At 41.9% G+C, this 58974-nt stretch overlaps 3 protein-coding genes across 10 annotated transcripts; 2 read left to right on the top strand and 1 right to left on the bottom strand.

The window, feature by feature from the left end:
• Positions 1 to 6: 6 nt before the first annotated feature.
• On the bottom strand, positions 7 to 5150 carry LOC109956220 (ras-related protein rab7). Of its 2 annotated transcripts, none has more exons than XM_020593177.1 (6): positions 5069 to 5150; positions 3000 to 3062; positions 2639 to 2765; positions 1673 to 1891; positions 1388 to 1516; positions 7 to 1276 (listed from the first exon to the last, which is right to left on the bottom strand). In XM_020593177.1, the coding sequence occupies exons 2-6, from the start codon at positions 3050 to 3052 to the stop codon at positions 1181 to 1183; spliced, it is 624 nt and encodes a 207-aa protein (XP_020448833.1). In that variant the 5' UTR covers positions 3053 to 3062; positions 5069 to 5150; the 3' UTR covers positions 7 to 1180. The 2 variants fall into 2 exon arrangements, with proteins under 2 accessions (XP_020448833.1, XP_020448834.1); XM_020593178.1 differs by lacking the exon at positions 5069 to 5150 and adding an exon at positions 4777 to 4961.
• A 2652-nt stretch (positions 5151 to 7802) lies between these two features.
• On the top strand, positions 7803 to 13432 carry rpn1 (ribophorin I). The gene is made up of 10 exons (XM_020593250.1): positions 7803 to 8159; positions 8855 to 8919; positions 9487 to 9793; positions 9878 to 10087; positions 10177 to 10369; positions 10518 to 10617; positions 10729 to 10867; positions 11969 to 12088; positions 12170 to 12415; positions 12502 to 13432. Exons 1-10 carry the CDS (start codon positions 7920 to 7922, stop codon positions 12682 to 12684), a joined length of 1803 nt encoding a protein of 600 aa, XP_020448906.1. The 5' UTR covers positions 7803 to 7919; the 3' UTR covers positions 12685 to 13432.
• Positions 13433 to 22307: 8875 nt separating this feature from the next.
• gata2a (GATA binding protein 2a) lies at positions 22308 to 36320 on the top strand. 7 transcript variants are annotated; one of them, XM_020593301.1, is made up of 6 exons: positions 22308 to 22325; positions 27220 to 27637; positions 28390 to 28965; positions 31486 to 31643; positions 33708 to 33833; positions 35184 to 36320. In XM_020593301.1, exons 2-6 carry the CDS (start codon positions 27409 to 27411, stop codon positions 35481 to 35483), a joined length of 1389 nt encoding a protein of 462 aa, XP_020448957.1. In that variant the 5' UTR covers positions 22308 to 22325; positions 27220 to 27408; the 3' UTR covers positions 35484 to 36320. The 7 variants fall into 7 exon arrangements, with proteins under 7 accessions (XP_020448957.1, XP_020448956.1, XP_020448959.1 ...); XM_020593300.1 differs by lacking the exon at positions 22308 to 22325 and adding an exon at positions 22964 to 23209; XM_020593303.1 differs by lacking the exon at positions 22308 to 22325 and adding an exon at positions 26879 to 26970 and having other exon boundaries at positions 31498 to 31643.
• The last annotated feature ends 22654 nt before the right edge of the window (positions 36321 to 58974 follow it).

The raw sequence follows: 58974 nt of genomic DNA, 5'->3' as shown, positions 1-58974 counted from the left end.
GTTGACAGCAAAAAGAAATGTATTCCGATATGGATGATATGTGAAAGAAATCTGTTTCCTCTCCTGGACCATCAGGCAGAACAACGTGCTGTCTTGGTTTGGTTCATTGCCACGTCAAATACTGTACCAGGAATAACCGATTACAAGATTAATCTTCATTTCTCCAATAGAGGAATAGCAATTATTATGTTACGGACAGCACTTGCATCAAGGAACCAAGTCTGGATTCACACACTGTCCTCAACCTGAGCTACAATTGCTTTTACTGTGGCTCTAAAATGAGATGTTTGAACAAGTCTTCAGTTACTGTGGATGACAGCAAAGTGCAGAAAAACAACAATAATAAACAACTGCTGTATACACTTGCCTGCCTGACTTGTCATTGAACTGGAATTCCAATTCTCGCTATGCCAGTTATCAAGAATCAGCAGGCAGGATATCGTGATCGTCACACTGACCCTCATGTTTTCCGATCCTTCACTACTTCAGTTCCGACTCCGTTTATGTTTCGGAGTTTTCTTTTTAAGGTTGCACGAGGTAAAGTGAAATCATGGTAACAAGTGTTTTTGAGAGTGAAACAAATTTAAGTCACAACACACAAGTTAAAAAAACAAAAAAAAAAAAACAAAAAAACAAAACAAAAAAAAACAAAAAAGGTGGGAGCAGTGTTTCCTCTATTCATGCAGAAGTGGTGGGCAGTGAAAGTAAGAAAACAAGCACCACTGCTAAAGAAACTTTGATTTCTTTGCTCATAAACACAAACATGTATAGAGATAATGCTTCAATTTATTAAATGATCCAAATAAAAGCAATTATAACCGAATCTGGGTGTGAAAGCAGCGACACACAAGGAACCGAAATAAGATTAGCCCTAACCACCACCGCTATGAAAACGTACATGCGGAAACACTGGGAAGTAATAAGCATCATACAAGTAAATGCCATACTGTTTCCGTAAGGTGTTCTTTGGGCTACGATACTCATATTTTATAGAAAATGTGTGGTTTGTATACATAAGGAGGTGAGTGCAGCATGTTTGTGTTGTCGTAGTATACTCTTTGTGTGGGATGCTGCTCGTATGTTGGGAATTAACACAGTGGGCCAAGGGAAAGGGGATATACAGACAAGGCAAGACAGGGTAGTGAGGGTGGTGACAACCCTCCCATGATCCTCAGAGTCCTCAGCAGCTGCAGGTCTCTGCTGAAGGCTTGGCTCGCTCGTTCCTGTCCAGCTTTATTGGCTCAGGGAACTCGTTGTACAACTCCACTTCGGTCTCCTGAAGTCAGACAACAGTAAAGAGCGGGGCTCAGGTCAAGTAATATTTTTCAACATTTAAAAAACTGGGTCACACTGCCTACTCAAGGATTTCTTGCCGGCTTCCAATTACCTGTTTAAGAGCGTTGCGTGCAATAGTCTGAAAGGCCTGTTCCACGTTGATTGCCTCCTTGGCGCTGGTTTCGAAATACGGGATGTTGTTCTTACTCTGACACCAAGCCTGTGCTCGCTTGGTTGTTACCTGAAACACAGAGGAGCTGACATTACACTTAGAAACGTCAGACATGTGAGAATGACTTTTACAATAGTAAAATATATTTTACAATAGTTTCATTACTCTACCCTTAAAAGGAACTAATCACACCCACAACATTCCTAGAATGAAAACAAAATCCACCTGTCTGTTCTCCAAGTCAATCTTGTTGCCCAGCACCACAAAGGGGAAATTCTCAGGGTCTCGAGGGCTGGCTTGAATCAGGAACTCGTCCCTCCAGCTGTCTAGAGTCTTAAAGGTGTTGGGTGCTGTCACATCAAACACTAGGACACAGCAGTCAGCTCCACGATAGAAGGCTACACCTAAGGACTGGAACCTTTCCTGGCCTGCTGTGTCCCAGATCTGAGATACAGAATGGAGAGGAAGTAAGCATCAAAGGAGACTACAGGTGAATCCCAATTCCCTTACTTTATTGAGTCTCACTTAACCCAGGAGTCATTCCAGTTCACAATGTTGAAGGAGGTCCCACAGCTCTTATTTCTGCTCTGAGGAGCAAGGAGGCTGCTTGGAGAAGCTATAACCAAGGATATACAAGTGTATCCTTTGCAGAAATCTGTTACGGATTGACACACCCCTTTATTAGAAATCAGTTTGTGCTTGGACACTTCACATGAAGGCTCACAAGAAAAGAACTTGTCATGTCAGTTAAAACACGTTTCCTTGTTCTTCTCTGCTTGCAGTTTCTCCTTGCACCTTTTCCTTGTATTGTGTGTGGGTGGGACTAAGAGGCAAGGATAAAGTGCAAGTGAGGGAAACATGGATGTAATTAGGGGAATTGGGATTCTCCTAAGGTGCATTTATAAGTGCAAGTCAATCTGATCACTGTAAATAAGAAGATCTGCAGTCATTCACTCTTTGTAGCATGTGTGGTATAAAAATGCAGAATAAAAATCAAGATGCACTTAAATATGATTTAGACCCAAAAGAAATAATTAATGTTCTCAGTGTTAAAGCGATGAAACTCATGCAAGTCCATCCTTATTAGTTGATAAGAATCAGCAGGTTTGTGTTATTGCATCATTATCACCTCATTGGATTTTGTGACATTATGTCAGCGTGGCATTCTTGTGTGAATTATTCCCTCAGTACCTGCATTGTGACAAGTCTGTCATCCACCATTACTTCTTTTGTCAGGAAATCAGCACCTATTGTGGCTTTGTACTGGTTACTGAACTTCTTATTCACATACTGGTTCATCAACGAAGTCTTCCCAACACTAGGGGGAAGAAAAACAACAGGAATACACCATTCAGACCACAGGTAGTGCTGGAACAATTGAAAGAGAAAATATAACCAGGATGAAATGACTGAAAATTCTCTTTTTAGAGTGAACATAGCAAACTAGACCCATTACCCTGATAGTTTTCTTTCCACTAAGCCACAAGGCATCACTTGTTATTCTTCTTGTCTTTTCCATTTAGCTTTGAAGCTAGAATTCAACATCACTTACCCAGAGTCTCCGAGAATGATGACTTTGAGTAGTACTTTCTTCCTTGACGTCATTATGCCACAGCTGCAGAGACAAAAAAGCAGATTTAAGAGGAGAAGAAAGCTCCTAACAGACACAGATCAATGCTGCAAACAAGATGGATAAAGCCTTGTGCTTTTGATATGGACCAACGGGTTTCAGTGAAGGATAAGGACTGGTCATGCCTTGAAAAACTTTCAAAAGAAACAGTCCAGTTCTAGGAACAAAACCAGATGTCTCCTACACCTGAGTTCCCTTCACTTCACACACAAACCAAACAACAGTATGGCAATGTGACTATAATAATGTGCTGCACTGCATTGTACAATGAGGCTCCAAATACAATTATTTAAAATAAGAATTCTCTATGCTTTTTTTTCTAGATAAGTTGAACAGTCAGTGCTGAAGATATTGAGATGACATGGCATCTGCTCTCTGCTGTTTTTGTCACCACAGCTGGCTGCTTTTGTTTTGTAATATCACTGCTTCTGATAAACCACTCAATGAAAATGCTGTTCAATTCGCAAATTACACTTACAATTCTTGCACATTTATAAAAGCTGAATATTACAATAAATTGGGGAAAAAACTGGGTACACATCCAGTTACTGAACAACATACTTAATGGGATCCTGGCTTGTGATACAAATAAACAGCACCAACATCTTATCTGTTATACTGTACATGTGCACACATTATAGGCCTAAACTCATCCTTCCTCTCTGGATCCTTTATTTAAATCCAAGATACCTAATAAATGTCTCTTAACCTTTTGCATTATATTTTCACATAACTTCATGCAAATATGAGTATTAATCACTGATGCAAACCTCTGCAATTGCAGTCACTTTTCTGTTAAATAATGATCTGGTTCATCACATGCACATATTATTTTTGTACTAAATTCCAAAACTCGTTATCTCTGGGCCTGCTCTACACATCACTAAGTACTTCTGCCTTTAGCCAAGTATGCGTTTTGCAATAATGAGCCACCTCATATAACTGTAATGATCAGAGTCCAAATTCCACCACCGACGGGATTTAAATCCTCATTCCAATAGGTTGGGCATTTGAGAAAGAATTAGAGAAAGAAAAAAGGTTTTTGTCTTGTCACCACTTAGGTGAGCAAAAAAAGTCACGGTTTAAATATATATCAGTGCTATTATGAGGTCAAAAGCAGCACAGCGCTGTCGGCGTGGCTCTCATAATCTACACCCCATGACACTGTGTCAGGGACTGATCACATGGTTTAAAACACAGGACTAACGGAACCATGACTTGGCAAGCATGATTAGCTCAGGGAGTAGATACGGTGAATTCAATTCACATGCCGGCATATGACAGCTATGATCAGTCTATCGACCAATCTGGTTGTAAACGCGTACAAATGTTAAAATGTAAGAGTCCTATTAACATTTTACCAAAGGAGTATGATAAAACATCCAAAACACTTGCAAAGTATTAGCAAGGAAGAATAAATTGTACAGTTAGAGATGACAAGTTAGACAGATAAATAAGAGAACGATAAAAACATAGTTTAGAGAACAATATCAGTAACAAATGCCTTTTGTAAACGATCAAAGCCAGTCGTTTTGAACACGGTGTCCAGAACCAATTAGGCTACCACATCATGACACTACTTAATTTAAGCTAACGTTTGGTTGGCCAAGCAGGGTTTGTTAGCAAATGTTAAACGGCTAATGGCAGAGGCATTTTTAACAGGTCATTAGCAAAACCAACAACTAAAGTCACCACATACCAGTCTGGGCGATAATCCTGCGGTAAAGATATCAAAAGTGGACTTTTCCTCTGCCTCGGTTGGGAGCGATGGCTAACGCGCAGGCTAGCTAACAAGCTAACAGCTCCTATAAATGTCTGCCGTAAAAAAAGCAATGCGTTTTCGGCGTCGACAGCTAAATTATCTTTAATACCTAGCCTCGCAGCTAACTATGCTTATCGAATACGACACTGCCAGTGACAGTGTTTGTCTCCCTTCGCATAACAGAGGCGAATCTGCTTCGCTCTGTGCCCGTTCCCGACGCTCGTTTTACCTGTCAAGCTAACGTGCTAGCAGCTAGCCGAGCTCCGTTCACTTCCTCCAAAACAAGCTCTTACGGTGGTGGGTGGCGTCACGCGCTGGACACACCTTGTTGCACAGAACCCGAGAAATCAAAATATTAAAATATAGAATGGAAATTCACTGACATCTACCGAGCGAACTGTATTCACTGTCATAGAGCATACAGTACTGAATTAGTGCTCCACTGACATGGGGTGGAATTATCAATACCACTACAATTAGGAAATACAAACCTATAATCTGGCGATCACATACTATCTAAGAATATGCATAAAACTTGATTTTAAAAAAGTCTGAAATTGTGGAGCTGAACAGAAAAGCCAGGGGAAATAATTTTTAAAACTAACCGAGCACTGAGCCACACAGAAAACAAAATGTTGGCCTACAAATATGCATATCTACAGTCCTGTTGCAAGTGAAATATGGTTTTTATTTTAGCAGTGTATGGTTTGCCATAATAATCTACAAAGGTCAAAATGTGACCTACTCATCTCCATCCCCTCTGCTGCTCCGACTAGTAGGCTACCTCACTGCTGTCTTTCACACCAGACTTTCCAGCCCCTGATAGGATAAGTTACCGTCAGCCATTATCTGCCAGTAGTGACAACTAAGAAGGATCTTAGTTTGCCATAGTTTGCTTTTCACTTTCACCACATATCTGATATATTCTATAGCTAACAACTGATGTTTGGAGGCCAGTTTACTGACATATCCAAGAATGTATTCGTAGCTTTCATGTCCTCTTTTGGCCAATTTTTACTCTATTTGATGATAGCCATGTTAAAAAAACAGGGTGATGAGCCAGAATTTTTTTTCTTTTTTGTGATACTGTTGTTTTTATGGAAATGAACCCATATTTACATTTAAAACATTTGGCAGACTTTACCCCAGTGCTCATAATTAGGCTACATAAACTATTTTATTCATTTCCAAGCCCCATAACATCTTCACTGTCCAGACTACTGTCCACGGGCTGGATTCTGATTGTGAACTTATTGTGAGCTTTGGTGTCAATATTGACTTGGATGATTAAACAGACCTTTACCTCATGGAAGTAGCTTTATGTTGTTCTGGCAAATAAGTCTTGACGGATTACCAAGCAAGTATAATACCCACTTGCTTAAAGCATTATACTGCAAAGTATACATTCGAGAGAATAATCAGGATGCCAAGTATGGTACTTACAATGGTTAAAGTGCCCATGACATGCTCACTTTTGCTTGTTTCCAGCCATTTAATGTTTAATCTTGGGTAACTCTAAATTAGTTTGACATCCCTCATAACTCCAAATAGTTTGTAATTGTTTCAGAATCAGAGCCAAAAAGCCTCTTCCTTAAAACCAGAGGAAATTTCATGAATAACTCCTGCTGCCAGTGTTGTGTTGCAAGTGGACAGCCCAACAAACCACAACAGCATTACTTAATATGAATTTCTCCTCCATAGATAACGTAAACAATGGTATATGTACCGATGAAAAGAGATGTGTAACACTCTAAAAAAAAGTGGATAATTGAGAAACCCCATATTTCAACTGGCATAATGCAGACATAGTAACTTCTCCAGCCTTGCAACAATTCTAACATTACAGAAACAAGGCATTAACAGACATGCTTACTTACTGTTAAGTCCCACCAAGTACTGGAAACATCACTCCCTTTCAAGTAGCTCCAAGGTCAGTAAATCCAACCGGTGGTCGCTGCATCTTCCCCCACACAACCACATACAATGCCAAAGTAGTGAAATTAATTCCAACAGGTAGCGTAGCACCAACAATAACATCATGGATCATAATCTGCTTGTTAATCAGCAACACATCACATGTGGCAGACACAATGGCCCAAGCAGTGTATTTTTCTTTGCATCCTCTGGCCACACTGCAGTAATAGAAGGTAAAATATATCCACAAAACCAGGTGCAGCTGAAAAATTTGGCTTTTACAATTTTAAAAAAAAAGCTTTCTTCTGGAAAACATACATAACAAACAAGGCAATGTGACATTTTGCAAATATGGTGGGGGCACTGTTGGATGTCAGGTAAGCTCACATTAATGCACAATGGCCTGGATTTAATGCCCATTCAAGGAGATCCTTAAACTATCACGTAATACTTAATTTTGATAGAAAAAAGTCTCGCGAGGAAGAGTTTGCGAGATGTGCATAAACCCAGTTGCTTCTGCATAGAAATACTAGAACATACATACACCTCATTTTTTGAGCTTTAGGTCACCCCAAAGATGATAATTCTCAATTGTAATATTGATAGTTGTAATAAATTAAGTCAAAAACAAGGAAAAGCATGTCATTGGACCTTTAAGAGTTAAAAATATCTACTGAAACCTGGGACTGAACCAGGGACCTGTAGATTAGCAATTTATCCCTCTTCCATCTGTTATAATGTGCAGACATACATTAAATATAACAACACTGTAGCCAACAGAATTTACTGCACAGGACAGGATGAATCATTTTACTGGTTATCATAAAATACTTTTATTGTTAGAAAGGTAATCATAAGTGTATGTTTGTTGTTGTTTCAGATTATACATTCGCTTCTTCTTATGATGTTTATTGACGGTTTGCAAGCCAATTTAAGGTACATTACCGCCACCTGCTGGGCTGGAGTGTGGAACAATTAACATGATACATTCGCTTCAGACGCACAGCGTGTTGTAAATAGCACGTCATGACGTCATTACGTCGGACTTGCATGAAACGTCATCCTTTCTCGATGTAGTGTGGTGTGGTGGCCTTTCTTTGCTGCTCTACGTTCCTCCTAGGCTTTCCGCTCTTCTCCCGGTATTTTAGCTCTTAGTATCTTTAATAATGACCGGAAAGACGCCACTTCTCGTCGCTTGCCTGCTGCTTCTTGCTGCTGTAAGCTCGCAGGTTTCAGCGGATGGTTTGGTTAACGAGGAGGTGAAGAGGACTGTAGACCTGAGCACTCATCTGGCTAAGATCACCGCAGAGACCGTGCTGTCCAACCAAGGGCACTCTGCCGCCCATAGCTTCATATTAGCGGTAGAGAGTGACCTGGCCCCGCATCTGGCATATATCGGAGCCTCGGTGAGCCAAGCATGAGCGAATCAAAGCTCTTCTACCTGTAACGACTAGTTGCTTTAGCCCGTTAGCTGCTTTGTAGTAATGATTAGGCTACACATATTTTGTCTGTGCAAAATCTTGCAGCTCTCAAATTTTTTGCTTTGAATTGACAGTAGTGGCGATGCAAAGATTGATAATAGCACGCTACCATATGATGTTACAATCTGTTGTTTGAATGTATGAAATAACTGCTGTCCATGTGAAATGAACCAGTGTGGTCCTGCAGATATTGGGCTCTGCTGCAAGCAAAGAGGCAAACAACCACAGTTAGCTAGTGTTTCAGGATGTATACTGCGAAGTGCAAGGTTTTGGCTTCAACTCATTTTCTGTGAGAAGAAATGCGACGAATAGCTGACCTAAATACTGAATACATTTTGAATTGCTAAGGAACTGGGCAACAAATGTTAACTTCCGCAGCGCTGCACGCTCTGTCAGTGACTGAATGACACGTATGTGCTGGGCCGCTCACTTCCGTGTGTGACTGCGCAGGCCAGCCCCTTCTTCTCTATGAAAATGCTCAATTGCTTTGTGTTTTGACAGAATAATAAAGCTACACATGGTTCCTCCAGGGGGCTGTTATCAACTGTATTGTAAGCCTTACGTCCTGTGTTCTGCTTGTAAATTGAAAGTATATGCTGAAACACCCCACTTTTCTGTAGGTGAAGGGCGATGAAGAGGAGGATGGCACATTGGAACTTGAACAAACCACAATCCAGGGCCAAAGGTAAGAGGTCTGAGTCTTTTTTTCGTGAGCTAACCAGATTCTCACACATGTATAAACAAGCAAACCGCACAGCATAACTGGAGCATTTTTGATTAACTTTGACTCAGAAGAGTATCTGAGGACCCTAAAGTTAAGAGCATTTAAACTTTGTCTAAATACATAGAAAAGGTTTTTCCATACTCTCTTTCTTATTGCCTTTAGCCTGGGAAATAAAAGATCACCATTTAGAAACAGCCCTCGGTTTTCTGCTCCAACAAACTCCAACACCAACCTTCCTGTCAAACAGTTCAGGGACATAAAAAAGAAAACAAATGGGTTTGATTATAAACCATTTTTTGGCAGTTTCTTAGATGACAAAAGACATATTAATAAAAATTAGGCTATTTTGCTGCATTTTCAATTCAGATTGATGGTTTAAAAACCACTCCCTCCCATAAGAGTTCATGTCAAGAGTCCAATAATATCATTTTCTAGTTCCTGAAGCTGATACTTTACAGCAGAAGCATTAACATTATTATGATGTTGTATCTTTTCCATACCCCTCTTTTTCTTCTCTTTCCTCTGCAGAGGTGAATTTTACAAAGTGCACCTGCCTTCCAGTCTGGCAGCTGGTGCTCAGCTGAAAGTAAAGGTGGAGATGACATTCAGCCACGTCCTGAAGCCCTTCCCCACACACATCACCCAGGCAGAACGCCAGCTGGTGGTCTTCCAGGGGAACCACTATCTGTACTCCCCGTACCCCACCCACAGCCAGACCACACGTGTCCGTCTCGCCTCCAAAACTGTGGAGAGCTACACGAAGCAGGGCAACCCCACCAAGATGGAGGAGATCATTGAGTATGGACCCTTCCATGACGTGGCTCCGTTCAGTGAGGTACTGCTCAGACCAGATTTGATGAGCTGATGAAACTGTGAGAAAGTTGCTAAAACTGTGTCCTGTTTGTTTTTTACCGTTCAGGATACAATGAAGATCCATTATGAAAACAACATGCCCTTCCTCACCATCAGCAGCATCACTCGCGTCATTGAGGTGTCTCACTGGGGCAACATTGCTGTGGAAGAGACCATTGACCTGAGACATACGGGAGCAAACCTGAAGGGACCTTTTTCACGTTACGATTACCAGCGTCAGTCAGACAGCGGCATCTCATCTGTCAAATCCTTCAAGGTGTTTTGTTAAACACAAATCACTGCTGTCTGACTTTTTCACTGTTTGTGTGATAATGATGCTGACTGTATATTTTTTCTGCTCAACAGACTATCCTTCCTGCTTCAGCCCAGGATGTCTACTACAGGGATGAGATCGGGAATATCTCTACTTCCCATCTGCAGGTTTTGGATGACTCAGTGGAGGTAGAGGTCAGGCCTCGCTTCCCTTTGTTTGGAGGCTGGAAGACCCACTACATCATTGGCTACAATCTGCCCAGCTACGAGTACCTCTACACCCTGGGTGAGTTGGTTTCTGATGACTAACCCAGAAGGGTTACAGTGGGCTATCTCAGCAGGCAAGATCTACGCTGTTGCCATAATATCTTCTTCCCCCTCATCATCAAATCAAAGGGAGTCTTGCTAATGCATCACATCATTTTATCTTCTAGGTGACCAGTATGCACTGAAAATGAGACTAGTTGACCATGTGTATGATGACCAGGTTATTGACTCCCTCACTGTGAAAATTATCCTGCCAGAGGGGGCCAGGTCAGTGACTGCAAGAAAATCTAGAGTGTGTCAAACTGAGTATAGTGTTTTGTTTCTTTTGGCAGTAGTTGGTACTAATTTCTCCCACTTTCTTATGTGTTGTCCTCTCAGAAACATCCATATGGACACTCCTTACAAAATTGATCGTATGCCAAACCAGCTACACTATACATACCTGGATACCTTTGGCAGACCAGTGCTGGTCGCCACCAAGAACAACCTGGTGGAGCAGCACATTCAGGATTTTGTGGTAAGACAAATGCAGCAGGAGTTTACCAAATGCAGCAAAATATGTACAAAAGCTGTTTTGAAAGTAACTTGTATGTAGCATTAACTATATGTCTAGGCATTAAGAGCTGCTGTTGAAGTTTTTTTGGGGCTTTTTCAAATGCCAGAAAACTTTAAAACTTTACTTACTACCTCAGCCAAGGAAGTTATGTTTTTACTGGTGTTTGTTGGTTTGTTAGTTGGTTCACAGCATAACCTGATAAGTAATGAATGGATTTTGATGAAGTTTTTTGGAGAGGTAGGATACAGCCCACCAAACAATCCATTAGATTGTGGTGCTGATTCAGGTCATCATCCAGATCTGGGAACTTTTTAAAAGCGTCTTCACTATTGTGAGATAGGGCCAATTTCACTATTTCCGATTTTAACTCAATACACAATGCTTAGGCAAAAACGCATGGTAACATCCATGTGTAGAGCTATCATACACCAAAGTCTGATATGGATCCAAGTGATATTCTGGATGTAGTGATCAAGAATGTTCAAATTTATAGGGCTCACAGAAACAACAACTGATGGTACAGACTTGCAACTGAGATCAAATTCTAGCTAAAACTGCTGACTCAGCAGAGGGTCAACAATTTCGACGTATCTTCAACAGTTGCTGAGCTCCTGAAGAAAATCATTAATATTTCAGTAATTTTCATTGCTAAACTATTCTTTTTCTTGAATAGCTTTCAAACAAATAATGAGACCAATGTGATACCAAGTGCCAGGGGTGTGATGTATGAATCATATTATGAGGGTCAAACTATTATATTGCCCCTGGGCAGAGTGGCATTAAGGGGTCAGTGAGCTGCCTTGGTGGAGGTTACTTTTTTCTGAGTGCTGTCTACTTTTCATTGTGTCTCCCGAGGCTCTAAAAGTTCTCTTATGGAGTAAATAGTTGCAAGTAACTGTGCATTATAGCTGTCAGTATTTTAGATTGGCAGTCTAATTGAATTTATTCTTTACTGGAAATTCCATGGATTTTCTAAATGCCAGCCTGACTAGACTTGCCTGATGTGTGTGAATTTGCTGAGCTGTGAAAAAAATTTCAGACCTGACCTTATCTTGTTGCCAGGTTCATTATAACTTCAATAAGATCCTGATGCTGCAGGAGCCTCTGTTGGTTGTAGGAGCTTTCTACATCCTTTTCTTCACTGTCATCATCTACGTCCGCCTGGACTTTGCCATCACAAAGGTATGACAACATTAATCAAATAAAGATAATTTGCTTCCATTCAGTCTCATTCTTCTGATCTCTCTTCTGTCTGCCAATCAGGACCCTGCTGCTGAGGTACGTATGAAGGTGGCCTCCATCACAGAGCAGGTGCTGACGCTGGTTAACAAACGTCTGGGTCTGTACCGTCACATGGACGAGGTGGTCAATCGCTACAAGCAGTCTCGCGACACCGGGGCACTCAACAGTGGCCGGAAGACACTGGAGGCCGACCACCGCGCCCTCACCAACGAGATCAGCTCACTGCAGGCCCGCCTCAAGGCTGAGGGCTCCGACTTGGCTGATAAGGTGAGCACAGTCTGTGCTTGAAATGTTGTAAATGAAATGAACTGGCTACATACAGTCAGGTTCACTTCCTTCTTCTGTGTTCTGAGGTCGGGGAAGTGCAGAAGCTGGACGGGCAGGTGAAGGAGCTGGTGTGTCGATCCTGCCAGGAGGCGGAGCGGCTGGTGGCGGGTAAGGTCAAGAAGGAGGCGTACATTGAGAGTGAGAAGACTCTGACCAGCAAGAGACAGGAGCTCATCAGCCGCATTGACAGTTTGCTGGATGCCCTTTAAACTGCCTCGGCCACGCTAACACACACAAACAGACACACACACACCACCGTTCCTTCAGCATACAACTGAGTGTATGTATGATTAAATGAAATGTGACTCAAATGCGTACACATTTTATTTTACCATCCTTAAACCCAGACACGGACTATTAACATCTCATCTAACAGTAGTGATGTGTTTATCCAAACACTCGTGCCTTGTGATAAACTTGAGGTCACTGTGTGCTCAGCTCCACAGCAGCTACTGTACATCACACATTTTGGCTTTTTAGTTTCAATTTTTTAGGTTTTTTTGAGCTTAAGCTGTGTCACATTTGACTCATTTTCAAATTCAGATTTTTTTTTCAGGATGTATGGTCAAGGGACTTTTTCTTTTTGAAATGTACAGCTGAAAGGCCTGAGTGTTTTCAGTCTCATGTCTTTACTCATATATGCTTTATCCTTGAATATTTTCCAATCTTATCTCTTTTGCACTTACAACTTTTTTTCTACTTGTCCCCAACTGGTATTCATATTTGAAAAATTTGAAGCTCTGATTCTGTCAACCTTGAATGTTTGTTTTCGATGTTGCTCAGTCATATTTTCTATATTTTGTATGAATTTGTTGTTTTGTAAGTGGTTATTTTTGACCATGAGATTATTGAATACATGAGATTCAGTTGTATGTGAGAAAAGACATGAGAAATGTTTGTGAATTGGGCAATGATATGGAAAGCTGTCAAATTTGAAATAAAATGTTGATAAACTCATCACTTAACATGCTTATCTGAATCCATACAGCTGATGTACATTATGTCTTTCTGGGTGTATTGGTTCATTTAATGAAGCAATACCTTTAGTTACTCAAAAGAGGGCGCACTTGTGTTTGGAGCCACCACTTCGCCATATTTAGAGGCTTTGTTTTTGTTGGTCTTCAACAAAACCACTCTGCCTGAGCCTGTCAGTGCCATTGAATACTCTACCTATAAATATACAAAAATAAGAGTATGTCATCCTAATGTGCTCAAAATAGAAAGCCACATTTGTTAAGCGACTGGTGCCTATTTTAAAACTGGCACCTCTGCGGGAGCTTCCGGCACTTTGTTGTGTTCCTTGTTTCAGAGTAACCCCACCTATCACGCTCTCCTTCCCAGGCAGCAGAGCAACCGACCTGCCTCCATCACAGTCTAGGCCCAGGACAAACACAAGGGTCACACTGAGGTCATTGGTTTCCTTTTGAGGTCACCATGGTCCTTGCAGGTCACTTCCTTCAACATAATAATAGGCCGCATTTGCCTCACAGTGATAATGCTACCATATTGTATGTGCCATACAATAATCATTCTGAAAATACGCAAGTAGGGCGAAAGCAAAGACAATGTCTGTTAGCACTGATGCTTGGTGCTGCAGAAAGGTCACACAATGGCATTTTTGTTTGTGTCTACTTGAGTGGAGATTTGGAGCAGTGAGAGCACAGGGAGCCACCGGGTCTCATTCTCACAGCGGAGCACAGTGGGTAGACTGCGGCTGCTTGCACGCACCCGCCTCAACACCAGTGACTGTGTCGAACAAACCGCTGAGCTCATGTCTGCCCTCCACTCTGCAGTGATGCTATCAAATCACTGAGTTTTAATGTTACACTGAAAGATTTCCACAGTGTAGAAAATCTGTGGATTTGTGATTGAACTAAATCAGATCCCTGTTTCTGAGACTTAAGTGATGTTCTTGAAAATACTTAAAATAGTAAGCATCAGCTCTTTGCTGGGCTCAGCACATCACATAATGCAGAGATTCATGTTAAAACAGCACTGGCAGTAAAACTAACAACCAGATTCTGGGACCAGAAAAGATCATAGTACAAAGATGGCACTGATTTTGAGTGCAACCGTTTTCTATGCATTTGCATCACCTGCATCTGCCACTATAGTACTAAATTGTTTATTTATTTATTTTACCCCTCTAAGATAGGCTACCACATCTGCCAGCAGCAACCCCCAGCTTGCCATTTCAGCCAAGTTTCCATCTTTACTTCCCATTTTGTATTTTTGTATATCATCAATATTCTGTCTAGATTTGATACTGGACATAATAAACAGTAACACAAATAAATAATGACGATTATGATGACTGCTATATAAATGCACAATCTGTTACATGCAGTAACAGATACAATAACGTTGAGAAGGATTTGAAGTTTGAAGGCAAACATGTGTTGTAAGCCCTTAATTTTATCCCTTTTTAGACTGATTATATTATATTGTTAAAAATCTTAAGACCTAACAAAAAACCTTTATATACTGAATTTAGATACTGGTATATCTGGATTATCTGTAAAATGCAAGGAAGCACAGAGATCAAAATGTGTTATTCTTGTTTTTGCAGCTTTGTCCATTTGAACTAATCAGATTAATAAATTCATCTGTAAAAATATATTTAAATATGTGATTTACAGGAAGCTTCATCACGTGAAGTCATGTTAATTCCGCTAGTCAAAGGTTGCAGAGGCAGCTGTAGCACTACTCTGCTAAGCTAGGCTAGTTGGGCTTTAGCAGGGCTATGACATTTGTCCTTATGATTTAAGATTTAGCACCTGTCTTCTTTATGCGATACAGCTCAGTTACTAAGGTGCTGGCACATTAAAATGGATAATCCGGTTGGACAAAATATGTAAAAGTGGGTGAATTAGCTTTTCAGTTCAATTATTTATCCTAGGCACTGAACCCCCCCCCCCCCCCCCCCCCCTAGGCCCATTGTTCCACATCTACATGCACTGACAGGGAATGTTTGTTCACTTCTGTGACAAAAATCGTATCTGCATTCCAAATTATAAAATAGGCCAAGATGCCAAGTCATGATCATACATCAGGATGACATAAACAGTAATCTTTTCTGCATTCCATAATAAATAGAGGCAGTCACCGTACATACTCAGAGTTACAAAGGAGAGAAAACTCAGAATAAACAGAAGTAGAAACAAGATCATTTAAATAATCGGTGCACAAGTCATGATTCATAGAGGAATCACATAAAAATGTTTCTCATCTTCTATGGCCATAGTTGCCCAAAATCACCTCACAATACTTACAAGTTCTGTTAGTGGTGCACTCTACCTGTCTCTACAGCTAAATTATGATCTGAACATCTGAACAGAAATGATGATTGTATTAAATGCTTATTACAAATGGCAGAAATATAACATTCTGTTTTTATAACAAATGTATATAGAGAACATACCTTCAATTTATCTTCCAGTATAGTATACCATATATCACACACTTTTTCTCTCACTCACTGATCGAGAACAGCTATGCTCTTACATCACCTACACTCTGAGCCTCCCAGACATTAGAGGAACCACAGGAACACAATAGGCTTCTGAGAGAAGAAACCCAACAGCATCCAAGCATATTCTAACATTTTCTTGGGTAATGATAATCAGGCATTGACACTAATTGTATGCAATACAAAATACATCTTTTCATATAAAAAGTAGACAGTGCATATCTACCAAAATCTCCCAAGACTGCTGCATTGCTCACACTCGTACTGACACCCAAACCTTTTTACATAAGTAAATCTGGACATTCTCAATACATTCCTCTGTCTCAAAGCCCCATATTACAGATCCATAATATAATATAGGGCCTATTGTACGATCAAACAGAAACGGAGCTTTAAGGTAACTGATTTTATGCTTATGAGTGAACCTCAGTAAGGAGAATATGGCCTTCTTACTCTGGCTTAAAGCTAATTTACCTAAAAAAAAGTTAAGTTAATTTACTAGCTAAGCTGGAGTGATATTTCTCCAGTTGGATTTTCTACTTATTGCAAAATAAACACCCTGTTTCCCCCACTAAAGTTACACAAATCTATGGCAAAGTATTTTTATATAGTAAAACAGATGACAAAAAGTCTAATTCTAGTCTTGACTTAATTTTAACTCAATATGCATTTACGACATTTTGGCTTTAGGGGCAAAATAGCAGGCTATTGATTGTATGGCCTGACTGATTCCTGCTCAAAGCATACATGTGATTAGTCAGGTGATCATCATCTGTATGTAGGACAAATTTGCTTCATAAAGGTATCTTATTTTTCACTTTCAGAGAAGAACTCTTTACTGTCTCCGAAGCTTTTAAAATATGGTTGTGTAATTCCTTGAGCCTTTCATGATCCAATGTCATGGCATGCTCAAAAATAGGCCATATTTGAGCCAACAGATTTCATGAAGCCATGAAAAGTTTTCGAATTTCATGTTAGAATGATGCTTTTACTCAGTACCATATTTCTATTACTGGCCTCATAAGGGGACATCACTAAATGTTGCCGGACATTAAGTCTTATGTCATCACACATCATTTTGTCAATACATTCGCTTCTTCCTTTGGCTGTTACATCACTGAGAGGGCACTGCCTAGTGTGATATTGGTGCTTGGATTATTGGAGGCCTTTCAGTCTTTTTACTTCCAGCCCTGTCCTCTGGCCCAGGATGTGATTACTGGTCGCAGAAGAGCTGCGGTTTATCTGTTGGTGTAAGCCGAGCAGAATACTGTTTAAACCGGAATACATGTGCAGCACTGTATCCTGATGTGGCAAACAGTGTGTGTGTGTGTGTGTTTGTATGTGCAGGGTGTTGGACTGGCTGGGCCATGTGGTTGAGCTGTCAAGGTCCCCCCTCAGGCATCAAGTTGATTATTATCTTCCTTTCCTGAACTATAGTAATAATGTAGAGTGTGTTCCTTCTTTAGCTGCCAGAAAAATAATGATAATGCAAAAAAATAAATAAATAAATAAAGGAGTCAAACTAGGGATCAGTCAAAGAGGTAATCCACAAGCTCTGGGCCTTGTGATGTGGTTGTGATTGATTACATTGAGGGCTCACCTGCAGCACTCTCCCTCTTAATCTTTTTCTCTCTAAAATACACACAGAGACATACACAAAGAGAGAGGCAGAAGTCACCAGTCAGGGAACAATATCCTGCTCAGAAGACCCTTCACAGCACACTCTCATAAATCACTGAGACAGAGCCACCACCCTCACTGTCACCATGTTATTATGCACACACACACACACACACACACACACACACACACACACTCGGGTCCACGTTCCTCACGACATACATTCATTTAATTCAGTCAATCCTGCTACCTGGCCATACAAAGATGTCATCAAAAAGAAGAAATACGAGTCAAATCTAAACTCAATACTCTCCCTCAAACACACACCTCACCTGGGTTGATTCCCTTTGGCTCTGCTTAAAGCACACATCTTTACAACAGCAACTCTGTGTCCTGCTCTGCCCCTGCCCTCTGCACCAGCCATTCTTTAGTGACAGGGTGCTGGGATGAGGGGATGAGAGGCTCTGGAGGACAAGGTGAGGGGTGGATGAAAGGCCCTCAGCTCAGATCCTGTGGCCCTGGGTCCTGTGCAGGTGGCAGATGTGATTTGGCTGGGTGCAGAAGCGTGAGGGCGAGGAAGAGGAGGACAATGAAGGTGTCTGTGGCCCTCATTGCAGCTGCAGGAGGTGGGGAGGAGTGGGGCTGACAGACAAGACAGTCAGACAGACCGAGGAAGGGAAGGACAGCACAGGAGGCACAGAGATAGAGATGGAACTTCAAACAGAAGATTGGGCCTTGGGTGCAGAGAGATGCATTCTTGTCTGGCATGGAGGAGGTGGAGAAGGAGGGAGTGCTGGAAAGACAAATGGCACAAGTGAAGACGAGCATCAAAGTCCACTGATGTATTCTTCTTGTGTGGATGTTTATACCGTGCACACTTCTGCCCAAAGCTTCAGTGCTCTGCCTGTATTTGTGCATATTGATGCCAACCTCCCTCTCTGTGGATTTGTATTGATGAGACAGTAATCCTCTTCCCTTGTCGACCTTGTGTGCAACTGTCCACAGCTCCCACTAAGAGCCACTGATCTCTGCCACATGGCGCTCCATCAAAGCATTGATGGTCATGCCTCTCAGGAAAAGTTTTGCCAAAACCCACACCTGCATGGCTCAAATATGTCCCACAGTATAAAGGATAAGCAGCGAATGAAAGTCTTTAGACTTTGTACCATCTTGGATCATATGAAGACAAGTGAAACAAAGCTGTCCTCTGTTAACAAGCACTCTTCTCTGTGAGCACACGTGCAGACACACATGTTTCCTACTTTCTTTATCAGAGCTGATTAGAGTGACAGGGGCACTTCCCATTGGCTGCGAGAGTGGCCCTTTTCTTCCCAGGGCAGCCAATTTCCTCTACTCCAGAGCTGATAGGAAACTTTGATTGTCCACTGAGCTCATAGGAGACAAAAAGATTTTTCCTCTTGCAATCCACATATCGCTTCATCGCGTCTACCTACAACCTCACTCCCTGCTGGCTCTCTCCTCACCCTCTCTACCGTCTCTCCCTCTTGAATTTTCTTGCCTTTATTCCACGAACCCATATTCACCTTCTGTTGTGGGCTGTAGATTGTGAGTCCATTAAACTGGCAGACACTGCTTTGATGGGCAGGAAGTTTCACTTTATGTGGTGACATCTGCATCCTGTGACACAATCCTAGCTGGTATACATGATCTACTGTCTTGGCTTACCACTGTCCTCTAATAGCATTCTTTTAATTTAATACTGTGAGGCACAGGCGGATGCTGCTTAAAGCATTTGCATACTGGTATGTACTTATGTTGGGGGTGAGGTAAACCGAAAGAGAGAGGGGAGGTCAGAATAAAAGGTGTCTGAGCATGTAGAGAGAGCCAACAGGAAACATCTCGCTCTCTCTCTCCACCTGATGCTGACCCTCCCTGAGAACACACTTCCTGTCATAGCTCCTCTAACTTCCTGTCCAATCACTGGGAATCCCAGCTGGCACATTCCAGCTGTGCACTAGACTCCCTCCCTCTCTGAGCTGCTGGAATATTACCGCTTCTTAATTGCTCAATCCTGTAGAGAATTTGATGCAAATATAGTGTATCTCGCATGCGCGCGCGCACGCACTCACACACACACTAATCTAGTAGTGTTACTACATCTACTTCTCGGCAGGGGTCGCTATATAACAGCACATTATCTCCTGCGTGGCTGGACTGCAGCTCTTTTCCACAGTGAAACTGTCAGCCTTCATCTTTCACCTCAGGAGGCTCTCATCTATATTACTGGTGTTTTAGTGTCGGGAGATGCGCAGTGCTAACAGTCTAATGGTATTAAATGAAATGGCACATGCATGTTTATGAATGTGCCTTTACGCGGAGGCCATATGGGCTGGAAAAAAGCAGATTTGGTGACTTTGTGTATGACCTTTTCAGAAAGAGAGCTAATCCCGAGCTATAATAGACTCAGGGACCGATATGGAAAACTGCTGCACCGTTATCTCGGTTGTCCAGGAAACCATCAGAGCACCGGGGCCGGTGGAGATGCCACGGTATTAAAAGGAGTGTGTGTGTGTGTTTGTGTGTTTGTGTGTATTGGAAAATGTTTCCTTTTTGTCATAAGTGTCACTCATAAATACTGCATTATATTTCATGCCTGATTATGGGCGTGAAGCCATTTTCCGCCCATGTTAAAGTCTAAGCTTTATTATTATACATTTTTTTCAGCATGCTGAAATTATTTGAACACATGGGAAAAGATCAGTCATGAGAACAGTGAATGAACGGTGGTGTGCTCGTTAAACGGAAGTCCCCTGATATTAATAATAAAGTTTAGCAAGCCTTCTATATCCTAAATTATAGCAGACTAACCAAATGCCACGGGAGTTAATTTGAATGTTTTAATTCTAATGGCCTACAGTGTGAGGCCCGTTTCTCTGGAGTGAAGTCCTGCAGGCCTTCTGAGCAGACCAAACGAAATCAGAAATAAGTAACGATGCATGTTAAGCGGCTTATCCTGTTGTGAAACTGAGGATGATGCTATCACGTTCAGTGTGTTTATTAGGAGGGAATCATTTTCACGTGTACAATTATAGTTGGAAATTGAGCTCATCACGTTATCTGCATTTTAGGCTGTTATCTAGAGATAGTCTCAGATATTAGAATCACACAAACGGGTTTATCTTGGATTGTCTTATTTTGGAAAAACTAAAAATGATATCATTTCCAAAAGGTAGCCTAAATTTAAAATTCATCAGCAGATGGAACTAATCAGACAGATAGGCATCGTATCACCGTTATAGAGGCTATGTCTAATATATATTGTACTGATATGTAAAGTGTGTGTACCAATGGTGTGGCCAATGAACTCCCTCCATATAGAGCCTATATTGGCTGTAACCTTGCATCGCGGAAAAAATGTGTAAATATTTCTCATTCCCTGCGCCTATCTGTCTCTATCAACCTGCGGGATCCCTCCCCACAAATGATGCATTAGATGCATTGAATGTATTTGTTGTGCAAGTTTGAAAAGGAGGCGATAATCTGGAAGTGAGAGATAAGGAACACCAATTTATTCAGCAGCACTTTGGACCCCGCTTCCAGCCTCGGTCGGTGCTGACACCCCAAGCAGTTTGCTGATAACGATTGGGCCATTTATTATCTTCACAGAGAACAAAGATTGCGTGGTGCCGATGAAATATTACCCCTGGTAATAATCAGAAAGAGAAGGGCCTGGGTATCTAATGCAGTGTGCAAATAATATCGTCCCTGACGAAAACAGTACGCGTGGGCGCACAGAGCCTCGTGCAGAACAGGCAGAAAATTGATTAATAAAACAAGTGCAGCCACACACAAATACAGCATTAAGATATAGTGCTGTCTTTTATTTGCTGATAGAGATAATCGCTCCATTTTAACAACAAAAATAATAATAACAACAATAATAATTATAAAGGGCAAAGTAATTATTCCCTGACAATGTCTAAAACAAAATAACACTTCTAATAATTTATTTATTTATGTGACCATCTGCTTTTAACCTGATTAATAGCTCTGGTGAATTGTTGTCAGGTCTGAAAGAAGGATCACAGAGACCACATTCTCATAATACTCAACTAATTAAATTCTAATTAACTGCAAATTTTAAAAGGCATGAGTGTTTTGTGTTTGCACAGGATAATATCGTCTTCATGTTTTACCTAAAAATGAACTTAGGCTGTAGACAAATTGGGAATAACCAAAGAGGAATACATTTCGTTTACAGGTCAGACAATAACAACAAGCTTTAAAAAAAAAAAAAAACGCTTTAAAATCAAAACTCTTCTACTTGTAAGTTGTTTGAGTCGAAATATTTTTAGTCCATCATATGTTTCTAGGTTATTCGTTACGCGCATTCAATCAAATTAGCCTGTATATTCGTGGACGTCCATTTTGAGCCATCGATTATCGATTATTTGGAGCGCTCTGGTGATTGTAAACACAGAAGCAAATGTTATTAATTCAGCCAGACTCCACGTTTCTTTCACCTTTTCTTTCTCTTCTTTTTGTGAGCGCGGGCACTCTAGGGAGCACGAGCCCCGAGTCGCAGAAGTCCTCGCGCCACTTGCACCTGCCTGACTCCAGCGCCACGCACGAGCCCAGGTCGCGTGCAGGAGATTTTAGCGGCTTTGCATGTTTTACAAAGTTGTTGTTACTGTGTGGGATATAAAGCACAAGAAAGGAGGGAGGGGGCCGTGATTTTCTTCTTCGACACATTTGGGACAGGGGGAGGAGCAGGGCTCAGTGTCAAGAAGCAAAATCTCGGTAAGTCAATTAGATCCGAGTCTGTCAGTCTTTTTCAAAATGTAATGACAAACAAAAAGAAACGCACAAAAAGGCAATAAGAACATTCTCTATTAATAAAGGTAACTTCACAGGCATATATCATACACGCAAAGGACTAGAGAAATAGTAGCCTGGCTGCGAATGTGGCATTTACCCAACTATCCAAGTTCAAATGGAACCTTTTCTGTTGGCTACAAGCTGACAGATTACTCTCAGAATGTTCATATTATCTTGCACCTGCAAATGGAGACCTCACCTGGTCCGTAATGACCCAGAAAGCCCTTAACAAAATGCAATAATGTAGCTTTTTAATACTGTTTGTAAAAGTGAAAGATGTGCACTAAAATTCTCCTAAAGTGCCACCACCATATATGCAATTCTGCATTAAATAATAACAAAAGATGCTTTTTTCAGATGCATTTAGTGGACCTTGATTTTAAAAAAGGGTCAAGTTCAACTCCACTGACCACCTCATGGGAACAGGCATTGCTGCCAGTTTAAAAGGGACCCGGAAGACAGGCTGGTGGCTGACGTGCCATTACGTTGCTCTTTGCAGTCTCTCATACGGCCACAGAAGTTTTTTTTGCTCATATTCAGAGGTTTGGATGCAGCGAGAGGAGGGAGACGATGAGCGCAAACACCGCTCTCTACCGGGCGATGGCACAGAGAGCAGCGACTGTACAGGCCACCGCTTGTTTCAGGTTGTCACGGCAGCATCTTTAAAAAAGCAGGGCTCCTCTCGGACACTCTTCAGCATCGCTCGTTTATTTCGCGCCGTTATTTTGGAGAGAAGCACCAAAGCTACAGAGAATCAGAAGGAGCCACTTTCTCCGGCTCGACTCAGGAAGCGCAGCCACTAACAGGTCAGTCAGTTACTGACATTTTTAATTCTTATTCTGGAAATGTTTTGGCGTTTAAAATGTGAAATAATGGTCCAAAGCACGTATTGAAAAGATCTATATTGTTATCGATCGTTTTTAACAGTATTGTAGCAAAATCATTTGGTTATTTTTCTTTACATTACTCGAGCTACGTTTCTATAATGATTTAAAAAGTATGTTTAGACCGTGGCTTTGCTATACGAGTCTGTTTACCTTCACACCGTGGCACAGTGTCGCTATCCATACATTAACTGTGCACTGTAACATAAGATACTATTAGGCAATACTCTGATTATATTCAAAGGTAGAAGAGGCTACAGTCCATTTTACTTTAAGGCTACTAGGTGTTATAGTGTGATCTTATTTTTCTAAATGAAAGAATAAAATTAGTCCAGAGTTAATACTAATACTATTAATAATATCGCGCTAATCAGATGTAGGCTACAGCAGCCTGTTTCTAATATTTTCAGTATTCACGCTGTCACGTAAACACAGGCTTTTACCAATAATCAGTTTCAACATTAGCCACTTTTGCTGCCATGGGCCTAGTGCCTCTGCTCCTGGAATAAACCCACGATCACAACAGGGATTAGAGTATCATCATCCTGATATTAGTGACGATAAAAGTATTCAATTGTCACGCTTTAAAATGCACAATGGTTCGAGCAGCCCGCTTTCATCAGCAACAGAAAGAGCAATGACACCACTACAATGCTTGAGCAGAGACATGGGGTCTTCACTGGCACACACCTTTTTACACCGACCTCTCTTTCTTGCCTGTGCTGTTTGTCTGCAATGAGAGTGAGAGTGTGTATGGACTCAAATAACATGAATGTGGAGTGTGTGTGACCAAATATGTGTCTGTTATACAGCTGTCTGTGAGCTTGTTATTTTTAATGAATGGATGACTGAATTAGTGAATGAATAAACAGATTTTTAACACTGTTGCTGTATTTCTGATGTTATGGTACCACACACAACTTCTCCATAAATGTTTGCACTGGTATAGGCCCAGTTAGGGGTTTAGGCTGAACCTAAAACTGATATTCTGCTCCATATGTCTTTTGCTAAGTACCTGTGTTTTATTCTGCCCTCTTCTGAAATGTTATTATTCTGAGCTCAAACTGCTTAAATAGGAGTGAGTGCTGCTCTCATAGCAACATCCAGGCCCCTCTCACAGCCGTTATACGGTCTCGCGTCTGGGTGCTTGTGTCTGTAAAGCTCCCCCCCACTCCAGTGCCCTGGCTCGATCTAATTAGCCCTGAGTAAAGGGGACAACAATGCTTCAGCTGGTTTGTGTCATTCTCTTCTCTCTGGGCTCTGCTTATCTTCACAAGCCCCACTGTGGCTCTTTACACCCCCCAGGCACACATGCAGACTTGGGCACACACACTTGCACAGTCATACACCTATGCTCTTCACTCTGGATAATGATGGATGACTGTGCCCAATGGGAACAAACAGGTAGATAAAGCCAATCCCATTTAATAACTGCATGGATCGGGATGATAATCTTGTTGTTCATTAGCCACTGTGGCTGCACAGTGATACAGTTGTTGCACACAGGAAGTGTTTTCGGGGGGATAGTGTTATCCAGTCTAGGATAGCATCCCTGGGTGAAACAATACTTCTGTGTCCTTCACAGTGACAGAGGGAAAGCAAAAGCCCCCTGATCATCCCCACTAACCCTCCGTCACCTCTTTTGTTCCTGCACAGATACAAATGGGAATAATGAAGGTATAATTTACAGAGAGCTAAATCGTGCTGAGTAACCCATTTGACAAATGTGCAAACAACAATGCAGCAGCAGCTACAGCCGGAGTCTGACCCACTCTCCAAGGCCCAGTGGTTTACACAGTCAGGACACAACACGGGCACACATGCTGAGCACTGCAGGCTATGGTGGCATGTTACAGTGCTCAGAGAAAATAAATGTCCTCTCACTGATCAACAGCGTTTCACTGGTTGTCAAGCCAAAACAGGGGGAGTTGTTGTTGCAGGTTCAAACATGTGTGACAGCAAATACTCTGCAACACAAAATCGCATCCTTTTATTAACGTGTGTATATGATTGAGTTATTGTTGCATTATAATAGAATATTTATGACAGGAAGTGTTGAGGGAGGCCTGTTCTCACTTCACCTGTGATGCTCCTGTGCGCTGGAATGCCAGTTATTCAGATAGCAGGCCCTCTGCTGCCCCACAAGCTCTAATTTGTTGGTTTTAGGGGTTGACAAGCTCAAAGGGCTGAGCTCATCAACTCACTGCCTCTGGCAACATGCCAGTGATTTAATGACCGATGGCTGACACGCACATGTTTACTCTGCAGGTAGCTATAACATCATACCAGGGCACGACCGTCTCCCTAATGGCCCGCATTGTGGATAACGTGTCACCACAGTTATGAGGAGTCTTTTACCTGCAGGATTTCTCCAGGTATCAAAAGCCCGGCACCCCCCTCCCCAACGCTTCAGTGACGTCAAGTCATGGCGTCCCCGTGGTGGCCAGTCGAGGCTCTGACCAATTATTTCTTGTCATACATGCACGCACATGCACATGCCTGCGCCTATATCTACATGGAGTCAGGCGGGATTTGCGCACAAGGACTAATCATTTTATCCTACAGATACGTCTTCAATCATTACGAAATAGAATAGAATAGAATAGAATAGAATAGAACAGAATAGAATAGTTGCTAGCTTGATTTGGCCTGAAAGCAGTTGAACATAATAGCCTGATGTATTTCTTAATCCACACTAGTAAAAATAACTCTTATAGTTATTCTCACAGAATAATGGCTACTGACCGTAGTAAAATTAAACCAGTGCGTCTGTATTAAGAGTTTTGATTTCTGCTTTAAGTTTTAGGCTACCGAGTTTGGAATTAGTTGAGATACTTTGAAGATCATGAAACAGGCGAGGCCCTGGTGCCATCAAGTGAGAACGAGGCGCCATTGGTATGCAAACCGTTTTGATTGCGCTGTCCTGCAGACAAAACGCTGTTTTCACAAGAGGAATGTCCTGCTACTAATTAAGGACAATTAGGTCCTCCAAACAATGGGGCTAATTTCGGGGTCATAAATCGACTCCTCCTGTCCTGGTTTTAGAAGTGCTGAAAACGCTGTTTATTTACATAACAGCACTATGCGAAAAACAACACTTACAATTATTGCTCGTAAAGTAAAGCTCAATCAGCAGCTTCAATTGTGAAAAGAAAAAACATTGCAACGAGGTGCGAAATTTAAACATCATTCCAAAGACACAGCAATTCTATTTTTGCTCTGAACACTATGTTCCAAGTGAGCTCATATGGAGGTGAGGGCGATTTTAAAATCATCATAAGCTTAATATTGTGCAAACTGAATTCCCCTCCATGTTAAATGTCTGTCTTTAGGCTTGTAACTGCAGCTAAAAAAAAAAAAAATAACAGATCAGGAGCCGACTGCTCATTCAGTCCCAGCTTCATGGGAGTGAAAGACCGCCGAGATAATACACTGCTGATTGATAAGTCTTTCCGTTTTTCGAAATTGAAAGAGGCAGAGTAGGGATGCAGGGAGCCAATTGTATCAGGGCCGACAGTGATTGGCTCTGACCGAGGCCCCGCCCCCTGTGGCTTGATATGGGAATTTACTGGCGCCAGCTGCTACAGTCTGCGCCACATCTCATTAATGAGCATAAGCACCGCACGGAGCAGGGGGTTTACATATCCAAGCTGCCCACCGTCAGCTGATCGAAACTGCAACAGGTACCAAGAGGAAGCATACCTTTCTTTTTCTTTACTCAGAGACGGAATGCACAGTTTCCATATTGAGACAACCGTGCGCTACTTTGTTTACCATCTCTAATCACAAGGGCACTAAAACGTGCAAAGTTTATTTCATGCAACTGCTACTGTTAATTTGAATATAAAGGATGTTTCTTCTTTGCATGGAAGGAGAGGTGGAGCAGCCACGGTGTTTGTGAATTAATATTTTGTTCTTGTCTCATTATACAGGTATCCCGGAGGAGGAAGGAGGAGACCGGGTTATCTAAGGATTCTATTTATGAAGTAAATAAATACAGCCAAGACTTCCATTGCTCGGGAACTATATTTTAAGGAGGATTTAATTTCTACTTGGAGGTAAACAGAACTAGCCCAACACACAGAGACGCATTCGGAGAAGAGGAGAGAGCCAGCTCAGAAATGGAGGTCGCAGCGGCCGATCAGTCTCGGTGGATGGCGCACCATCACGCTGTGCTGAACGGCCAGCACCCGGACTCTCACCACCACAGTCTGAGCCACAACTACATAGAACCAATGGCGCCTTTACTGCCCCAGGACGAAGTTGACATGTTTCTGAACCACTTGGACTCTCAAGGGAACCCGTACTACACCAACTCACGGGCAAGGGTCACCTACAGCCAAGCACACGGTGAGATGCGCTCAAGTTTAAAGTGACACTGAGTTGTTATTATACAATGAGAAATTTGGAACATGCTTGAAAAATTAAGACATTTTATTAACGCATTGTGAAAGTCTTTATAGAATTCATCAGTGACCAAACAGACCAGTATGGTGTGTGCGTGTGGCTGTGGAGTAGCTCTGTTTATTTAGTAGCATAGAGAAACTTTAAGCTTAAGAATGAATTTGGGCTTAAAAAGGCCTTCTTAACACTTCTGGGCCGATTCGACAACATAAAAGGAGTTTCTAGCAAATGACAGCGAGAGGAACGGGAAGTATGTCATTTAACCCCTCTCTGTTGGGGCAGGGGTTTCTGGAAGGAGAGAGGGAGAGGCACTTCCCGGACATAAAATAAAAACCGCAAATTTACTAATAACAATCTTTAGTCCCCCAGCTGCAGCCGATGAAAAAGATACGGCCACGAAAAGGAGCAGTGTGCTTATTTGCAGCCAGTAGGCCTTTAAAATATCTACCTTATAGGTGAGAGTAGCGGGGATACTGTCATTTAATGATAAATATTGTGGCTGTGGGAAAAATCCGTTCTTTTAAATTGACTATCACTATTTTATCCACTTCTGGAGCTAAATGTCGGACTTGAGTAATTCTGACCATTTATCAGGTAACATCTCTCTGTTCTGCTTTACAAATTCATGGCAAGGCTGGTGCGTTGAAGAGGCTTTTAAAAAGTATCGGCGTAATTAAATGGTTTCTTTTGGATTTCAGCTCGCCTCACTGGGAACCAGGTTTGTCGACCACACCTCATCCATAGCCCCGGCATTCCCTGGTTAGATCCGGGGAAAGCGGCTCTGTCCGCTGCCCACCACCACAACGCATGGGCAGTCAGCCACTTCACCAAACCTGGCTTGCACCCCACCGGCTCCGGCTACTCGTGCAGCAGCAGCACCGGCACGGCTCCGGTGTCGTCGCTCACTCCGGCGTCCCACTCCAGCCCGCACCTCTACAGTTTCCCCCCTACCCCTCCGAAAGACGTGTCTCCGGACCCCGGACCTACATCTCCGACCTCCACCTCGACCAGGATGGACGAGAAAGAGTCGATCAAGTACCAGGTGCCGCTGACGGACAGCATGAAAATGGAGAGCTGTAGTCCGCTCCGCAGCGGCCTGGCCTCTATGAACAGCCAGGCCGCGGCCACGCATCATCCCATCCCGACATACCCGGCATATCCTCTGCCTACACCCCACGAGTACAGCGGCAGCCTCTTCCACCCCGGCAGTCTACTCGGCGGGTCCTCCTCCAGCTTTACGCCTAAATGCAAAAGCAAAGCCAGGTCGAGCTCAGGTGAGTCTCACTTGTGTTTGATTGTCTCTCATATGTCAGATGAAACTGATAGAGCCTGATTAAATGGTTATGGTTTGTTCAGCTGAGCGGTGAAGCGTACAGCCAAACATCAGTAGTCTACTTGGCACCACGTAGGCGACTAACATTGCCATATCCTGTCATTGTCAAACATTTCGTTTATATAAATGTGTGAGCATCGCCGCATTGGGATTTACGCAAACGTGTGTTCTAAAATGTAGCCTGTTTATTTTTTAAGCGTCAACTTTGTCTTGCACTTATCTTACAGTACGACTTGTTGCTCTAGTGGGTCACTTAAAGGGTTATCATTTCCATATCGGACACTTCTCTGAAAGCCTGTCCTGACAAGTCTTGTCTGTGTGCCATGGCACTGCTCGCCACTTGTACCTCCATCCACTTACACGAGTTCACTTTGGAGAGGAACACGTGAAACTCCAGCTACAGGCTACCGTGAGCATGGAGCAGAGGGGTGGCTTGACAGAAAAAAACGAGGTATTAGCTACAACAAATTAATTATTTAAAGTTTTATTATTACATTATGTTATGTTTATTTGGTTTAGTCAAAAATAAACGCAATAGAATTTGAAGAATCTTTTCCACATGTTAAGGAGACTTAGGCTGTAATCTAACTTATGTCTATGTTCAGACAGTCAAATGGTTTCTTCGTGTTACAGGCTTGTTTTCTTTTTAATGTGGCCTTTATTGCACTTAAAAATGAAGGAGGCACGACGCCCTGGCTCCTGCCATATCCTGTATACCTCCAAGTGAACAAATCACGACCTCCACCCCCCACCTTTCTCCCCAGCACTAACAAAGCACAGGCGACAGAGCCCTGCTGTTTGTGTTTTTAAGCATGGCCTTGGCCCAGTCCGCTCACACCAAGTGGAGGCAACCGAGTCCACAGTAGATCTGCTTCCAGCGTGTGTAATGACACTGTCACTGGGAGAACTGTGCATGCTCGGAGTACTTCTGATTAAAAATGCACATAATTGGTTTTCCCTTTACAAAGTTTTTCAAAGCCATTGAAATAGTTTACAATAAAACAGACTATTTTCTGACTGTCTGGAGCAGCACCTGATTCAATATACTGCATGTGCTGGGAGTATTACGTAGACTTTATGCGTGACATTAATGTGCAGACGTTTGAAAAACAGCCCAGCCTGGTAATGGGCCTGTAATTTCCCTGCATTGTTCCAGCTGTTGTACAAAGTATTAATGGACAAAAGGTAACAGCAGACATTGTAGACAGTGAACAAGTTGCTCCAAATGTAGTTGTGTAATTATCAGTAGTGTCTTATTGTTCCCATGCATTTTAACACACCTGAAAGCTCACGGCCTGATAATCTGAGGGAATGTGAGCTGAGAAATGTTACACTGTGACATTTAAAAGAAGTTGGCCAGACTGGGCCTGAATCAGTAACACAAACATATCAGCTACGGCATTAAAAAGCCTCTTATCTATCAAAGTACATGTCCAGTGCCAGTAATGGTGATTGATTGTTGTACAAAATGCCACAATGACATTTCAGCTGTCAGCACATATACCTTACAGTAGTGTAGCTTCCTGTTGAATTAGCCACAGACCAGAACCCTTCTTCTCCTCCTCTCTACCGTACCTTTACACATGAAAGTTTCATCTTCCTATTTTTTCTTATTTCAACACTATACATTGCATAAGACAAAATACATTAGTCATTGCTGATGAATAGTTAAAGTATTACAGTATAGGCCCCTCTTTAATGTGGTTGAGGGACTTGTGAAATGCTTAAGAGGAAGAGAAGGGAGGTACAAAAAGCACAGATGCATTTCAAAAGGAACCTAGCTTTTTGCTCAGGTCAGATTCCATTGTAGAGCAAGGGTGGGACTTTGGGTGTCGCTGGCATTATCACAGGAATAATGAGAGGATGCTCTAGGGAGAGAGGAATGCTTGAATTAAATGGCCAAGTCGGTTTTGCAACAGGTCATTTGAAGTCAGGCAAACCTGTAAAGGAGAGAAGTGCATGTGGGAATAACTAAAAAAACCTGTTTCTGATCCAGTCACTGCTGAAGACTAATACAAACCTCATCAATATAATGTCTATAACATCATTTAACTGAAACCAACACCTCAACATTGTCTGGCACGTTTAACACCAGCACCAGACACTTGTGTTTCCTCTCATGTGTGCCCACTGAGCCAGTGAATAATGTAGTCCTAATTTGATGGTGTGTCTCATTCTTCTCGTTGGACACCTCTGGACGTGTTCTGGCTGTCTCTGGCCTATTCCGTTCTGGATCACTTTACACAGAGGTGTCTGTGTCCAGGAAAGCCGTGCACACCTGGTTCACTTGCATGCTGATATGGACACAGCCACAGTCCCAGATCTGGACTTCGTATTGCAGGGCCGTCTAGGTCCACTCAGTGCTGTGAAGTTGCCCGATTGGCCTGGGCAGCTGTTCTTTGTTGCTTCAGTCAGAAGGTGAATTTTTTAATTATATAAAGTTTCTTCTTGTGTCCTCTTGAACTATATGCAGAGGGTCGTGAATGTGTAAACTGTGGTGCCACCTCCACCCCTCTGTGGCGACGGGATGGTACCGGCCACTACCTGTGCAACGCCTGCGGACTGTACCACAAGATGAACGGCCAGAACCGACCACTTATCAAGCCCAAACGTAGACTGGTGAGTTCTTACTCCATCGCTTTAAGCTAAGAGAGGGCACCCAAATATGAGTACAAAGCAGTTGCTGGCTGCACAATTCCAGGAAAGTTATATTTTCCCTATGATCTTCCTGGAATTGTTTGTCTCTCTCACCCCTGATGATCCACCTTCATGGCCTGTTACAATACAGCTACTATTGCCATTGTTCCTGCTATCATTATTGCTGGTACTTCTGATACTCTTACTGATACCAGTGCCCATGTTGCTTTAGTTAACACCATGCTTGAGTAAATGAAAAGCATAGCATTCGTGTTGACACACCACTGCTCCAGAGCTGACATTAACAATAATGACTCTAACTATAGTAACATTAACTATACTGAAGTTCAGTATACTTTTATATGCCATAATACATTTATTTTATAGCTTCAAATCAATTCATAAATACATGTATTTAAAATATTTTTTAAAAATCTTTTTCCTCTAAAACAGGAGCAAATATATATAAAAAATAGCCTTTCATTATTATTATTATTTTTCAGGAGTTATATTGATTCCTGGATCTTTTATTGCTCATCAGAAATATTTGTTTGTAAATGTTTGTGTTGAAATAGTTTCTTTGTCAACACACAAGTCCAGGCATTTCAAAAAAAAATTCAGAAATAGCCACAGGTTTACAAGTTTAAAATAAATTAAAACTATCCTTTCTATCAGTGGCTCAGTTGCTCAGTAACAACACAGTAAATAATAACAATGACAAATAAATAAATAATAAAAAGTTGCTTTCCCCTTTTGACCTTTTGACTTTAGTAAAATGGGTGTGGAGCTTTTCAATTACCCAGGCTAATTAGTAGCCCGGGTCGAACGGCTTGCATTCATTTGATTTGCAAATAAACTGGCCGCTATCAGTACAGGCCTAAAGAAAGATTTTGAACACTAGAGCTTTCTTTTTTACTATTATTATATTTGATTCGAGTTGTTCCCTGGCTTGACCGCCAGCACGCCGTTCCTCTTCGTGAAACGTCCATTACATTTTCCACTGGGTCGACCCATATGGTTGTAGGTTTTGCATTTTAAGCTCAAGTGTTTTTCAGAGTTGTGTTCAAAGGGGCATCCAGTTGTTTCCTATCCGGATATCTGCCCGGCCCAGATAAGGAAGTCAGGCTCCCGGCTGTTTCCGCCCTCAACCAGCGCGCTGCATTCTCTATGGCCACACTGACATGTACTGTAAAGAGATTATCACAACAGTGGAGGAGCCGCTTATGTGTGAAATAGACGGAGCGTGAGGGGCGGGCATTGGAAAATAAATGGATTTATGTCCTTCTCTTGTTTGTCATTCTCTGCGCTACAGCGGCCTTTGCTTTAAAATATGGGTTACATATTTCAGGTTATTTCCTAAAAATGACCAGATTTTTTTTTTTTTTTTGCCTGTTGTTGCTCTTCGGATCGATAGCAAGTTTCCACCTGAAATTAATTAAAAAGAAAAAGCTGGATGCTGCTCGCGAAGCAAAGGGCCGCAGGGCGCTTGCATGTAAAGCTAATGTTTCTCATTATGTGTGAAGAATTGATCCGCAATGGGCGCAGGAGCACATCGCCAGGCAGGACACCGACTTGTAGGCCAGCTTCCCCCTGATCACGGTTTACATAAGGCCTGCACTATAACCTGTTAATACCAGTGTGTTTATTTTTCATTCATTAAATACAGTAACTGTGGGTTGGGGCGACAAAACAGGGCATTCTTTAGAAAACACGCCACTATCTTAATACACAACATTTGCTCATAATAATGGCGAAGTGAAGTGATTTTTCCAGTCAGTGGCTCTTTGGCTGCTTTTTTGGATTATGGTTCTGCTGAAACTTTACGATAACCCAGCTGCCGACGTTTAATTTAAAAACTTTATGTCCCCCCTTCGTTGCATGCAATGTCACTACTGCTGATGCTTTGATTACAAAAATTGAATGATAACCTTTCAATAGATTTCTAACTAACCGTTAATATCTACTGTTTCGTGCAGCTTCGAGTCCGCGCTGACCTCTGCAACATGTGAATCTTTATTCATGACGTGTTCTCTCTGCCTCCTCCAGTCCGCAGCCAGACGTGCAGGCACCTGCTGTGCAAACTGCCAGACCACCACCACCACCCTATGGAGGCGCAACGGGAACGGAGACCCGGTGTGTAACGCCTGCGGCCTTTACTTTAAACTGCACAATGTAAGTAGCCTGGTTTAAAAAAAAAACAAAAACACACAACTCCCCTGTTGAGCAGAACCCACCAGTCGCCCTTTTCCTTTTTTAATCCATCGTTGTTTCAATGGGGGGCGTTACTCCCGGGAGAGGCTGCAGGGTGGGACTGCCATTCAGTGTAACGGCGTCAGTTACACTGATGACAATTTGTCTGAGGCTGCTCTTTTCAGCTCCAGCCTGGTCTTCGTCCCCATGTATTCATATTGACCACGACGGTTGTGTTTGGCTTTAAATTAGACAAAAGCTACAAAACGCCCCGGACTCACGTTATAATGGCACTATGTATGCAAAACAGCTGCTCGTTATTTATAGCATTTTTTCATGCTGCTGTAACTCATTAAAGAAATAATACATTTAAATCCTAGCAATGCACTGTGTCACATATTCCTGGTGACATATTAAACTATATTGTAAAACATTTACATCTGATTCACCTTATAAATGCAGGTTCTCCTGCTGCCTGGACAACATGAGTAAACTCAGCTTAGTTCAGTCTTGTTTTGAGTTCTGAAAATGTTAAACTTAGCTCAGCTAATTTAGCTGACCTGGAGAACACAAGATGACTAAGCATGTTAAGTTGATTCAATTGTTCAGCCGCACAGAAAGACTTTTTAAAGATATTTATCTTCCTTTTACATTTCTCAATTTAAAGACTAGTTCTTCATTTGACATGAACAAGCTGCAGCTATTGGAGGCACAAGTCAACATGCAAGGCTGCACCCATCAGCTTTGTTACACTCAGTGTGTAGGGTAGTGACTGAGTGTAGGGTAGTGACTGAATTCAGTACTAAGTATCATTGTTTGCATAATTCTCATTATTATGAAAGGAAACAACCATGGCCTGTTTCAATACACATTACAAACCAAAGAAAGTTTTCACCATGAATGAGCTCTTCAAAATATAAAAACTTTCTGGGGGAATTTTAATTCTCCAGCAAGGCATGCTGGGAATTTGGCCAGTTTTGTTTTTTTTTTTTAACTTGATTTAATGACAGCAGTTCATTGATTCACTTTATTTCAAGTCAAAACATCTCAAGAGAGAACAACTCATGTTTATAAGTTCTAAAGCGGTCTGAAAATTAAAACTAGAATTTCTATGGTGAATTAACTTGAAATAAACAAAACTTGCATATTTACATTAAGCTAATGAGAAAAACTTAGTTGATTGCTCTAAATTCCTGTATCATGTTTTACAATGTATAAGCTGGGAAACGCGCTGGAACTAACAGTGAAACCTTAACTTATGAAGTGTAGTATTCACACTGTCAGAGTAGCTTTTGTCTGACTTGGCTTGAGCTAATGTGCTGCTCTCCACAGGTCAACAGACCCCTGACCATGAAGAAAGAAGGCATCCAGACACGCAACCGCAAGATGTCCAGTAAGTCCAAGAGGAACAAGAGAGCAGGGGACGGCTTTGACGAGTTAGCCAAGTGCATGCAAGACAAGGCCTCTCCCTTTGGCGGTGCACCCGGCCTCACCAGCCACATGACCCACATGGGGCACCTGCCCCCCTTCAGCCACTCGGGACACATGCTGCCTACTCCCACGCCCATTCACCCTTCATTTGCTCACCCCCACCACTCCAATCGCTCGCCAGTCTGGGCTGAGCCACACTGAGGTCACTCCAGACCAAGAACTGCTCTGCCTGCAGGAGCCACCACATCGCCATTAACACTAAATTACCTCCACATCATGTCGAAAATGGAGCAGACTTCTTGCATCATGTACAGTGGCTGGATGGGGAGGGACTTTCAGTTGGAGTTAATGACTGAAGGTCGTGTTATGCCTGCCCTCACTGATGGGGTGCTGTAGAAAGCAAGACTTCAGCGGGGTCTGTGAGGAGCTAATGTAACAAGGGGTTTGTTAGTCCCTGGGCTTGCAGGAATGGACTGAATGGAGACGCTTGTCATTATTTTTGCTTATTTTTACTAAGTCACTTTGGTACCCACCTCTCTTTGACCCTGTTACAAGAATCTCATGAGAGGTCTTTAAAAGAACCGCTGTTTTCACCTCACGACCAACTCGTTACATGCTGATAAATGTGCCCCCCTGTTCATCCCTAGGCTGTCCTACACAACTGCTGTGGACAGGCAGAAAGAAAGACCGGCTGAGAGCTACAGCACCTGTACACCTCTGTTACACACCAGTCACGCCCAGACTACAGTGCCCCCCAGGCAGTGCTCTCCTCACATGCTGGAGGAGACCACCACACACCACCACAACGCTCACCTGTTTTTAATAATGAACTTTTATGGAAAAAGACGTAGCAAATAGAGTGTTTATAAATGATTAATTGCTATTATTGTTGTTATATTTGATGTTATAATTATTGCTACCATAATTTATTTTCATTCTCTGAGCTTTCGTCAAAGACACATGGAAACTGTCATGATTTTAATTTCATGGTTATTACGTAAAGAAAAACACTGACCTGTCTTAGATAAAAAAAAAGTCCCTGAGCTGTACATTTTTATCATTTTTTTCATCTCACAAAAGTAAAGAAAATAAAGTTTAATACTGAAGTTAAATCTGTCACTGCCTCTTCAGTTCAGTCTGTCTCTGTCATTCTTATATACATACACAAAGATACAGCATTAGACAAAACGGTTTGTTTAATCATGAGTGCTTGATTATTGAAGTCATAATTGATATCAGATGTATTAAGAGAAGCTCTGTGATCCCTTAAGTGTGGAAATGCTTTGGTCAGCTTCCTCCTTTATCTGTGAAGGTGCATTGTTAAGAGAAGGCTTCTCTGTGGAGCTGAGGCCCCAGGCTGGACCACTGTGCCCAGACACCAGGCTTCAATGAGGGGCTCCCAAGTCACACACAGTCATACATATGCACATACCGACGTGCATACATAAGGGAAAACAAACAAACAAACACAAACCCTAATTCACACCCTTATTTAACCAAATAACCCATGCAAGTTCACTTATTTGTCTCTCAACCATTTTATTCTGAATACTTATGAGACACATACTAAGTCATGAGTACAGTTCAGTGGGAACTGTTCTCGCTCCCTGTTGTCTGTCGGACTGGCCCTTTCTCTTGGTCGCAGTGATTGGAGTGAGAGGAAGGACAGCGGGTCTTTAGTGGGAGAGAGAAGAGGAAGGAAAGGCAATCAGGCGACCTGAGCAAACACGTGGGGGTCTGCTCAGAGCCTTTGCACACAGATGTGCATGCAGCTGAGGCTGCCAGGAAGCAGGCGTTGACTGTTTCACCCTCATCTCATCCTCTTTTTTTATTCTCTTTGTTTTGTGTGTCTTTTTTCACACTCCCTCTTTCTGCTTGCCCCACTTACTCTGTTTTTGATTCTCCTTCCCTCTCTGTGTCAGTCGTTCTGTCTTTCCCTCTCATTTGGACGATTACAGTAAAATAACAGCACTGCAGAAACTTTGAACAGAGCCAGCCTCTAATGAGTCTGCTCGATTAGGGCCAATTTGGGGTCATGATCATTGAGTTCACTATGCCCTCACACACTCACAGCACAAACCATTCGATTAAACGGTCCAAGCTAAAAGTGGACTACTACCCCTCCCTGAACCCTCCACCCTGGACACATCTGCTGGACTGCTGTGGAGGTTGATCTGCTGGGGTTTCCCAGAGGCTTGATCAGTTCAAATGGGAAATAATGTATATCAAGAGATTTATATATGTGCTGTTTTGTTATCCACTGTGGTTGGAGCACTCTGTAGTTAGTTACATCATAGCACCAACAACACTGACTGGTTATACACATATGGATGGATACAGGACTGGAGAACTGCAACAGAGTTTTCAGACAGAGGGTGGGACACCCCAGTTCACTTGCTGAACACCAGTGAAAGTGTAATGCCTGCCTGCCAATGAGCAGTCTAGCCATCTGTGAGTAGCCTGGTGCTGTGGGTGCTGGGCCATGTATCGGCCACAGCACCAGCGAGTTGTGTGCTGCTGCTGCAGCAGCCAGTGAGGCTGCTTGGCCGGGCTTGGCTGGACTCCCGGAGCCTGAGAGGGGGACACGGAGAGAGCCAGAACTCTTCAGTGAGGCCCTCCAGAGGGAAGGAACAGCCCTCCCAAAAATAATACAGCAATCTGCCAGCCCAGTGAGTCCCAAAGTTGCCCTTGCTTGAACACAGACATGGTTATGCATATATACATACACAGAAGGATGGTGTGTGACAAAGCTTCTCATGTCTGATGCAGAGGCCACATTGAACTCTTAGGCCTGAAAAGACATTAGGTAGCACATGACATTCAGTCTTGCTCTTGAAATGAATATTTGGCTAAGTGTTGTGGTATTCAGCATGTGCCACTGTTGCTCTATTTTCTACTCCATTAAAGTCACACAGACAGTAATGTGAGGGCTTTGTTTTTTTTTTTACTCACCAAGCCTCACTAGGCCAACAGCTCCACTGAACAGGATGTGTCCTCCTAACTCACATCATGATTTATGTGACACAAAAAGAGCCATAAAATAGGATGTTACTTATCTTCACTTTCCAAGTGTTCCACAGAGGAGATGAAGAGCAGAGATCTTGGATAAGTTGGCGGGGTGAACATGGTGGCCACCTAGATCAGAGCACAGAGAGGTTTACGACTTCAACCTGGAACTGGATGTTTCAACTCATCCCGACTCCCTACCTCCTTCTCCCTCTCCCCTCCACTCTTCCGTTTGTCCTCCCTCACCATCTCCACCTCCACTGCTCATTCCCTCTCTGAGCCCCATGTAACTCTCCATCTCTTAATTTTCCCCCTCTCAGCCACCCCAAACTACTCCCACTCTTTTCTTGTCTCCCACTCCCCCAGTGTATTTGTTTTTCCATCAAATTGAGTTAGCAAAATCAAAAGGTATCCCGACCATCCCCTCACAAAGTTGAGTTAGAGAGAGAGACGTAGAAGATGAAAGGAAGGGGAGTGCAGTTCAGATGCAGGTCTTTTAGTGTGTGTTTGGAGTGGGGGTTGACCTTTGTCTGGGCCTAACTAAAAAAGCATCACTCCTTCCTCAGACCCCTAGAAGGATATTAAGGCTGCAAGATGGGGTAGTATTTAGATCAGACAAACACAGAACATGTATTTGCCATAAAGTTCCCAAAGTAAGAAGTTTGCTTGTTGATCTTGAACAAAAAGAGAAGTTATGCTTTGCTATGATGAAGCATAAACTAAGCTCTTAACTGTTTGAAAAATAACAGCTACCAAGTCATAGTGAATGTACTGTGAAGAGACCCACATGTGAACTTCCTCTTTTTACGGTTCAAGACAAATTCATAGAAATAACCCACTGGCCAAGCCTGACAGGAAAAAGGTGGGTAAGTTCAGTAAAACACCTGATGAACATATTTTATGGAAGCCACCATTTGACACTTGAATAACTTTTAACACTTCTAAAATTAACCATACCACATAGTGAGGATGTGATCAGCAAAGACTTGATAGTAATAACTGTCAGCCAGAAAGAAGCAGAGCTGACAGCAGATAATCATTGATGACCTCTGTTGACAGGAAACAACCGCATCCTGACCTGCCAGAACATCAGATCTCACTGATCATCTCTCCAAATGTCAGAAATTAGTGAGGAAAAAGTCAAAATGTTTTGATCTTGCATCATTTTTTATCCTCCATGACCTCTACTGTCTATCACATCTTGTTTTCTTCTTCACCAGGCCCAACAGTGAAAGGTTGCTAGCTAGTTACAGCTGCATACCAAGCATGGCTTTTTAAAGTAGCAAACAAAACAAAACAAAACAGGAAGTGAGAACTTCAAACAGGAAATACTTATGTCGTACTATTAGGAATAATTATAGCCATAGCAGTCTGACAGAAACAGTAAAGAGAGACTGATTACAGAGGGTACTAGGGTTGTATAGTATTTAGGTAGGTGTAATTCTCTGCAAGATTTCACCATGCCCATGTATGCAGTAGAAGCACATTGTGCTAAATTCAGCTTATCTCTGGTTTATGTTATATCTTAAATTATCTGAGCTATTAAACATTGTTCCTCACAGACTATGCTAGGACACAAAAGCTAACAATTTGACAGAACCTTGAGGATTTACTGTCCACTCAGTTAGCAGTGTATTCGGTACACCCTGCTACAACTAAGTAAGTCTAATAAAAGAGCCATGCAATAAATCCTCCTTTTTGTTTAGAGAGGTGTTGATTCAAATGTATGTTTATACTGGAACATGCTGTGGTGCTGTTGAATTGTAATGCATTAAACTCACAGGTGTTTTTATCATTAAAAACTGAAAATTAGCGCCTTTGTGAAGGAGGATTTACTTAGATTTACTTAGGTATGCCTAATAAACTGCCATCTGAGTGTATTTTTAAGTATACTAGAAATGCACAGTGTAAAATCTTCTATAATAGTTGTGTATTTTGGACCTGGATTGTGCTAAGGCGTATTTAACATCTAATAGTGAAATTTAAAAAGACAATGTGATTGTCTAAAAAAATGAGAATACATGTCAACAAACAGTTTACTCTCACAAAGATTCTCAGTTTTTTAAAAACAGCATTTATTGTATAATTTGTTAATATGAAAGTAGAGAAGTGAAGATGAAAGAAACATGTGGCGTGTTTCATATTCTTCATCTGTGGGACCTTATTACCAGAGTTCGTGGTTTTAAAAAGGTTTCTGAGTAGAGTGCACTAATAAAGAGAGGAGTGAGTAGTGCATAGAGTTACAGGTTTCTGTGGCTGCTATGTTGTATTCCCCAGTGATTATTCTCTTTCTAACTTGATATCCACTTGCCTCACTCTGCTGAAGAGGATGTTGCTGCCATGCTAATGTGTCTGGGTTCTTCTGTTAGCTTGCAATCCCTGCTGAAATGTGACAGATATGTAACCCTGGCCCTCTTCAGCTCCCCTAATCACATGAAATTTCTGCAGTTTAAATTAAAATATTTATGACTTAGCTTCAGTCATTTGACTGGTTTTATATTCTGCCCAGTTCACAAATCCTTCTGTGGAATCGGAGTGTAAAAAACAAAAGTGCCACAAAGTAGCAGCTAGAGGTAGGGTATGGACATGCAGAGCACCCCTCCCTTGATTCACCCTGAAAATGAGGTCAGTCTCCTCTCGCCTGGGACAGGGAGCATTCAGGATGCTCACCTGGGACAGGTAGTGTTCCGGTCTCATTCATTCTGCCATGCTGAGGCCCTCCTGCTCACCTGTTATGAGAGACAAATTCATCCCCACTGTCTAAGGACAAATGAGCCCATTCATCTGGAGGCTCCCATTGACAACCTAGGGGGCATATACAGTACTAATACCAAGGAAGGCTCAGGGGAGTGGGTGTCTGGACCTGCCATCCTCTTCCACACCCACATAATGCCCCTCGCTATTCCCAGCCCCGCCCCGCTCCAATCGCTTTTACTGGCAGGTAACTGGAGAAAGGCATGAGTGGGAGAGTGGAGAGCACCTTGGCCTTTGGCCAGTATAAGATGATGAGACCCAGGTGCCTACCCCTGGATGTCTCTGCTGGACATTCCCACAGGGACTGCAGACCAGACAGAGAGTGGGCTGACAGTGGAGGATAGTAGAAGACCACAGAGACCTGCTGTGCCCTGCTAAGACTGTCAAGCTGTTTAGCTCTTTATTGTAGACTAAAGATGGCTGCTTGTGTGGTGGATTAAGTGACAGAGCTGCTGTGTGGCTGCCCTGAATTCACTTTCAGGTCTATTTCCTTGTCAAGGACCAACTTGTCCTCACAACAAAGCAATGGCTACTCTTAACATCTGGAGGTATTCAGGGCGAGCTGGATTGTTTGCTTGCTTAATACACTTCTGTTTATGACAACCTTGCCTATATGCAGAAGTAAAGCAGAGAAAGGCAGACATGTTTGCTAAATATCACAGAAGGAGCTGGTCAGGGCTCATTACAGCCTTGCTCAGCTTGTCGCTCAAGCAGAAACAGTGCATGAGGTGAGGGCATTCCTAGACAGCTTTGTTTAACTGCAGGACAAGATTTTGTTGCGTCTCGGGCTTTGTTTACCCAATACTGCTCACGTTAATACAGGCAGGAAGACACATACACACAGGCCAGTTTTATAAAAAGTGAACAATCAATGAAACATTTTGTGCTTTATTTATAAAAGATCTGTGATATAATTAAACATAAAAAGACCAGAAAGACATTCTGTAGAGAGATGAATATTGGTGATAGTGTTATTAATAAGGGGCAAAAATGTGAATGTGAAGAGTTTCATTAGATCCAAATAGTAGATATGTATGACTATATCAGAGGTTCTTTTCCAGGAATAAGAAGTTTAGCATGTTGTAACTGACTTACTGTTGAACAGCAAAGTCAATAAGGCTATGGTCTGCAGCGTGTTTTACCTTAACGCTCACGAACTTGCCAGACAACCTGCTATTCAACTGTCTGTCCTTATTCATTATTTTGCTTTTAACCAGTTTCAGAAGAGGAGACGTGAGCAGACCTGTGACCATTAAACAGTAGATGCCAGAATTCAGTGGAGACAGAAATTATCAGTGGCATCACACACGCACACACACTCACTGGCGGCCTATCTGTTGAGGATCGGTATGAAAAAGGACGTCGTGCTCACTCACTGGCTCAGTGGGATGTTGCAACCCAGGCACCTAACTGGTCCTTATCTCCCCTGAGCAGACTGCACAGCTTGATATGCATCTGTCATATTTGTCGGAAAGAAAGACACCGCAGTAAGAGCAGGATGAGTCAACAAAACGGGCCATAGACGTAAACTCACTTCCCTGCGGTTTCTGCATGACCGTGATCATTTGCTACTTGGTGCTGACTCCCTAGTTGAAAAGATGCTTGACACAAACATGTTTAACACGTGTGATATTAAGCACTTGGATTTGCTATTTTCTTGCATGTGGATATTGTAGTGTACCTGATCACTGTGTGTGCTTACATGCCTGCACAGGTGTACGTTTTGGCAGATGTGTCATCCTGTAAGAAAACACAAAGCCAAGAGAAGATTGTCATGATTCTATTATGGCCATCGCCATGACAACAGATAAGGCCCAGTCCTCTTGTTGTCATAGCGGCCTTGCATCAGCTGGATCAGCTGCTGTGGCTAGCTGAGCTTCTGACTGTAAGGGTATGAGAGTCTATCTGAGGGCTATTTGGCCTGATAAGAGCTGGGACAGAGACAGCAGAGCGACACATTTACCACTGAGCACTAAAGGTTGCATAAAGGGTGTAAGGGTCACTGAAAGCTTCTCTATACTTGTACACTATTGCTGCAACAAACACACCTGTACATATACAAGCACACATGAATGCAAATAACGAGTTGGACATTACAGCTTCTCCTCCAAGTGGGCCAAGTTCTTAAAGGGGCCAAAGGTCATGTGGGCAGGTATACAACCCCAAATCATAAAAAGTTGGAACAGTATGTAAAATCTAAATTAAAAGTGAAAATAATGATGTGTAAACTATCTGTGTCCTGTATTACATTGAAAACAATACAGCGGCACATTATTTGATTTCATACCTCATCAATTTTATTCTTATTTTACATACTGTCCCAACTTTTTATGATTTGGGGTTATAATTATTTTTTATTTCAACACTTTTTATTGGCCAAGTATGTTATACACAAAAAAACAATTTGTACAGAATCAGTACAGAACTGAGGCAGCCACCTATGGTGCCAACTCACACACACACCAATGGTGCACTGTCCCAGCCAACTTAATGTTCATTGTCTTGCCCAAGGACACTTCGACATGTGGACTGGGGAGCATAGGAATCAAACCCCCTACTTTTCGGTTAGGGGTCAACCGCTCTACCTCCTGATCCACAGCCATCCCACCCATCTCACTTCTCTTGCTCTGGTTAAGTCGAGGCTCTTCCTCTGTGCTACATTTATGCCACTGATTGACTTTTAGTTTGCCAAGCCATCATTAACTGGCATAACACACACATACACGCTCTTACAAACACATTATAGACACACACATTGATGCATGCACACACTCAACTACAGAGCATCTAATCCAGCTAATCCTCCCTGTCAGCCGAGCGACTGGTAACAGGGTTAATCACCCATGTAAAAATAAAGACAAGACCAAATTGACTGATAGAATTATTGCATTTACCCGTCTGATTGAAACATTTCACTACTGCCATGGTTCACTGAAGATCATCTAAAAAAAAATGAAAACAACACATGCAAATTAATTAAAAGTCACAATGTAAATGGCTTCATTCAATTATTGGTGCAAATAACAAGCTTTGTAGCAAGATAACTGGCACAAACAGACACATCAAATTAGCTCTAAAAAAATTAGGGAGCCACTTTAAGACACTTTAAAAGGGCAGGACAGATTTCTTAAAACTGGAGACACTTTCCAAACAAGGAAAGTATTCCCCTGAAAGGGAAGAACGGGCATTTTGAGACACCCTTTCAGACAGCAGAAATGCTTGCTGGACACGAGCTCATTTGACCTTGGGTCACTTCCAGCCCTCGGTCCCGGTGTGACATCACAGGCTGCGTGTGTCAAAGTGAAGTGTGCTGGGACAGTAGGGTGAAGTACAAGCTTACAAGAGGCAGAGAAAGGCAAATGGAGACAAAGGAAAAGTGTGGTGGCTGAGAGAGAGAGCTCTCTGATTCGTTTCCTTGGCATGATGACAAAACTGTACGGAATGCAGTGGAGAGGGGAAAGAGAAGTGATCAAGAGCTCAAGAACGAAAGAGGGGGAAAAACAGACAACAGAGGACAGACCCGCTGAACAAGCCAGGATGGCAGGGCCTTCCACTGATTCACTTCCCCTTTCCCACCATTTTACCACTCTGTCCCTTTCTCTCTCCCACTCACTCTCTTCTATAACAGCCATCAACTACAGGCCAGGGTCCTTCAGTAACCATGGCCTGATGGAAGAACTAAAGTGAAGGTGTGTGGTTGCTCTCTGCACTGACACTAATGATATGCATTGAAGACAATCTGTACATACCCACTATGCAATAAGGCCAGTGGAAAATAAAAATAAATTTAGGCTTCAGATAAAAGCGTGTACTCTCATGCACAGCGTACGCATACACATACGCAAGCAGAACATTTCAGTGGAAAGGGCAATAGGCAGCCACTGTCAGCCACATTTCACAGTGGCCTATCATGGCTGAGTGTACCAGGCCTACGGCCAACTGCTGCTCATGCACTTGGTAAACAGAATCACCTCGGCCGCATGGAGTCTCACACACACTCCAAGTGTGCCATCCAGCACACAACCCCAGTTACAAATACAGGCTGTGTGATTAATGGAGTGTGAGCATTAGACAGCATCACTAAGCCTCCATGGTAAAGAGCCACACACAGCCCCTGTGTTTCCTTTCAGCTACTTCTGAGCCCGTCATTTGTGTCCAACCTTTGTCTACCCAGTCTCTTGTCAAGCCAGCCAGGCAATTTGCTCAGAAATACCACCTTTCACTTTTAATTTAATAGTGATGAAATGCTCTGCCTTGGTAAAATATTTTTAATACCTCCATTATACTTATAGCTAGTGTGTGGTTATATTAAGTACTGGCAGCAGATCCAAGTTTTGAGGTCACATACATACACAGTATCAAAGGACAGTGAGAACATGAGCAAGTCCAAAATGTGCCCAAGGTTCCCAGCGTGCATTTGAATTTAATGTAAGTGTGAGGCTCATAGATTTCATGTGTTCTTTATACTGACAGAAGCGAGAACCCTGATATCACAGCTATAGCAGAAGACTGACTAGAAGCCACATGTTTATGTCATGAGTCATTTGTAGTTATTCAACAGTTTGAATGTAGTTTGGCTTCATTATATGCCCATCATGTGACAGCAGTCAGCCACAGCGCCCCCTCCACGGCTCCATAGATCCTCTTCCCTCCTCTGCATCTTCTCCTGCCCCTCTCTCATCCCCCCACCCCACCAACCTTCTACTGGCGCCTGTATGGTTAGTTAGGGATTGCCACAGGACATCATGTGACAGACAAGCAAACACACAAACAGGCTGCCATGTGCGAGTGCACGCAGGCGTGCACGCACACATTAGCGGGCGTACCAGCCTGTAAACTACAAGCACCAGCACATTCATTCGTCATTCTCCCTTCCACTGACTTCTTTCATGTGAGCTAACTTCAATGAGCAGTGAAGCGCTCCAACAATAGAATCCATTTTACTGGCAGCATCAAGGCTGTGTCCATGTGTGTTAGTCCCAGACGTGGACAAACACACCTTGAGGCAAAATGTTATCACTTACTCACTGTAGTTACAGCCCTGCAACATCTAGGATTCTTTTTTTACTTGTGTTTTTTCTATGTTCATTTAAGGTTTGTTCTATTTCCAAAGTATTTATATGATTTGTCCCTGACGACTCACATTATTATTTCTGAGAAAGAAGACACTTTAGTCTTCAAGTGCTTTGATTTACTTGGGGACTGTTCTATTTTGTGACGTATGGATGTTGGTACAACAGGAAATACTATTATCTTAAAAGGAGGCCATTATGAGCATACCATCCATATTCATTACTCAACCTCCTTACCTATAGTATCCAACCCAGCATAGGCTCCCCTGAACCCCCCCTGCTCACTTTCCCTCCTTGTTTGGCAGGCCTCCAAAGCTTGAAACCCTAGACAGCACCGGTTCTGCCCTTTCTACAAAATTTAGGAAGCCATTAGCAACATCAAATCATTATTTCAGGAAACGGGAGAGAGCAATGTGTATGTGTGTATGTGTGTGTGTGTGTGTGTGTGAAGCGACAATTCAAGAGAAAAACAAGAGTCACAGAAACAGAGAGAGATATCAGATTTCTCTGGTTTTCAGTCACTCCATTATGATAATATGCAGGGACCTATTTTATTAATGCATAATGAAATTATATCCAAAATAACAATTAGGCTACAGTGTATCAAGAGTGTGGCTACATTGGATACATACACTCCCTGCTGTTGGTAGGCCTTGAAAATGCACAAGCATGCACGTGTACAGAACTCTAAATAAATTCCCCTACCTCAAAAATATAATTTTCATAAGAGAAAAAGCACAGAACCTATCAAAACCTCATCTTTATGTATGTCTGCCATGTAAAAGACAAAGTAGGTGGAATGAAAGGTGACAAACTGCTATAACACCACATACTGAACTCCTAAGAATAAAGTGAAGTGTACACAAAAAATATCCAGAATGAACAGCACTGTCTGGCATTTGTAGACCATGCATTGTATTTCCATATTATGGACTGCCATTCCAAATGTCTTGAGATCTCCTCACTCAGTTCATTTTCCAGGGCTCGTTTAATCCATGGAGGTTGGGTTCAGACTTTGTAGTGTGTCATGTAAGAACAATACCAAGTTTCTAGTGCTAGGAATAGCTTTTAAACAAATATAAATTTTATCTGGGGGAAAAGAGGTAAAGAGGTGTCAAAACTCGAGAGTGCTTTCAAATTAAGGGACCTTGTTACCTCTTTCCATATGCAGATGATGCATAGAAATAACCACTGCAGGTGATTAAAAAAAAAAAAAAAGAACAGTTGACAATGCACTGGTGGTGATTTGTGGCGGGGGGGAGCACCGTCTTCTCTTTCCAACCTTAACCAACTGCCTTTTTGACTTTCATCTAGTCAGAACTTAAAGGTTCTTATGTGGCATTCCAAAAATACATAAAAAAGTAAGCCACCTTCTGACTTGTATTTACAGTGCCAAGAAAAGGGGAACCTTTTCTTGGATTTATGTATAAATGTGTCCCAAAATATGGTCAGATCAGCATCTAAGTTACAATTATGAACAGACACAAAAAAGCATTGTATTTTTCTTGTCCATACTGAACATGTACATAATTGAAACTTTCACAGTGTAGGTTGGAAAAAGTATGTGAACCCCAGTGATATAAACATAACTTGATGGCAAGTCAGAGCTACCATGACTTATGAAAACCAGTCAAGCTTGAAAAGAGATTTCAGTAGACTCAGAACCTAGAATTGTAGATTAGCATAAATTAGCAAAGACTTCTCAGAGAATATAGATATTCACCAGTCTACATTTGACAAACTGGGTATAAATGAGACATCTGTGTACTGTGACTACTCTCTCTAGTTGTGGGAATGCTCATTGCAGTTAAAAGCATCATATGATGCACTCTGAAAAGACAGAATACTTACCTGTATGGTACTGCTACCTGAAAAACTGAAAACCTTCAGTTATAAAGTTATTATATTGGTTATCTAAACCTCACCTGCCATTTTGGGTTTTGTGCCATTAAAGCCTGAACAAAACTGTAGTTTGTGTCTGCCTGGTCTGCATCTGGGTTCTCCACTGACATTCCATGACAGGGTGATGCAGCAGGACAATGGGACTTATTCACAAACAGTGCATACACAGAAAGCTGTGCTTAAACCGGTTGTACAAACAACTGATGCACAGATCTGAATTTATTCATATTTTATTAATTAAATGTGTTCTGCTAACAAAGGATGTAATTATGCACCTTTTAACTAAACACATAGCATATTAAAACCATATTTGTTAAAAATACTTCAATAGTGACTATAATTAGCGTCATAACAGCATTTATAATTAGCATAACAAATAATTATAATACTAATAATTTAATGTTATTTAATTTAAGGCTTTAACCATTAAATTACTAATGCACTGGCCAGATACAGTCTATTAAATAACCATGAAATTGACACCCTTTCATCCTCATCATTTACTGTCCAAATTAAAATATTATCCCAGTCCCAGTGTTTCAGTTCTTCCAGTTCATGCTGACTGTTTCAGTCCTGCTTGAAAACATTCACCAATATTTGGAAGGTATTTCCAGAACCCTCAGACTCTTCTAATCAGCCAGCCCAGTACAGGATAAATATAACTTGAATCCGTTTCTCAGCTATGTCCATTCTTCTCATAAAAATAAATGATGTCGTCACTATGGCTTGTTTTATGAAAGTCGAGCCACTTTATCCCTTAGAAATGAGCCACCCAATCCTGATGTCGTCACTATGGCTTGTTTCATGAAAATCGAGCCACTTTATCCCTTAGAAGTGAGCCACCAAGTCCTGAATTTCTGGGTCATGTCCCTGTGATCCTTAGGTTCTGTCTCTTAGACTTTGTCAGAGTCGAGGAAGCCGTCAGAGTTGCTTCCACTTACTGGTTTAAGTCCATCTCCAGTTTAATAATCTCATTTTTGAGGGTGGACGTAATTCTGGCGCAAATTTCTTACTTTATCTTGTAAAGCTCTGTGTGTAGTGGCTCGATGGCTAACAGATCCGCGTCTCTGTCTCGGCCTGCGTTAGCATCAGCAGATTCACCAATTAACCAAGAAAATTTTCAGATGAAGCCAGGGTTTTGTTTAGACCTTCTTCTTCTTCAGTAGCATTATACCAATCTTTAGACTATTTAATTGGATTTAGTTCTGTGTTTAAGAGAAATATTAGTGTCTCCAAAACTTTCAATGATGCAATACTTCTGGTGATCCTGGCTCTCATTCTCAGTCACTCTCTGTCTACTAATACTGCAGTGTTACCAGATCAAATGTAAACAGACTTAGATCTTCATTCCTCACTTAAACCATATCAAACGCATCAAAGCAGAGGCTCTGTGGTGTACCCGTCTACAGAGGGGTCCGAACATGGCCACAAGAGGCCACACACTCTACTTGGTTACCCAGAGGGTCAGTTAGTCTGCCTGACCAACATCATGTGCGTCTTTGCATGTGGGTGTGGGTGCAAAACAGAATCAATCCATGAGTGTATGTGTATATTCATGACTCAGAGTGTAATCATAAGTAAAGTGTGTGACTGAATGTAAATGGTGCTATGTACTGAGTTAATAGGTCAGTTCACGGTTATAATGAGCATGACTGTGTATATATTTGTGTGTATGTGTGCATGCCTCTGTGCATGTGTGTCTACCAGAGACATAGAGTCTCAAAGCTTCATCAACCAAAAAGGAAAATATGTGAAAGGTTGTCTCCAGGCTAAGGACAATAATGCTGTCTGTGTCTGCAGCAACATTATTTCTCTGGTTAAGTCAGAAGCCCTGGAGGAGTCCTCAATGGCCTTGAGAGTGCACCGCCTCTTTTCTAGCATGACTAAATGTCCTTTTTTCCCTTCTTTAAATAAAAATATAACAGAATATCCTCATATGAGATACACACAATTTTACAACCTGGCTAAAGTTACGTCTGCCTTTAATTTATTATCTATGATAAGTATTTTTAATCAAGAGCAAATTACCAAACACGACTACTTGATTAAAAAGTCACAACTTGTAACCAGGAAATAGATAGGTTTACTTAAGACATTAAAGTAAACATACAGTATCACCAAAGTACTATATTTGTCTGTTTAATTGCTGATTAAAATCTCCCATTACAGTCTTTTTGTGGGCCATTTTGTGTCCTTTCCCTGGGGGTATGTTAATTGGTTTTCTCTAGATAAAGCCTACCCTCTGATCCTTCCTATAACATGCTAGTGCATCCATGGTTGGTACATATGTGGGAATCAACCTCAACTACAGCTCTCATTATTTACCTATCTTGCTCTATCAGGGAACAGGAGGATGAGAGGAAGGGCCCCACGAGACTTTACAACTACAATTTGTTGTCTTGTCAGGCTCCAATCTCATCAGCTACAAATGTCTATATTGCTAATTCAGAAGCTTGAGTGGGTTCTATCAAAATAATTAGCAAAAGAGAAACTACTGTTCAGATGGACAACCGAGTCCTGACTCAGCTAAACACCGAATAAATTTAAATATAACAACAATAAGAACAATGTCCAGTTTTCTATTGAATCGTTATCAGAGTGATTTCTCCCTAATCAAGTAATCAGTATCATTATGGTCAACATATTTTGGGAGCTCTGGAGGTCCCATAAGGGCCCTCCAGTATAAAGGACCCTCCTCCCAATCTCAATCCCAAGCCCATCACTCTTCCTCAGGCACTCAACTGTCAATCCGACCATGATCTGGGAACCCTGCCTTATCTGATCCCTCAGGGCTCCCCTGAGAGCGGAGGGGTAGAGGTGGTGGGATGTCCCAGCCAAGCCAAGCCAAGCCATGTCTACATACCTCCCGATAAACAGCTACTGTCAAACTTTCACTCCATGAAGAGTAACCTAACTCTGAGAATTTATGTTTTAATGTATGTATTAAGTGATGACATTCAACAAAAACTGGACAGAGGGTCCATAACATATGATAAAGGTCATAAAACATGATGTAGAGAATATTAACCGTTAATTTTGTTATTGCTGTTAACCACAAAATACCATAATGAACCAGTGACATATAGGGAAAGCATCTTTGACCCAGTTAAATGGTAATGTCTCCCAGCATGTACTCTGATGTACTATAGAGTCTGCCTACATGACTGAATTATACCTGCTGCTTCCAAGTTTAATGAAATCCAAGTTTAGTGGTAAAAATACAAACAAATCTTTTTTATGTGGTTGGTGATAAAAAAAAACAAAACAAACTTCAGTAACATTTTAAAACAGGTGGTGATACTAACTTCAGATGGATCCAACAATCAAAACAGGACTATTTGTATTTAGAGGGGAAGTTAAGTTACATAAAGCATTTTAGTCACTAACCATGACCTCAGCTGAGAAAACAATGAATGAGTTTACATGTACAAGTATCTCGGTTATGACCGGGTTTTTGAAGCATCCAGTTTTTGTGTCTGTGCATGTAAACATCATATCCTAGTTTCACAAACCTGGATATGCTCTTATCCCAGCCCCAGTTTTGGGGCTAACTGAAGCCTTTCTGGTGTGTTCTCCCTGAGCCAGAACGAGTTTTTTCATACTGTTTAATGACATGCAAGCCAGGTTTACTGGTGTCTTCAAATGGTTCGGTAGGGTTGCATCAGGACAGTCACTGGACGTAAAAAACTGTGCCAAAGTGAATGTGCTTGAGAGACTCTGCTGTGGAGCAGCTGAAGGGGAAAGCATTTGTATTGAGAGAGTCTGCTGTCAAATAAAGGCCAAAAACCATTGTGTTGTGTTAACTGCCAGTGATCAGCTACTTCCTCTTAGAAATGTTTTTGATGATATTCACAAATGCATTTTAAGTGAATGCTTTGTCGGTGTGTTTATCCACCTGTGTGTTGACTGTACTTCCCTTTATCGACAGATTCCATCATGCAGAAATAAGCTCTGTCAGGTCTTGTAGCTAACTGTCGCGAGACCCTTCCAGCAGACACAGATTCAATTGGAGCCTTTTAATTAATAATGCTCTTTATCGAGGAGGGACATCAGGTGCTGGGACGGGACAGGGGACACTGGGAGCTCGTCCTTGTAATTGGGACGCCTGATTAGACACCGGAGAAAGCTTTTAAGCCAGCAAGGTTATCAGTGCTCCTCCCTCTGCTTGTCATCATCTCCTCAATGTGGGCTCCCATTTACCTTTGCTCTTGTCTGATCATTTTTATTTCATTATCTTTCCCTGCTGGTTCCTCTGTGTTTTGCTCTTCTAATCTACTCTCTGCCTGCTTCAATAGGTATCTGACATAAAATTCCTTCAGTGGGCCTGCTGCACTGTTCATTTTATATGTCTTAATACATTAAAGTCAGCAATTTTACACATCATTTTACCATCTCCCTGGTGTCTAGGCCTGAGCTAGACTGTTGGAGAAAGTGAGGCTCAGCACTCAGACAGCTGGACAGCTCCTGTCCAGCCTGATGTGAATAGAGACTTATTGATCCCTGCAGCCTGTGGTTCTGGGGCCATAATACTGTACATTTACACTTTGCTCTACAAATTGTTCCTTCCTCTTAATTACAGCTACACCATAAGAGATCTATACTGCTCCTCTGATCCTCAGTAACTTTCTCTCTCCTTTTTATTAACACATCCTAATCTCCCCATGTCCCCCCTGCTTTCCCCTCCCCACATTTTCTTCCACACCCCCTGCCTCTCTGGGATCCCTAGGGTATTACCTCTAACGGTAGTCTTTGAAAGGCCAGGCTGGTGCTTGGCATGGCCGATGCAGTTTGGTGAGCTAAGATGTTTTCTTTCAAAATGATTCAAACTGACCAATAGTATGTGGCCACAACAAAGAAACACTCACTAATGTCACACGAGGCTTCATGTTGTTAAGGGTTGTGTTGTTTTTACAGGGCAATAAGTATAATTCCTCTAATAGGATCTATTCCTGAGCATATCACACTGGAATAGCATATCACAAATACGATCTTGATTTTTAAAAAGTTTAAACCATGATGCAAATGTAAGGTAAGTGAGTTTAAAAATCAGCATCATAAATTAAATTATCGTAATTTCTTCATACAAAAACTCAGGAACCTTAATCTAAAGTGTATATAAATTTAAAGGCTGTTGACCTCTGAAAGAATGTCAGAGCTCAGCAAGGAAACAGGGAGACTGATTTAGGGATCAAACTAACGGAAAGCGAGGGGGGAAGAAGATGAAACAGTGTTTCATTTTATTGTTGTGAATTACTGCTTCTGACAGATCAAACAACATTTTTGTTAGTGTAGGACTAAAACGTGTCTTCCTCTTTCACTCTATTGGTATGCTGTGATCTCTGAAGAACATCCCACCCTGTCTTGGTCCCAGACTCTTAACCGCACGTTTACCTCCTCAAAACTTTGTCTTCAACTATATTCTTAAACGTCTGCACAGCCCTGACCTGGCTTTAACTCTCATCCCCTTGTTCTTTAAAAAGGCCAATCGCAGCAGCCCCGAGGTCCTTTTACTGTGTCGTTAACTCAGCAAAAAGAAAACATCAGGTAAAAAAAGGCCTGATAGGTTGAATTTGTTCCTCTCACAAACCCAACAGTGCACGCTCACATGACTAACAGCAATAACAAATTAATCACTGTGGATGCAAACAGATTTCTCTCTCTGTAATAAAACACATTAATGTCCCATGTGACTAATATCTAACAGAGAGATAATGGTGCTAGGGGTTGTGCTGGGGAGATCTGTGGTCTTAGTCTGCCTGTTTAGACAAGGCATGTAAATCATCAGAGAACAGTCTTAAAACGTGACACAAGAGAGACAGATAAGAGAAGCAAGGAGGGCGGGCCGGGACAATGAGAGGAGCGCTTACATACCACTCCACTTTATGACAGTGATCATTCAAACACTTAACTGGACACTTTTAAACAGCTTTATTCTTGTGTAACATCTGTCTGGTATTGTATGTAAAACATATGATTTTACTGGTACTAAATAATGAAGTCCTTGTAATAGCTAAAAGTCCCGGTCAGCATAGACTACTGTGGGTTTTGTTACATGGTTATACAGTTTACCAAACCGACAGAAAGATCAGGGCTACACTAAATACACTCAATATTTTACTTAAGTACAATTTTGAGGTATTTGACTTTACTTGAGTATTTTAATTTTTTGTTACTTCACCACATTTTAGAGGCAACTATTGTCATTTTTACTCCACTACATTTATTTGATAACTTTCATTGGTAGTTACTTTTCAGAATCTGATTAACAGAACAAAATACAGTATACGTAAGGTAAAATAATGATTCAGTAATTATAATTGAATAATATAATATACATCAATATGAAATGTGCTAATCTGTTTAATAAGTACTTTAACTTTTTACTTTTGATATTCTAAGTATATTTTGATGCTTTTTTATTTTTTTGAATGAAGGACCTTTACATGTAACAGAGTATTTTTACACTGTTATTGGTACTTTTACTTGAGTAAAGAATCAGAATACTTCTCCCACCACTGTCAAAATAAGCTATCTAAAATGTTATCGACTAAGATGACCATAAATTTTGTTATAAGTGTATTATTGCTTTGTCTGAGAAAGAACAAAGTGAAAACATAGTGGGGGATTTTCTGAGTGACATCTATGGGGCCTACTGTTTATTTCTGTGAGGTCGTTGCACTGCAGTTCCTAGAACTCAAACTTCCCTTTGTCTTGTAAAAGCACAACTTAGTCTTAGTAGCTGAGAGTACTTTCTTTGGCTGTGCAGTCGGTAGATCAGACAGAGTACACAATTACTTCAACACCTTAAAGGCCTTCAGAACCACATTTCTCAAACAGGCTCTCAATGTCTGTGCTGGGGTCCTGCATGAAGGTACAATGTTCTGTCCAACAGTATTAGTTGTTTCACATGAATGATTTCAGTTTTGGTCCTGACTAATTTGGGGATGGGTTGGGGGCAGGTGGACAGATGTTGTAGATTTCTGTCAGTCAGATTTGATCAAACCAAAACAGTCTTCTATGCAGTCTTCATAAAGTTGACAAAATTAAAAGTAGTTACTGAGAGTTAAACTCCTAATAAAAAAATAATTACGTTGTTTCTAGCTTTGAAGTTGATTGTTACTTAGTCATGGATATTTAATGTTAATACTTCAGAACTGAGACCACGTTTTCTGAAGATTTCTCTTATGTATTTGTTAGTATAAATTTATGGTGTACAGTCAGACACAAGGTGTCTCAGCATGTTTTACATTAAAAACAACAAGGAAGAAGGAACAAAACCAAACCTTGAACTAGGGAACAAGAAATGATAGTGCACCTTTGACTGTCTGCCAGAGGAATTTTACAAAAAGTCCCAGAACCATTTCCATGAACTCCAGGGTGATGCATGAGTTGGCGGCAAAACTGAATCACTTTCTTTTATGGAAATGAGTTACCATTCCACCCCCCTACTGCCTACTGAGTTTTTCAAATCCCACCCAGCTCTGTCTTGGTGTGGTGTGGTCTTAAGTTAGTTGGACCAGGGAGTTCTGTCCTGCGGCCCATCCGTTGGCTGGTTCCTAATCCAGTTAGGGCTGAGGGGGTCTGGCGTTTCCCGTCTTGGCTGAGGAGGCTGTGCTAAATGAGGTTTTTACTTGCCCTGGGGAGCCCAACTTTAATGGACCCATTCAAATGAATACATGAAGAAGAGAGGCAGACCAGCACAGGCAAGGCTGCTGGATCAGAGGAGAGGGAAACAGGTGATGTGGCCAGTCAGTCCATTGCTCTGTCAAATGTGAATTTGTAGTTGCTCAGATAATTAAGGACAAATCTGCATCTTGAGGGCAAAGAAGCAAACAAATCAATTCATGTCCAACAGGAAGTTAAATGAAGCTGTGGTAAATCTGTAAAGCTCTTAGTGACTCAACATAGAGGTAGCAGAGGCCTCTACACTGGTCAGTGTACTTCCTCTGTTCCTGTACCGCAAAATAAACTATTGTGTGTGTGAATGTATTTATAAGCTGTAGCCAGTGGTGCTGCTGTGGCTGCTTGGAGCCCCTTGGTACACTTAGAAAATAGCTCCATCCATATTCCTGCACACTTTCTCCCTCACACACACACACGCACACATGCACAAACAAACAGCCCTCTGCACCACCCTTTCCCACTGGGTCCATGGGATGGGCAGTGGACTCAGGGGAAATGAGGTAACACATACACACCCACATACGCACACATGGAAAACACAGTGGCAGTGTAGCGCCATTCGGGCCTCTGTTCTGCTCTGTCCATCAAAGCTGTCAATCTCAGTATATTTTTCATTGCTTCCTCCCCCCACAGACCTCGAACCACCTTTAAAGGCCTGGAATATTTGGTCCTGCCGGTTGCCGTGGGAACCATCCAGATGTTGGCCTCTGATTAGCTGGCGACAGTCAAATGAAATCAGAAGGCGTGTGATAAGATCGCAGGGCGACAGAGACTGGGAAAGTGGTGGAGGGGGGATTTGGAGGGGCATCAGTAAGGGGTCCACACACACATTCACACAATCGCAGTGCGATTCACTGGGGAGAGCTTTTTTCATCCAAACACGTCGATTTTCAGTCTGCGTAATCTTAGTCTTTCTGTACCCACAAGTTAAAATGGCTCCAATTTTTACTCAGTGAAAACCAAACAATCACACCGATTTCTGAATGAAAATGTGTCACGAACATTTGTACTGAGCGACAACAGAGCACCTATGACTCTTCTCCTTTCTCCTGGGAGGACCAAAATAGAAAGAAAGAGATATATATAGTTGAGCAGAGAGACTGATGTTAAGTGACTTATGACTTTGAATTCACAGTAAATGCTGTGCTTATGCTCAAATTCACTGAGTTAGCTTCAAGCTGCACATTCAAATGGCTTTTAAACAAACTCTAAGCACACTCCAAACACTCCTCTTCTTCCTTACCTGCCACACAATTACCTAATCACATCCAAAGTCCCATTTCCTGTCAATGAAATTACATTAAACATCTCCCTCTAGGTCCTTGTCCAAAGTGACCCCAAACTCGCTGTGACTGATAAGGACGATAACTAGGTAAAGGCTGAAGCACTTTCCAGTGTTCGGTCAGTGAAAAGAGTGACAGTGAAGGGAACGTGGGGGAGCTCGGCCCAGCCTCTGCTCTCTCTATTTTCCAATAAACTCCAGCAATCAGATCAGCGCTGCTTTAAATGGATGACTTGATGGCAGCAGGCTGCATTAGCCCCTGGTGTTCTCCCAATCCGATTAGACTCAGACAGTGACCGTTTCCAGCCAAAAGACACAGGTAACACACACGCACACAGAGCAAAGACTACATTTATAAGTATTAAAATATATATATTGTAGCGCACAAACAAACAGATATGGCCTAAAGTTTGCACAGAAAATAAAGAAATAGAAAATAAATGGGAATCTCTCTCTCTCTCTTTTTCTCTTTCTCTCTCTCTCTCACACACACACACAGTGACACATACAGGCAGGACCTCTTGTGGCCATTTGTGGTGCTAATTGGATGGTCTGAGGCAGATGTCATGATTGTTGAACAGTCAGCCACTTGATATTTCCAAGTTGCTGGGGCATATTAGCAGCTCCTTCAGGGCAGAGGTCATGCCCCAGGGCTATGTTATGTGTTTGTGTGTGTGCTTGTACAGATGTTTGTATGGTTGTTTGTATGGGTCAACAATTTATACATGTAAAAACAACTCTCTCTCTCTCAGTCTAATGGCTGTCCTGCTTTGAGGTATGGCCTTTTATGGTCATATAATAACCCCTGATTGTTTTTATGTGCACAATGGGGTACTTTTCTGCTGTGCACGTGCCTGACATGAAGAACCTGGCAACAAGCTGCTAAGTGCAACAGGCGGTGTCGTAAAAATGGTTGTCATACCTCAGATAGCTAAAAGCTCTTTCAGGGTAGCTGCTCCTCCTCAGCATTTACAGCAGAGAGAATGGTCCCTCAGTGTGCTTATCAGGTAAAATAAACCCCAATGATGCAAAGTAATGGCTGGGTTATATGAGAATGAATGTGTGAGGTAGAGACTGGAAACTCAGCTCCTTATCACGGGGCTAGACAGAGAGGAGTGAGACTGTACTTAACAGATTTAGACGGTCAGTGAAGCCCAGCACCTGGACAGAGAAAAAGAAGGGAGGAGAGTCATATCTCAGGTTACAGTGCAGACAGCCTAGCTTAAATGGGAGATACAGAGAAAAGCAGGACAGGTCAACAGTAGTAAAACTTTTAGCAAAAAGGCAGACCAATCTGAGCTGTTTTTCTGAATTCAGATAATGTAAGTATTGCTTTTTGCATTCAGCAACTTCAGCAATTCCACAGTTTTGTCAAATGAACTCCAGTTGCAGCTTGTTGGAACATGTGCCCCACAGTTAAAAAGGTAGATGTAGATGGAAAGATTTCAAATGAAGTTTAGTCCTGCATCACTCTGGGATGTGCTGATAAAAGCAGACCACCGGCTGATTTTTAGTGTTTTTGGTTTGAAACACATTTGTACCTGACGCCTTCTGATCCCTGTGGCTAATGATGGACTGCGGATCAGCCAGTTAATTTAGGCCAGATAAAAGGCTCTAATCTCCGTCGAGGTAGATTACTGTAATAGCAGCATTTCTCATCTTTTGATCTTTTTTTACTGCTGCGTCAATTCATTTGCATGTGTCAGAGATACAGCTTTATTTAGGGCATTTATTAATGGGAACAGGAGGGATTCTAGATACTAAAACCTGAGGCAGATTAGCACTGACCCCCCTGGATCCTGCATGGTGTTTCTACACATACATTAAAGAGCATTTTATCTGTGTGTGCAGACACACACATCCTATAATACTGTAAGTACACATCCACGCATACACTCTGTGAGGTGTGCACAAGTCTAGCACAAACAGCATACAAGAAAAGAACAAGCTCACAAGGTGATGCAAGGTGATGCACAAACACACAGACATTTTA

Source organism: Monopterus albus, unplaced genomic scaffold (assembly GCF_001952655.1).
Source record: "Monopterus albus unplaced genomic scaffold, M_albus_1.0 scaffold18.1, whole genome shotgun sequence".
In the NCBI taxonomy this organism is placed as follows: domain Eukaryota; kingdom Metazoa; phylum Chordata; class Actinopteri; order Synbranchiformes; family Synbranchidae; genus Monopterus; species Monopterus albus.
This window is presented reverse-complemented; position numbering and strand designations above follow the sequence as displayed.

Excerpts from the sequence above, each read along its gene's own strand:
- rpn1 (XM_020593250.1), top strand. The coding sequence starts at position 7,920 with ATGACCGGAAAGACGCCACTTCTCGTCGCTTGCCTGCTGCTTCTTGCT. Across the intron at positions 10,618-10,728 it reads ATCCTGCCAGAGGGGGCCAG|AAACATCCATATGGACACTC; the intron begins GTCAGTGACTGC and ends TTGTCCTCTCAG. Across the intron at positions 12,089-12,169 it reads TGGACTTTGCCATCACAAAG|GACCCTGCTGCTGAGGTACG; the intron begins GTATGACAACAT and ends TCTGCCAATCAG.
- LOC109956220 (XM_020593177.1), bottom strand. The coding sequence starts at position 3,052 with ATGACGTCAAGGAAGAAAGTACTACTCAAAGTCATCATTCTCGGAGAC. Across the intron at positions 2,766-2,999 it reads ATCATTCTCGGAGACTCTGG|TGTTGGGAAGACTTCGTTGA; the intron begins GTAAGTGATGTT and ends TCTTCCCCCTAG. Across the intron at positions 1,277-1,387 it reads CACGCAACGCTCTTAAACAG|GAGACCGAAGTGGAGTTGTA; the intron begins GTAATTGGAAGC and ends GTCTGACTTCAG.
- gata2a (XM_020593301.1), top strand. The coding sequence starts at position 27,409 with ATGGAGGTCGCAGCGGCCGATCAGTCTCGGTGGATGGCGCACCATCAC. Across the intron at positions 28,966-31,485 it reads CAAAGCCAGGTCGAGCTCAG|AACTATATGCAGAGGGTCGT; the intron begins GTGAGTCTCACT and ends TGTGTCCTCTTG. Across the intron at positions 31,644-33,707 it reads TCAAGCCCAAACGTAGACTG|TCCGCAGCCAGACGTGCAGG; the intron begins GTGAGTTCTTAC and ends TGCCTCCTCCAG.